Here is a 71,772-nt window from a genome sequence, read left to right as displayed (position 1 = left end):
ATCTAGCTCCGTACACGGCCGGGAGCTCCGCCGTATCGTTACTTCCGGGCACTTCCTGGTTGCAAAAACTTGACATGGGGACGGCCTATTGGCCAAACTTGAGGCTTCAAAACGGCAGTCCACAAACCAACAGGTGACATCACGATGACTATGTCCATTTCTTACAGTCTATGGTGGAAACCTGAGGTTTTTGCTCACAGTGATTTCTTATAAATACTTTAACCTGCAGGTTTCACTGTACTACATTCACCACCTTAGTTTAGCCTATTAGCATGCTAACATTTGCTAATTAGCACTGAACAAAACTGAAGCTGAGTTTGATGGTTATTTCATGATTTTTGCAGTAATTTGATCATAACCCAAAGTCATAAACACAATAAAATAGACCTTACAGCATTGAGGAAAGGTTAAAGGTCCAGAGTGTAATATATTTGACAAAAATACACATAACTATGTTTTCAGTGGTGTATAAAGACCTTACATAATGAACTGTTTTTATTTCCTAAGAATGAACCATTTCTATCTACACCCCAGGTCCTCTTACATGGACGTCATCCAGTTGCGCTGCCATGTTTCTACAGTAGCCCAAAGAGACAAACTCTACAGAGCGCGTTTCATCACAACTTCGAATTCTCATGAAGTAGATGGGGGAAGAATAAGAAGATGAAATTGTTGTAGTTGCTGTATTTGTGTGCTTTATTAGAAGTAAGAAGAGAGGGGAGATTTGGACATGGAGGACCACACGTATTATTTAGTTCAAGCCCACAGAGAGTGTCGGCCACTGTAGCTTCTCCTACGCGCTTAGAAAGAGAGAGGTGAGTGTTGACTAAGCTGTTGGTTGCAATTCGCATACCCTCTCCTCTAGATGCCACAAAAACGTACACACGAAACCTTTAAGAGATCACAAACGTTGTGGATGAAATTCCATGACAATCCGTCCCATTGCCGAGACATTTCATTCAAAATCACAAATGAGAAACCTCATAGTGATGCAAGATGAAAAGTCATAAGGATACATTATTTTGGAACCATAAGTATCTGTATTATTCATTCAATTTCATGGCAATCCATCCAACTAAGTGGTGGACTGACTGACTAATCAAAATAAAGTAGATCATTATCATTTAATAAATGCTTTCATTCCTATTTTGAGACTATCTTTGTATGTCTCTTGCTTCAGTTTCAGCAAGTGATCGTAGCCATCTGTGCCATTTATGGCGCAGAAAGCAGCAGACACAGCCAGAGCCTTTCTCCGCCTCTCCTCAATCTGTCAGTCCACAACGCGCAGTCCCATTACTGAACAGAAATCACGGCTCTCATTTGCCAAACCAGCTGTGGGGCTGGCGCACTGCTTCACCAAGATTTGAGTCAGACACAGATGTCCCTGGAAAGAGACCCAGAGCTGAGTGGAAAACTGCAGTTTTCAACATGCTACAATTTTTGGAATTGATATAAAAGCAGTGATTTTTTATACTCTGATTGGTTTTATTATGGCGAACAGATTTTCTAAATAATTTCTCCTGTGACAAAAACGTTTTTTTGCAAGTCATTGTTTAGGTTCATCTGTCTGAATGTACTTTAATGGATGGATCCCAGTTTCCTTTCACAAACTCTCAAAGTCTGGCCTATTAAAGCTCCAGAGTGTTCCTTTAGAGTTCCAGTGTGGAACTCTTTCTCTCTCATCTCAACAGACCATCAGCTCCTGCTTGCATTCCTCCAGAGAAGGATGCCTGGGCGATAGGGATGAAAGGCTAGGAAATGACTGAATGGGAACGATCCACTCACTGGTGCCACTCCATGAAGTCAACCCTCAACAATCTTGGCATTTCAGCTTGAACTGCTGCAGCGTGCAAGAAGCAGGACCCTGAAAATATAGCTGAACTGGATCCGCTACAAATCACATAACATGGTGCTTTATAAACCTCAAATAATTGACTGCTACTTGAATGGACCTTTGACTAAAATAGCCCCTGTCTCAAAAGTGCTTCATAATTGGCTGTAAGGGCTCACGTTGACTAGCTCTCTATAGAGAGCTTACATGTCGTTTTGTGTGAAATCCGTTCAATGCAATAAAATCTCTCGTCTCACACAATATACGTCACCAACATGTTAACACAGTTATACTAGCTAATATTCATTGCTTGGTTGCTGCTAGCTAGATAAATTCACTATTTTCTACGGAGAAATATATCTCACCTTGATGTGTTTAATCCAACGAATCTCGCTCCCTTTATCACATAATCCTGTCATGTAAGTTCTTTGACATTAGCTTCAGTAACGTTAGCCTCAGTCACTGAGAGAAGAAGTGACAACGTCACACTTATACTTCAAAAGTTTTACATCAAACTGCATCTTTCTTAAATTAACCATGTGTAATTCAGAGCACAATTCAAATGAGATCAAAAAAATAGTTGTCTCTTGCCATTGTCTACTGTACATATTTTTTCTGAAGTAAGGTCCCATGGTGGTACACTGGAAGGGGAGGGACTAAAGCTGCATTCATACCAAACACAACGGTTTCCTTGCGGGGGAAACTGCCAAGTGTTCACACACAAATAAACACCACTCGCCATTACTACAGCTCTATGAATCCCAAGTAGCTCACCTTCCTCGCTTTCTTTTCTCCAAGTAATGCCCAGTTTTGTCCATATTTTATATAAATATGAAGTACTGTAGTAGTCCAACAGAGCTCTGGGTGCCAAGCATAATCCAGTCCGACTACAGGTGTTTATTTTTCTGAAAGCTGCAGCACTGTCCTCAGTTTAGCTCTCTGCTGGCCAGCGGCATTTCAATCCCCCGCGCTGCCTGGCCCTCTTCACACAACACTCTGAAGTCGTCAATGACGTCTGGATAATCTCAATGCTGATAACCTATCGCGACTCAGCGTCATGCGACTTGCTCTCCGCGTCTTTGTATTGACTAACTTCGCTTTTGGTCTGAAAGCGCCATTAGGCTCTCTATAGTGAGTAGTTTAAATAATATACCTAAATTACACTAATATCAGAGTAATAGACTGTATAATACTATTTTCATGAATTCAAATGTTATTTGAAAGATAATTTCTTGCTGAAAATTGATACTATGTCTAAGTTATATTTCTTTCACACAGTCATTTGTGTAATTGTGTGAGAAGGTTGTACGGTCTGTGTCGAAGAGCCTTTGTGATCGGAACTGTCAGTGTACTGGTAACACTGCTGTTGTCTCTGCGAATGTCAACATTAGTATAACACAGACTGTCTGCCCCTCCGCTCCACAATGGGACTGTTGTATCAGTGTCAAGAACACCACAAAGTGTTTAAAGTTGGGACACTTGGGAAAGCTTAGCTTGGCCCTGTTTTTTTTCTGTAGAAAATTCGAAGCTCACTTCCAAAGTTTGCAGCATCTAAGATTTTTTCTACCAATAGCCACTCCCCATATGTATTTACCATAGCAGAATTAAACCCAGTGTCTCTGCTCTGATGGCTGAAATGTGCTTTATGTTGCAATGACAGACATCAGACCAACATGAAAGATTATTTTGAAGCCTTCAGCCTGGAAATGTGCACCAACTGATAATGATTATTCAGTTATACACACCCTTCCCTTCATCTGCCTCTTCTCTTCTTATTCTCTCTCACACACATCTTGCATGAGGATCTGATACTGCACTTCTTTGTGAATGGTTCCATGTAGCAGCTGCATCTTGTGTTGCCTCTAAGACTTTACAGATTTGAAAGAAAAGATCAATGGCCAACCTTAAAATGTTAGACCACATGTTTCAGATAGGAATCACATTTTCCTGTGTCACTTACATCGCTAAGTAAGGTAGAATTCATCTTGTGCCTATATTACTACTTTGGCTGTAAACATTTCGACTGAGCAAGTAGACATCTTCCAAAGTTACAGTGTTTTTAGTACCACATTCCTGTTTTGTGGTGCAAACTGTCCAGGTAAAACAAAACAAGGGGATTTGTCCAAAAAAGTAAAACACCCTGGACAGGTCGCCAGTCCATCACAGGGCCACACATAGAAAAACAACCACTCACAACTGAGGACAATATAGGGTCACCAGTCAACCTAGTGAGGAGAGAACCCACTCAGACATGGGGGGAACATGCAAACTCCACACAGAAAGGCCTGCAACGACCTAGGTTCGAACACATGTCCTTCTTGCTGTGAGGCGACAGCGCTAACCATTGCACCACCGCACCACCCTATTTAATCAAAGTGTTTCATTTAACATTTTCTCATCATTGCTGCTTGGGGAAGAAAGACATTCAAACATCCAACTACTGGGCGCATTGCTGCCACTGTCTTAGTTGTGGTCCTTGGCTGAACATCGAGTTTTGACTGCTGAACTCTTTATGTCCATGTGTGCTCAAAGGTGTGTGTGTTTGCACAAGTGCATCTGCAAGTCTTGTGTATGTGTGTGGCGTTGAGCAGTAGCCAGTGCCTGTGAGTCTGATCTTTTGTAAGACCTTCAGTGTGGTATTAGGGTTCTATTCAGTCTACTCCAGACATCAGAGATGTTTTGGTGCCCAGTGTTCATCAGAGCTTTCAGTTGCAGGGGGACTTGGCACTGGGGAGACGCCAGCTGGGGCGAGTGGAGACGCTGAAGGACTCCAGCCATGCTTAGTGAGAGAGCAAACATTCTCATCCTTAATCCTCCCCAAAGTAAACTTGACTAACAGATTTGCCCAGGCCTCAGGACACTACGCACCAGACAGGATGTTAATACCTTCTTCTACTTCCTCAGATAAGTTAATGTGCTTTAATCTCTAACTGGAGACGTTTTTCAGCTCTAAACAAACCAGGAATAGATTTAGACTGCGTTGCAGTTGAGAAGGTCATTCTTGACCTACTTAGGCACCCTTGTGTGGAAGTTCTAATGCAAGTATAAAAAAGTACAAGACTCTGAGTTTATGCAATATATACATCTGTATTGTAAAGTGTGTGTGCATTTTGGTGTTAATGCAGGGGGAAAAGTGACACATGTAAGATAGCCACAGCTGTGTGTTGTTTCACCTCAAACACCTGAGCACTGACCTTGGTGGAGCATGCTGTGAGTGGAAGCTGCACTGCAGAGAGCCAGCCATGAAGGAGCCAAATACACTGCAGATGGAAACAGGAAAGCTTTGATTTTGCATCTCTGTCCCTGCCACTGGTCACTTGTACATCAGTCTGTTGTCAAGCTGTCTGACACTGTACAATATGGGCAAATCACGACACAATATTTCATTGTACAAAAAAGTGCCACTAAACATGTTGGAGCTAAAAATTAATCAACAAAATCAGATCAACCATTCTTCACAAATGGTAAACATCAAATACTCACGTTGAACTACATTAATTAGTAATACAAACTGTCTCAAACGCTCCCTGAAAGGGATACAAAAAAAACATGTTCTTGTCTCAGGTCATAAATATAAAATCAATCTCCAGCAATTACTCCAGAATGTTGTGTGAGGAATGTCAATCTAACTTGGATCAGACATTTGGTTTTCTTATGGAAGAGACTGATTTTAATATGGTTTAATGTTACCATTTACATATCATGTTATTTAGATAAGGATCTGCATGTAGAAAAGCTGTTTTTGTTTTTGCTTTTTTTTTTTACATTAAGGACACTTTCTGCATTTGGAAACCCGATATATTTCCAAATCTGATCCTCCTCAGGAATAAATATAAATAAAGTTTTAATTTTAAACATCAAAACACAACTGTGTGTGCAGAAATAAGGAATCATCTTATGAAACATATAATGTCATTCAAACTTGGATAAAAACATGAGTATAACTAACTGTAAACCCTATATCATGTATCATAGTGTGTGTGTAAGAATTTACCTTGTGGTAAGGTGTGCACATTCTGACCTATACGCTGCAGAATGGACACAAATGAATGCTTCAGTGAATAACTCATGCATATACTGAATGTGACTGCACAGGTACAATATGTGCATGAGATTCTATAGGTCTGGATCATTAGCCGATGGGGCACTTGGAGTTATTTGTACCAGTAGCTGTGCATGAAGGGAATGTTATTCTAAAGCCTGACTGTGGAATGCACTATTCAAACACTATAGACCTGCCCACACACTGCACTACGTTCCCTTCACATGCTGATTGAAAACATCAGGGTGGCACCTCAGTCGTATAAAATGATGTCCTTTATTCATGTTTGGTTAAATAGCAGGCATGTCTGGGTGTGTTTATCTACTAACTACCGATATGTCAAAAAGTAGTCATGGGCATACATATACATGCACCATAATATGACTGTCAAAAACAGATCTGCACAGTCTGGTGCTACCTCCCGGCAGTCACTCTCTGAATGCTGCTACATAAGGGAGGTTTGTGGGCTGAGATAGCCTACTTTCAAGTGCTGAGGATTTTAGGAGTTTTTTAAATTCTTTACTGAAAATGTATCCATGTACTCCCATGAAGGCCAGCGCTAGTCAGCTCATGGACTCCAGTAGTGCCACAAGTGATCACCCAAGTTGTAGACAAACCTTACAACATCATCTTAACCACTTAATTCGAAGGGAAAACATATAGCTAATAGAGTCACTAACTAACTTTTATTATACTTTTGTCATTTTGACCGGCTATACAATTTTCATTGCAACAGATTCTTAAAAAGTGTCATTTTGTTTGTGTCAATTTAAGTTTTCACTTCCAAAGAAGTGGCTTACATAACAAAGGAAAACCTGAAGATCTTTTTTTATTATTATTATTTCTGATCATCTGACTGTTATTTGCCTTGTTTAACTGCATTCTAGTGATGTTTCCATATAAGTTATCATCACTTTTTGGAATGATGAAAGAAAGTACAAAACCATACTTCGGTTTGAAAAATATGTGGTATTTCCCTTTAATGTTGCTGACATACTGAAAGCAGCTTGCTTCTCAATAACTGTCATCAAACGAGTGTGAAAACTACAGATTACTTGCAGTATACACTATATAAAGCTATATAAAAAATTTTATTTATATTTGCGTTTATATGACGTACATACAAGATAAGTCGCTTTCTGAAGTTGGTTTCAACACAGGGAATGTTCATTGGTATTCATTTCATTAAAATGCATTAAAGCAAGTCTCTGAGTCTCTGACAGGGTGATTGACTGACAGGTTGGCAACTTTTGATCTTGATAACTTGAAATTCACAAAAAATTAGTTATTCTGACCTCTTGCCTTCTGTGTGTGGGAGGTAGTGAACATTACAGTATATAGACAGATAGGAGAAAGCACATTTCATCATGTTGGATCTTCCAACTTCTTGAATATGCTGGTTTTAATGTCATTACTTACTGCCACAACCCTAAGCAATCCCAAAAATTGTGTGTTTGTGTGTGTTTAATATTCTGCTTTAACTGTGAGTTCGGTATTTCTCTCACACTTACTTTATTTTAGAGAGACCTTGTCCTCTGACCCTCCGTCTTCTCAGCTCAGTTCAGGGAGGTTTTCTCTCTGTATGAGTGACTGTGACCTTCACAATAATTTTTATCCCCTCTCCTTAAACAACAGAATTTGTTTTAAAAATCCCTTCTTCAGGCAGATTCATTTTCACAGGGGAAATGGTTTTGTGTGTGTTTGCCCAATCAGTTAAAAAGTAGCACTAGTGGGTGGAAAATCAGGCAACACAGTTTGAATCAAAGTTACATGTAAGATATATCTTTACATGCAATCTGTGAATTTGATGATTTATACATGCAAGGATGATCGTGTGATCATTTTTCGCTGTTACACAACACCAATGTGAATATTACATCAGCATTGTATTGAAAGTACAAGATTATGCTCAATTACACTGGACAAAACTTGATAGATAGAAAAGATTTGTACTTTTGTGTTAACAAATAAATCAAGAACAAATGTGCAAATATCACAGACAAGATAGAAAAGTAATGGGCGGCTGTCTCTTGGGAGGTCGAAGGTCACTGCTCCTCCTGTCCGCATGTCAAAGTGTCATTGGGCATGATACTGAACCTCAAACTGCTCCTGAAGGTTGTTCCATCAGTGTATGAATGTGTGTGAATTGGATAAATGTGATCTGTGAAGTGCTTTCAGAAGACTAGAAAGGCGCTGTTCAGTCCATTAGTGTCCCATAAATCTAGACAAAACCAGAGCTGTTTTTTCCCCTTAACCATGTTTTCCCCTACCTTTAACATTTTTTGTTGCTTATTTAGTCATATGCATTTAATGTTTTAGATAAATGCTATTTTTTAAACCACATTTTCAGAGGATTCAAATGCCAACAGTCTTTAATTAAAAGTGATGCATGTAAGTACAGACTGATTCCGTTATATTTACTATTTAATGCAGGTGTTGTCACATTAACGGCCTTATCGCACCACACTTATCCAGGCATTTCTGTAAATCAGGAATTTTGGGAACAATGCTGAAAAATTTATTTAGGAAATCAAAATTGCTTGTAATGAAACAAAAACAAACATGATTAGATGAGGAAATGTCTAAAGATATTTTTATATATTAAACAAGCTGATCCAGTAATTTATCCAAACAATGAGGATTTATTAAATCAAATTTAGGAAGAGGTAGTTATAATAATCCAAAGACTCAACAAACTTAGAGGCCTAACACATTTACAGGCTTATTAAAGATGCCTATCAAGCATCATCGACCTTAAAATCCAAGAAAAACATCCGCTGCCCAGCCTGGATCTGATTGTCGTTTCTGGATCTCTTTACACTGCAACCCAGCCAGATTTCATTATCATCCTCATCTGTGCTCTATTATATATCTGCTATTTCCTTCCGCAAAGCATGGGATTTCTATTTTGATATGCTTTTGGATATAGAAATATTGAGCTGCATCTATGTGTGTGTGCGTGTGTGTGTGTCTATGTGGCTTGTATTGAAGGTTAGTAGTCCCCGTGCTCTCCCAACATGGAAGTCTGCAAGTCATTATCCAGTCTGTGCTGCAGAATAACTAACAGCAAGACTCTTGAGTACAGCTGATTTGCCACATTTTTCCAAGCTTATTTGAAAATACTATATTTCATATGTATTGCAAATTTTCTCATACATGTCCTGCATTCCTTAATCTTCATCTTAGTATACGCTTATAGCTATGAATGGTTATTTGAAGTAAATTTCCTCTGTTGATTCATGTTTATACCCTATTCTGTTTGCCGTCTTCTGGAAGTATTAACTGCTGGGATGATTCAATTTCCACACAGGAATCAAAGTTTCAATATATCTTTCCATAAGCATTTTATCTAGGTTGCCTATTATTCTAATAAAACCTTTCAGTTTGAAAAACAAGAGGGATTTTCAGTTTGTAATGTAACTGATGTATCAAATAAAAAAATGAAAACAATGCTACTGTCATTGTTTTCTTTTAAGATTTTTATTGCTCCACGGCTTCCTTCACACATTCCCACGGTTTCACTGCACTAAAACTATTAGCATACCAGTAAGAAAACTGCACATGGAATTGATTTGGGATACAGTGTGGTCTCAGTGCATTGCTCATATACCCAAGATAAATCAGGCAACATTCTTTCCCCCTTCTTCATTCAAAACTAATGCAATGCAGGAATGTGCTTTGTCCCATTGAGTTTAGGGATGTGGCTCATTGCAATAAGCTCTGCTGTAGTGGTCATGACTCCACGCACAACAGACACCACTTCACTGAATTGCAGTATATTCTGTTTAGTGTTCCCTCTAGCTGTCAGATGTTGTTTGGAGGTAAAAGTTTAATAATTGTTGTGTAATCAGAACCTTGTGGGGACTTTGTTGTTATCAGCGTTCTTCAATCCCTGCTGCGCTGAGATTGGTGCTTCCTTGTGGGGAGCAATAATGTAGAGCCTTGACACAATAATCAACAAAAATAATCCTCTACTTTGACACAATAAGAGAGCAACAGAATCTAGCAAGTGTTGGCTGACTGAACTACATTTCTTTAAAAATCCTTACCACAGTAGTTATTTTGCAGTTTAATAGCACAATAAGCTTGTAAATTGTGACGCTATCAAAAGCTAAAATAATTTCCACGAGTAATCTAAAAATACAATAATAAATGGGTCAGGTCAAAGCCAAGTCTGGCAAGTCTTAACTCCTTGAAAACAAGTACAAGTAAAGTGACAAGACTCCAGGAGAAAACTGCAAGTCAAATCTTTTTGATCTGTGATTGCTTACCGTTAAGATGGCATGACATTTCAGAATTTTCTTTCCAAAGCTGTTTTAATAGTGCTTACCATATGAGGTGTGTCAAGATCTATCAAAGTATAGGCTTAAAGTACTTTAACATTAGATCAGTGTTAAAAATCCGTGTTTCACCTTCCTGTGTGGACAAGTCTGTTTCACCTCTAACTTCACGCAGAATAACTGATGTGTGTGGTCAAAAGTCTGCTTTGTTGCACCTGTAACCAGGGCCGCCCATAAGGGGGGAAAAAGGGGAAAAGCATTCTGGTGCCCAGCTGCTAGGGGGGCCCATGCTGTCCAGCACTAATGATGTTCATTCTAACTATAAGCAAAGATAACCAAATTTAATTTTCAAGCGAAAAACTCACCATTACCTACAATTTTTTTAATGTTGCTTTCGTAAAATATAGCCCGTTTCATAATGAAAACCCCCTCTCCTGAAAATGGTATGAGTAATGTTTGTTGGACGCAACGTCAGAACATCAAAAGTGCAGGCCATGTATGTGTTTATGTAGGAGATAGAGCAGGGGTCAAAAATAGGCGGCCCGCGGGCCAGAACCAGCCCACCAGCAATAATATCTGGCCCGCATGCCAAATTGCTTTGATAGCAGAAAAATAATAAATAAATTGATAGTGGCTGGTGCTGAAATAGATCTCAGTCATGACAGCAACAGTTACTCACACAATCACTTCCTCTTAAGTGATTGTGCCTCCAAAATAAAAAGCACTAGAACTTTTTTTGCAGCAATGCGTTATGACAAGTTTATTGAGAGCTTTTACTTTGAAGAGTTCTGAATGACAAAAGAGTCTCTGGCTTGTGTGACATGCCTCTGAAAAAGCAGTCAATAAACGTGTCATTAGATTCCACTGAAATGAAAATAAGCGTTTGTTGGTTTATGAATGTGGATCAAAAGCCGGGACGCACACGCACACTGTATCACATGCTTTATTGTGAGCATGTGCAAAAGTGTCCTTATAATCAATTTTTTTAACAAGGGACAAAAAAATATCCATAGTCTTTTGGAATCTTTCTTACAACCTGCCAAATGAGAGTCCCGCACAGCACCGACTAAGCTAAACATGCACAGAAGTATCCCAGGATTTGAAATAATTTGACCATGTTCTGGCCCGCCATGTAACAGCTCTAAAAAAATTTGGCCCGATGCCAGACTTAGTTGCCGACCCCTGAGATTGAGAGAGAGCACAGTATGCGTTGACATGAGTTAAGCAGATTTGCGGAGGGCCCATTTACTGGACCTTTTCAGGGGTCCAGTCATTTCTGTGGGCAGGCCTGCCTGTAACCACACCCAACAGTGATGTCACATGGTCATGGAGTACACTTGTTCATCACGTGAGAAGTTAATCCACTAGAGGTGGTTTTGCTTTCATGTTTCCTTGTTGTATCTTAATGAAGTCTACAGCTATGATAATATACTGTATGTATAACACTTTCTTATATACTTTACACACAACACTGTTGTTGATAATACTAATAATAAAGAATTATAATAATACTGATAGCAGTAAGACTACTAATAAAGGGTGTGACGAGATCTCGCGCCACAAGATCTCGCAAGATTAGATTGTGACGAGAATTCTTGTCAGGTCAAAAGCTGTCTCGCGAGACTCACGCAAATGACATTTTCCACACGCAGTCAAGCCACACGTTAATTTTCTCATACAGTGAAATACAAATGTATAACTGATAAGATAGATTAACAGAGCGGCTGATTTACACCGGCGTACACTGCTATAGTAATCAACCACACCACTCGCGCTGGGAGTCCAGACAGCTGTGACGAGTGGTGACGTAGCTGGTAGAGTTTAGCAAAATAAACATCTAAAAACTGAAGCGCAGCTTTGCTCTGTTTGGGACTGTGAGCACCTTATCTGAGCTGCTGAAGTTAACGTGTGTGGATCTGTGGTGAGATTTCTGCCTGATCACAAGTGTTTTAGTTACTTTCGGTTTCACATGCAACATGCAGTCCCAAACTGCATTTGTGAAACAATCTGAAGAGGATAACGTTACTACCAGCGGATCAAAAACGTAATGCACCGCAGAGTATAGGGTAGGTAGGCTTCTCATTAAATGATGGCGTTAGTCTGGTAATATTCTATAGTTTGTCTGGACATGTCAGAGAACACAGTGTGGGGAGAGATTCTCAATGTGCAGAAAGTTTTGAGGTTGAGCAGAAAATCTGCTGAAACACTGGAGCTATTAAATAAATAAAATGAAAAATCACCATATACTGGTGCTGAAAAATTCATTAGAATGCTAAAAAGTGTGTGAAAGTGTTTAATGCTAAAAAATTTCATATAATTCAGCATTAAAGATTTCATAAAAATAGAAACACAGACCTACAGACTTAAGTTGGAAATACCAGAGTTAGTAAAGTTAGGCACAGTTAAAGGCTGGTGAGTAAAAGTGTGATTTTAGATGACTCTTGAAAATCTTAATAGTGGGGAAGAATCATGTAGCGGGAGAAAAACAATAGCAACATTTTGAACAAAACCTCGATTTCTACTTGACTAGAATTTTTTTTAAATTACAAATTGTATTAAAAAATGACATGGTTTTATTGGTACTTGTAAGGATCTGAATACTTACAACATTTAGAGTAGGGATACATCAAGTAAAATGACCAAAACCATTTTATTTATGTCACCCAAATCTCAAATAACACTTTTGCCTCACAGGTCTATACAATCTGTACCACACACAAAACCTTTTAGGTGTAGACCCTCCATTCAGATAAGGAAAAATTGGAAAAAAAGAATGAACAAAAAACCCCATAAACATACATATGTGTGAGAAATCCATCATTTTCAGCCCATAACCATCTCATCCATGCAGATAAATGTCTCCCACTGGCGTTTAAGTCTCAGGTTTACCCTTAAACAAGTTATTTCTATAATATATCTGCTGCTTCATAGAGCAAATAGAACATGTAGGATTTGAAAGCCCCACATGTTAGGGTCATTAGCTGGGAAGCCTCGGCCTGGGCAGCCTCATGTGGGGATTGACTCATAGTTTGTTCTCCTACACCACAGGCCCTCTATGATGTTTCACCCCTATGAAAGGCTCCCTATAGACATGATGAATAGCCTCAGACTCACTGTGCAGATCTCTGGGTAATAGAGTCATGGCCAGGAGGTCATCGGTCCAAGCCTGGTTTACACATGAACATAATCATCCTAATACACACCCATAGACATCAGTGGGTTAACACACTTAGAGGCTACTTAGCTGAGCAAACTTCACTGAAAAATCTATTCACATTTCTCAATGGGTAGGTTGTCTGCCATGTTGTTTGATTTAATTAAAAGCTTTTCAGAATGGTGAACATCCTGTACCTGAGAACTGGTACTGAGAAATACTTCAATGCGTGTTCCCTAAAGGTTTTTAAACTCCACGTTTCAAATATTCAGTGTACTTTCATATCCCAATTTCATTATTGTCCTTTGAACCACTTTAAATATGAAGCTTTATGTATTTGTTTTATGTCCTCAGAAAGAGACCATGCAAGGGTGATCATCATTAACATAATAAAAAAATAATGTGTATGAACAAAACGGTGTGCTGTTTTACAAAACCAAAACATACACAATACTGTCATGGAGATTATCAGCATGCAGTATGGTCATAGATAAACCTAGCCTGGTTCCAGACTTACAATACAATCATACACATCTCTAATTTCAAGAGATTCAAGGAGTAAATAGAGAGGGAAACCAACTGATAATTCAGTCTGATGATCAAGATGACTTTGCATTTGCTAATCACTGAAGTAAAATGCTAGTATCCACAATAACAGAGGCATAAAGAATGATCACAGATATTTTTGTTGCTATTACGACTTAAAATGCAGCATTAGCTGTCGGGCATGCAAACTCTCTCCCTCTGTAATACAACATAAAGTCGTAAATTGTAAAAGAAATACAATGAATAATTTGTTAACTATCTCGCGGGTTTTCATTTTGTACTGTTTGCACAAGGTGTGCGCAGTGGGAGTGGATGGGGGTCTCTGGTCTCAGCAAAACACTTGTGGTTGGGATTAAGCTCCACACCCAGGAGCCAGCAACACGCACACACACACATGCACGCTCACATACTTTCACAGCTGCTCTGTGTTTTCACATGTGAAGTCATGCTCTGCTGAAGTTGGAAAAAAAAACAGCATCAAAACAGAGGACGAAATGCTGAACAGAACAATGGAGAGAGGGTGAGAAAAAAAAGGCGCTGGAAAGTGACAGCAAGAGCCAAAAGATCAGGGATGTGAGTTAAAAAGAAAACGCAACTGTGTCTGACTTGTATCAACCTGTGCATGTTGCTCAGTCAAATAGTTCCTGCAGAGCTCCACTAAATTATGCCATTTGAGAATCATTAGGTTATTTCAGTCAAATGTAAGCGCTACCCTTTTAGTTCCAAACCAGGTCCTCTCTTTCATGTGCTTCCAAGCTAAAAACTTTGTGGGTGCATATGGTCAGTCTGCTTGTGAGGCTCGTTGGGAGACCTCCAGGGGAATACAGCAGATACCAATTAAAGGACACTTCTCGATCTCTGTAATCAGCATTTCATTATTTTCTTTATATTATTTTTTCTCTACACAGCTTTGGTCACATGTTCATCCTATACACCTGATAGGGGAGTTTCCATGCATGCAGTCTTTTTTACATGTCTGCCTGTGGCCAGTAAGTAATATTGTACCATTAAAATATTCCACCTAGTTGTCTCAGTTGCTCTTGTTGTTGTCTCAGTTGTTTGGGTTGTGGCATGGGAGTCAAGAAAGGCAGTAATATATGACGAGTTTCCCTCTCACTGACCTGTCAGCGGGCTGATAAAACAGAAAGAGAGTTCAAAGGCCAAGGAGGAAAGCAAAGGTCATCGTGTTTATGATTGCAGCCCTAGACTGGATGTGCTGCGTCAACAAATATTCATTAGGGTCAGGATGTTACTGTGGAATGAGACACTGTGTCTCAAAAAGCGTATCTTGTTTGCACAAGGTTGGTCTGTAGCAGAGTTGATGTATAAGAGTCCAAATTCCTCAATATCAGACTCTGAAAAACTCATGAGCAGGTTTTCTTCTGAATAGACATTTTGAGTCAAAATGGGGTGTGAGAAAACTCCAATGTGTGGCCCCATCCATCTAACCATGTCCATGTAAAAAAATAAGGATGTTACAGGCTGTCACTCACCAACACACCACTGCCTGTTTTATGTGACAGATGAGAATTATCAGGACCTTTTGAGCTCTAAATCTCAGACAGAACTCAAGCTGTCAGTGAAGTTTGAGACCTATTACACTCACCAAGAAAGCCTTTGAACAGAACATATGAGAGCCAGATGAGTATGAACTTTGTGTGGGATTTAACAGAAGACAGGTGGTGCAGAAAAGCCAGAATGTTCTTTCTAAAACAAAGTTTCCTTAAGTTTTCCTAAGGGCTCAGTTCTGAGCTGTGCCCAGGTCCATACGAATACCATACTGTTTGTACTGTATACACATTTCCATAGCATACTATTTTTTAATTCAGAATATATGTAAATACATACTAGTTAAAAAGTAAAACAGAAAAAATGACACAAGACATGTATTGATGGGTGCCAATCACACAGCAGTTTTAAAAGCTACTACCAATTAAACTTAACTAAAAGACAACATGATGATAATGTTTGTTTTCCGAGATTAGTCACTAGTGTTGTAGTCAAGACCGAGACCAAGTCAAGACCAAGACCAGGCTTTATCAAGATCGAGACAAGACCAAAACCTTTAGGGGCTAAGACCAAGTCGAAACCATACCGAGGGAGGGCAAGACCGAGCCAAGTCCAAGACCGGTTCCCCACAGTACATGACACAAAACAAATGTGGAACGACATCATAGGTAGTTCTCAAATTGATCTCAAAGATCCACATTCCCATTAAAACACCCACATACAAACACTAAAAGCTGAAATCAACGTAAGCATCTTTATTCAACACTCCTTTTCCATGTTTACCTTTGCGGGGAAAGGGGACAGTTGTTTCCAATAACAACACATTTTTAATTAGGGTTATTGGTTGGATTTAAAGCAATATGTTTTAAAAGCAATTTATTGATATTCCCAAAGTTATGGTCTTGACTGGTCTTGAAATAAAATCCAGAGTCCTCAATGTCCCTGACAGAGACAAGACCGAGTACAAAAGCAGTCGAGTCTGAGACGAGACCAAGACCATCAAAAAGTCATCTTAAGAGTCGAGTACTACAACACTATTTGTCACTATCGCTTTCGTCAAAACCACTAGAATCTGTCGTGGAAATTATATTCCTGGTGAGAGGTTGAGCAAATAATTGAGTTACAACAAACCGTTGTCTTTGAAGAATTTATTTAACAAAAGAGAATAAACAGAGAAGTACTGCAACAAAATCAGCTGGACCAGAGGTTCTGTCTCCTAAGACAGTCACTAACGTCTGGCCCTCAGCAAAGGGCTGCATGATCATTTACACAGTCTGAGCATCTTTGTTCTGGGGAACAAAAGATCCTTGACTGGGACCAGTCAAGGAAGGAGAAGAACAGCTAGTGAGGAAAACAATCAACCTGACCTAAACACCACACATGTGGACAGACTGGAATAACAAGAACAATAATAAAAAGGGAAAAGATTTAAAACAATATATAAAAGAATTTTCTGCCCTTACAGAATCCACTGATAAAAACATTTTATCACAAAAATTTTACCTTGCGGAACATGGGAGTTGCTGGTCTACCGCTGCCTAGGTCACTAAGTTTGTTTGTGTTGTTGGGTAACTTTTAAAGGGTTAAAAACACCAAAGTGACACTATAACACAAACTAACTAAACGAGGCAGAGGTAGACAGAAGAGGTAAAATGACAGTTTTTGTCAAGGGAGTCCGGTGGAGAGCGCTAAAGTGATTGTTTCTGGTTAGACAAAGGGATCTTACTCTATTTTTAAGGGTCCATCTCTGTAGGGATCCTTTCCATAATGCTGTCAGACCCCTTATAATAACAAACTGAGCCTGTCAGTGGCAAAAACAAGCACTTCAGTGGACATAATTTGACAAGGCACGATGGCTCCCAAGGATTACGTTGCAGCCCTGTCACACCGCTTCCAAATCCAGCGTGCTTGCTCAACACTGGACTAATTTCAAAAAATGTTGTCCCAATTAGTAACATAGACACAAAAACATGGGAAAGTATTAAAGTTACCCTTTACTGAAAAACACATGAAAAATGAAGGTTGCCATAGAGACACAGATCTGATGTACAGATATGAGTAAAAGAAATGCTGTAAACTTCAGAAAATGAAGTAACACTAATGATTTATCAGATCTTGGGGCCAATGGGTCAGAATTAGTTGCACATGTGAAAACCACATGCAGTATATCATTTTTGTATCTTAAACCTGTGCTATGGCTTATGCATCTGCTTCCCTCATGTGAGATGCATGTGTACTTGCATATGAAGGTGGGCCGCCACTTATTTGACTTTACTGGTTTGTCTGAATGTAATATAGGTCTTTAATAAAGAACCATCCGGATGGAAGTAAAATATATGGTTCATCTGGCAGTCCTGGGAATGATTTGCACTCTGGCTCATTCAGAGTGAAGTGAACAGTCTGTGTAGTGGGCAGAGGACCACAGTGATTTTGCACACAGCAAATGTAATTACAGAGTTAATCTTAGAGACCTCTGTGGACTTCAGAATAGGACGCATGTAGCAAACAGTGCTCTGTGTAATGCTGACAGCACAATAAGTTACCTCACAGAGACAGATTGAACATATCCAAGCCCTATTTTGACAAGTTCAACCCGCCATAGCAGGAGCACGATCGCTATCTTCTTTTTGACTTTAATGCAAATATGCTGAAAACACATGAACACTCACTCTCTGTCCTGCGGCTGTTATCATCTGATGACAACCGAGTAACATCCAATGTTATCTAAATACAACCCAGTAGCTGAGTGTGTGTTGATGGTGTAAATAACGAGCTAAGCATCCTCTTCTTCCTGGTTGTGGTTTTGAGGCAAAATAGAGTATGAGGTCAATTGGAGGTTGTTTTTTTTTTTTTACATGAAGTGGATTTAGGTTGAGGACTGGAATTAGATGGGGCTGGTTCACAGTTGAGAGCATTCTGGAAGACTTTTAATTGTTTTAGGACTATTTAAAGCATCACTTTACCAAAGGCTGGGCAGGAATGTCTATTCTTTCCAGATATTTTAAATCCAGTGTTACTGACAAATGTCACATGCAGCAAAACCAAGAGAATATTAAAGATATGATTTCTAGTAATGAATGTGTTATAGAAATATAAGATTGGTTATTGCATACTTTGTGCAGGTAGATATAAATGTAATCCATTTTGTATAAACCACCAGCTATACAGCAGCTATACATGCTGTGTCAGTGGCACATGCTGTATAGTGTCTTGCTTTTGCAGTGAGAGTGGATTTGGCTCAGACCTAGTGGTTTTCTTTACTTAGGCCTTAATTACAAGCCAAACTGGGAAACATTCTCAGAGGAAATGGAAATAGTCTGATTTGGGCTAAATGAGCCATCATAACAGAGTAAAGACAGTCATTGCAATTATAGTATTTTGGCAATAAACATGTAAAGACAACATTCTCTTATGCTTTTTCTCACTATAAACAGTAAATGCATGGTCAGCCTCTAAGTTCAGGTATACACCAGCACTGTATTTCCATCTAAATCATGTGTTTATGTGAAATTTCTACACCAGAATAAGGAGCAGCCTTCTGGAGGTAGATGGGAAACAACGGTCCACTTGGGGAAAACCGTGGTGGATGGGGATGAGGTCTGGGGGCGTTTCTCTATTGGCTTTGCAGGATGAACTTGACACTGAGTCTGATTATGGTCATTTCTTTCCCGGTAATCCGGCCAGCAGGGGGGCAAAATGTTTTACTTTTCTTACATATTTTCAAATGTAGGCTGCTTTTAGTTTGCTAATATGTTGTGCTTTAGTGAAACCTAAAACTATCCTTGCGCGGGGACAGAAACTTTATAGGTCTAAACAGGCATCTTTGTTGAAATGGGTGCTGCAGACTGAACTGGCAAACGACAGCCCCGGGGCAGGTCCTGCCATTGCGTCGCCAAGAGTCCGGAGGCTGAGGTTTGTGTGGACATTTCTGGGAAAGCCTCCAGCACTCAGTTTTGCCAAGGAGAACCTGGGCAGAAGCACAGGCGCGTTTTCCTGTACAGACTCAGCGCAGGTTTCCAGCGAGGTTCAGACTGTGCGAATTTCTTGCATTTTGTCGGAGGTTCCCCCTTCCTGCGCCCAGAAGATCAACCCAGCGTTTAGTGGAGATAAACAATGCCCGAGGATTATTTGGATAAATTAAGTTATTAGGATGTAAACGTAAGCGTGAGTGTATTTTGGAGTCCAAAACTTTTCGCCGAAAGACTTTATTCGTTTTCTTTGGGGGCTGAGGAATTGTTTCAAAGTTGTGGATGTTTGTGTAACAGAGATTATCTAGGCTATACTTCTAAACTCCTTGGATTATACTTGTAAACGGAAGTGATGCTGAGATGAAGTTCTGGATATAACTATTTACGCACAACAAACTCTTCTCTTATTCGCCTTGTCTGTCACTGAGGTGGATTTCCTTAGCAGAAGGCACTTTCTGGAACCGACCGCTGTTTATTATTATGTGCCGATCCTGCTGTATGTACACTGTATATCTTCATCTGGAATTAATTGATTAAACGTCAAATGCGCTAAAGACGCGTCAGGATCACGGCTCCACCACTGGATCGTTAGCTTTCCCTCAGTGAGTGTTTAGCCTACTTTATCTGACATCGCGCCAGAATGCAGAGGGCTTTTGTTCTCAGTTTAGCTTTGATATATCTGCTAACCTGGACAGGCGAAGCAGACAAACAGACTCACCTCAAGCGGGTGCAGTTTCAAAGACGCGCAAGACAGGGACGTGCCCAGCTGGGCGCAACGGACAAGGAGAGTCTAGTCGGACGTTTTCGCCCCGGGTTTGGCTCGGCAATCTCGGTGCACAGCTCCAGGAACGGGGAAGGTGTGCAGGCTGACGAGGTTGTTCCAGTTTCCGCCAGGACAGGGACTGTGCAGGAAAAGAGAGCAGGAGGTGGCGTTCCTGTGCCAAGTAGAGGGGTGGCCGGACAGATTGGCTTACCTCCTCAACCCAACACGCTGCAAGATGAGGGCACTCCAGGAGCGAGAGCCAGGGTCGCCCGGATGCCCAGCAGCGCCGGGTCACCAAATCTGCTGGCCAGTTTCGCGGGGAAGAACCGCGTCCTGGTGATCTCGGCGCCCCATGATTCAGACGGATATTTCCGACTGATGATGTCTCTTCTGAAACCAGATGTGTACTGCGAGCTCGCCGAGCGACATGTCCACCAGGTTGTCATGTTTCATCAGGAGGGAGAGATGGGGGGCAAGGTGAGGAGGATCACCACAGAGGGGAAGGTTATGGAGGAGCCTCTGGACACAGCACTCATCCCCAGACTCATGAGCTTCCTTAAACTGGAGAAAGGTAAGTAATGTGTCTTGGCCCTGAAGTAGGTTCCCTTCTCAAGGGAACCTTAACAGGATGTTTTCTGGTGTATCCAAATCTGATCAGCAATGTGTTGACCTGCAGGTAAGTTTGGGATGGTGTTGCTGAAGAAGACCCTGCAGGTGGAAGAGCGGTACCCCTACCCGGTGAGGCTGGAGGCCATGTATGAGGTGATTGACCAGTCACCCATGAGGAAGCTGGAGAAGCTCAGACAGAAAGGCTTCGTCCAGAAGTGTAGAGAAGCAGGTGTGGAGGGCCAGGTGGAGGAAGGCACACTCACAGGTGAGCGAGGAATGATTGAAAATGATCACAGGAGGGGATGCCTACTTAAAGGCTCAGTTCACACAAATGACAATAAAAACAAACATATTTTATCTCTAGTGGAATCTAGCCATGCCATTTTGGTTTACTTTGACCACATTCTGAGAAGTATATTTGTGAGACTTCTTCTTAGTGGCTATGAATGTGTTTTTATTTGTGGTTCTCACAGCAATAAAAAAAAAGACATCTCTTTGCAAAAATAGTAATGTTACCTCGTTACTCAACACGGAACACTCTGACAACTATTTTTCATAGGGGCTATTTCATAAGAAGAAAATGGTTTCAATGGAAACTATGATTTAAAACTATGGTTGATCCAGAGTTAAGGGGACAATGTTCCTGGAAGGAAACACTGCTGTTGAAATCTCTTGCACAATCTCGAAGAAATCTGCATGGCTACATATCACTAGAGAAGTGAAAAAGTATGTTTTTGTGGAACTTGGGTGAAGTGCTCCTTTTAAACCATGATCCCAGTCTTTACAAAGACTGAAAACAGCATTTTAGCTGTAGACACTAGCCTACACTGATTAAGCATGTCATCTTTCGATAGTTGAAAATGCATTTTGACACAACAATACAAGTTAAACTTTATTGGACTGATGTTATATTGTTGAAGCAATTCACTGTCCCCTGTCCATAAAACCTTTTATCTATTATCTTCCTGTTCATGTGGAGCAGTAGATACACCAGTAGAAAGAAAACCAGGGAAGAAGATCTTCAGAAAGCCCACAACAACAACCACGGCTGCCACCACCACAACGACAACTATGCGACCAACCACGACTACAACTACTACCACCACCATGGCAACTACAACCCGGCCCCCTACTACCACCACCACAACCAGAGCAACAACAACAACAACAACAACCACCAAACCCGCCATAAGAAGAACCACTACAACCACCACGAAACGACCCACCACCACCACAACTACCACTACCCAGAGATCAACCAGATCCCCTACCACAGCCCAATGGCTCCCAGCCCCCAGAACCACTGCTGATCCTTATTACTATAACCGCAGAGAGAGGGAGAGGTACCCGGCTAAAACCACCCCGGCTGGAGATAACCGCACTGACAAGGACAACAGAGATCCGCACAGCCGCAAGCTGGTACCTGCCACACATAAACCCTCCAAGATCAAACCCACTAAGAGGAAGAACGGCGGAGAGAAGGTGATTCAATGAAAGTTAGCTGAATTGTTGCATATAGGTATACCAGTTTCTTTTTGATTGCCTGCATAATATATTTGGTTTGGTAAAAGTTTGGGTTTATTCTGTATGTCTATGAAGATTCTCAGTCATCCAGGTCATAGTTATCCAACGAAGGTTAAAATCAAGGGCAACTGGACTTGGTTGAAGATACTGGATTATTCTGTATATAGACTGCTAAACCTATGGAAAACATCATTACTAAAACAGTTTACTTAAAATAGTTTTGAAAATGTAGATGTAGATTATATGGGTGAACTAAAATAGGCTAAATTATGCTGTTTTTGCATTATGCAGTGCACCCTCCCAGAGGTGTCTTTTTCTTCTTGTGTGTTGAAGAAGTCTTCTGTTCAGCCATGACACTGTATATAGAAAATTTTGTTAAAAAAAGTATTATTTTCTCAGTAATAGAGTTTATATCGCTCTGGGCCCTTTTAAATTAAAGTGCCAAATATGATGGATGTGTGGCTTTGTGCTGGTTATGCTAGCAGCCAGGTTAACTACTGTTGCCTAACTTTTTGTGTGTACAAAGAGAATTGCCAGGAAAGATTTATGAGACACAAAAAACAAAAAAAAACAAACAGCAAAATTGAACATTCTTGTGAACTGGGTTATTTTAATTAGTAAGAAATATGGAAATGTATTTATGTGCAAATGTTATGTGTGTTATTCATCTGTGCAGGTGTTGACTAATGAGTACGAGGACAAGTTTGTAGCCGGCAAACCAACAGTCAGTGATCCAGGGGAGACAGAAACCTTCACTGACATCAGTCCAACCAAGAAGGTGAAGGGCAAGCACGACAAGAAGAAGAAAAAGAATGACAAGGCTGCCAAGAAAGCGGACAGGAGAGGAGTAAAAATCGGGGGAAAGAAAAATGGAAAGAAGCTGTTAAAGTACCCTGAGAAAGAGAACTTCCCAAAGCCCACTAAGAAGCCAACACCCCCACCAAAAGGATCTCTGGCCTCCTTCTTGGACTACTTTGAGAACAGGAGGCGGCTGCTGGTGAGTTCATGACATAACTCACAGTTCATAAGAGGCTCAGTACCTCTCTCGTCTGACCCCAAGTCTGGACAATCTCCTGTTTCTGCAAGGCTTCTGCTTCCACTCTCAATGCATAGCTAAGTTAAATGGCTGCAGGCTGTAGCTTCATATTTCCCATACAGACGTGAGAGTGGTGTCTATCTTTTTCCGCAAGAAAGCAAATAAGCCAAATAATAATTTCCCAACATTTTGAAATATTCCTTTAAATTTGAATGTTCATTGGGTTTTCTACATTAGTAATGGCTGGAACTGTAATATAAGTTACTATGTTTACCTAGATAAGTCTCTTCTTTGCACATTAAGAGACAGAGAGCCAAACATGCCAGCTAGATAATAAGAGATCCAACAGAAATGTCTGGCAAAACCATTAAATATCAGAATCATAAATACCTGACAAAACTGCTTTGTACTGACTTCCACTTTTAACTGGCTTTAGAGTTTTCAGCCAAAATGAGCTGTGAAGCTGGACGTAGCACCATACTGTATCACTGAACAGCTGGAAATTTGGAGCAGGAGCAGGTGATCTATGGGATATTGCAACACCAATAAGAGTGTGTTTGTTTTCCAAAACAAAGTACAGGAAAGTTATAAGCCAGAAGATCTCAACATCTGGATAAGGAATACAAGTTCAGTGTAGTTGATCCGTCAAGAAAACTCTGAGCTTTGGGGCAGAAAATCATTCACTTGTTTCTCCTTTTATTTTCTATAATATCTCAGGTTTGTATTATGAATAGGGATACAGTATGTGGAGCAGCCATCTGACAGGCTGCACAGCTGTGAGCTGACAGACTGTGTGTCTCTGTTTTGCAGCCAGTATAGATTCTTATCACAGCAGTGCTGTGGGCAGGCTGGGAAAATATGCTTCATCCTCCGCCTACACGTTAATGTAAACACCACCTCTGCAGCACACTGTGTGTGTGTGTGTGTGTGTGTGTCTTATTGCGTATAGATGACACTCTAACCTTCCTCCCTCCCTTCCTTCCACCCTCCAGCTGATTACATCCCCCAGTGAGGAGAACAGTATGTATGTTCAGCAGAGGGACGAGTACCTTGAGTCTGTGTGTGAAATGGCCATCAGGAAAGTTTCCATCATCACCATCTTTGGCTCCCTGACCAACTCCACCATGAAAATTGACCATTACCAGCTGGGTATGTATCTCCCACACGCATTGCCACTGTAGCACACCATTTCACTTCTCTCATCACGGTATGGGAAGGTTCAAATAGCATTTGTTTGTAACTCAAATAGGTTGGGCAATAGACGATTGCCAGTTATCTCAGGCATCAGCGCTAACCTATACAGCTCTTCCATCTGGATGGACAAATGGATTCTTTGCTGTGGTCCTTGCAGTTGCTGAGTCATTTACCAACTCTGAATAACTGTTTATGAGAATCTGAAGTCTCAATGGGGGTTTTCCATGTTTTAAACTCACAGTGAAATTGAGCTGTTGTTTGATTTTGTGAGCACTCAGTCAACTGAAACTCTCAAGAAGTACCCTCATGAAATGGCAACAGGTTTTTGCGTTGATGAGGAACAACAATCTCTGCTCCAAGTATAACGTTCAGAATGTACACTGACTCTGCCAAAGCCACAGTCTTGTGTACGTCCGTGCAGGTGGTAGTAGAAAGACTTCTGATCGCTTTGATATTGTCTTATGTGTTCTGATGTGTGCATGTAATCCTGTGGTACTCATTTCCAGAATTTGAGATATGAGCTGCACATTTTGCATCTTTTTTTTTTTTATTGGATTTCCAGATAGTATTCAGGACTTCCTACATTTAGTAAAGACATGCAGTTTTCTATTATCTCCAACTAAAGTACCCATGTTGTACTAACTTGTAATCTTACCACATTCTTGTCTACTGTGCTCTCCTCAGCTCCCTTCTAAAAGCTAAAATAAACTTAGTTAGGTATCTGTACACTGTAAAATATCCAGTATAATTTAAGTAATTCAATGGAAGTGATCTGCTGTATTTCAAAATATTATAGTGTATTTCTTAAAATTAACCAAAATATGTTTAACTCTATTCTTGCCACCCTTGTATTTGTTATTTAAAAAAATATAATTTTACTCAGTAGTAGTCAGTGAGTTGTGAACACTGACATGTTTTCAGTCACATTTTCCCCGTATGACATGCTATAATTGCTAGTGAAGCTACATGGGAAATTTTAATCAGTGATTGTTCTCCACACTAAGAGGGAGGCCAAGAGAGGAGTTACGTCTACTGTCCTGTCCTTGTTCTACCTTCCTTGCATAATGTCAAACCAGACACTTTCAACAACAATCTCCGCTCTGAGTATAACATTCAGGATGTACACTGACTCCGCCAAAGCCACAGTATTGTGTACATCTCTGTGCAGGTGATACTAGACAGACTTCTGATTCCTGTGATCTTGGCTTCTGTGCTCTGATGTTAATGTGCATGTAATCTCATGGTGTTAACTCTCTCAATAAGAGTACTTTTGTGTTACACTTTAATTGTATTTATAGTGATAAGATGTGCGTGTGTTGGTCTTCCTGTGAGAAGTGAGATGAGTTCATCGGTTATTAAAGTACAGGGGTTTGTATCAGGGCTGGAGGGGAAACCACATCCAGAATACATACCATTCTTGTGTATCAACCTGAACAAGGGGGTAAGTCTGCCTCCCCTGGAGCTGATGTGTAAGCTGGAGTGAGTTAATTCATCACACCCATGCGAACAATGCAATTATGACAGCTTTAGAAAATCTCCCTTTTATTAAACTGCTCACTACTTGTTCAAAGAGAACAAAACCACTGCTGTTTTTATGAGATGTGTTGTGTCATTTGAGCTCAGCAACGCCTCATATGTTGAGACATTTTATAGCTGTCTTTAACCTGGGACTTTGGTTACTGCGTGTTTACGTCAGGACATACAAACCCACTCTGTAAAACGTTATGAGTCTGTCACTCCACATGACAACGGGGTTTTATAAAGATGGAATGCTGGAAAAAGTGCAGAGGTGACGTCACCCACCCCCACTTGTGGTAGGACACGGTTATACTTTTGTTCCACTGACTAGCCAGAGTTTCAGTGTGTGTGTGTGTGTGTGTGTGTGTGTGTGTCAGTGTGTGTGAGGCATGTACTGTATACAAACAAGTGGTTCTTTCAGTGATACCCCTCCCTCAGTTTAGGGTGACATCATGGTGTTTGATTTTTAAGTTATGAAACATAAAACGTGTGCTGCTGTTTGTTGTATATTTCTGTAAAGTCAGTGTGTGTTTCTGCTGTCTCCAGCATGTGATGGGGTTTTCCTGATTTGATTGCTCACACACATTACACAGCACAGAGTGGGTGAAACAACCACCAAACCGAATTTAGGTCCCGGCTGGTTGTGATGGTAAAGGTTAGGGTAAGGGGCTAGGGAATGCATTATTTGTCATGGACTGGCTGGGTGTCGAGGCAGGAAATTCAGAGTTTAGGACCCAGATGCAGACTCTAGAGAGCAGTTCAAAATATTTATTAAAGCACTTACTAATATCCCAAGCTTAACGGCAATCGTGGCAGACAGTACACGAAAACACAGGTGGAAACATAAATCGAGAGTTCAAAAATCGAACAGATAAGAATTAGGGGTGGGAATCACCAGATGCCCCACAATACGATATTATCGCGATACCTATTTCACATTACAATATTATTGCGATTTTAAACATATTGCAATTTATTGCAATTTTTTAATCTTTTTCCCAACTTCAAATTGTGTCCCCAAAGGAAAACTCTTTTCCAAGTGGATTGAAAAAACAATTGATTTTATTATTATAGTACCAAAAAGTAAACTTCTCGTGTACAATTTATATATAAAATATGCTTGACGTCCGTGTTACGATACGATATTGCCACGGAAAATATCGTGATACTATGCTGTATCGATTTTTTACCACAACCCTAATAAGAATCCACAGACGTTGATGCTCGACAAACAATGAAGATGCAACAAAGACTGACTAGAACAGACAATATATACAGATACACACATGAGCAGGGAGGGTGCATGGACAGGTGAGACACATCAGGTAATCAGGTAACGGGAAGACACAGACAGGAAACAAAGCTGGACACGGACACCAGACACAGACAACTTCAAAATAGACCAAGTAAATAAAGCACACAAAAACACATAAGGAGTAATTTAACAAAATTATTTAATGACCAAACAAAACACAACCACAGACAGGGGATGAGAATACAGAGACAGGGAGTGATAACCACAAGAGGAAGGGCATAAACAAGAATAGAGCAGGAAAATGTAACAAACCAAAACCACAGCATTATGTCAACGAGTACACCCATGATGAAGTGTAATCTGCTTGAATATGCTGCACTGTTCAGAAAATTAGATTCCTGATGAAATGTGGCTGTATTGCAGAATAATGTATAAAACGTGTGTTGTGCATACATGCATCGAGGGAGCGGTGATTGAAGGCCTTTGCTTTGGCCAGCTACAGTAAACATCTAAGGCATCAGACCATGCCAGATTTCAGTGAGTAAAGCTTCTCTTTGTCCCTGATTCACTCTGGATGTTTTTATTCTGCTTTTCACAGCAGAGCGTACTTCAGTGTTCTGTCAGACACATTTTTCAAAGCAACTATGTTTTGAGCGTAGCAATTGAAAACACGTTTTACTCCTCAGGTTTCAGAGCTGCACACTCACATTATGTTTGTGTTATTGTGGCTTATTTGATGGGAACTGTTCATGGGAAATCACAATCGTGCATCATTTTACATGAAGAAGTCTAACAGTTATGTATTTCTTTGTCAGATGGGATAGTTTCGTGAACAAAAAGTTTGTATATTTACATTTTTCACTTGCATTTCTTTGGGGCATAACATCAGAGAAAAAGCTGAGATGTCAGAAATTATTATCTTACGTTTAGATTTCACTGGTTTTACTGAATATTTGTAACCGATGGTGTCTAGCGTTGCGTGCGTTGTGTTATGAAATAGAGAATATCTTTGGAGGTGATCTCTTTTTATTCTGAAAACAGTGGTAAAAATCAAACTCCTATGTTTATGATGTAACTGCAACTGCAGCTCCTACACAGTGGGAGACCGCGTTTATAGGGAGGGGTCCCATGAAAAGGAAAGTACGGGTACAGCAGATAAGTCTCAGACGTTCCTCATATTGACACTGGAGGCCTAACATGTCAGGTTATGACTAATTACACAGACTATTGTGTAACTATAATACTACATATTTGAATCTGTTACTCACCTTGCAAATGTATATTTGACTTGCTGCTGCACAAGCCTTTTCTCTACAAGAAACATTTAATTACCTTCACAGTCAAATAGTGTGATTTAACAAATATAAACTGTCCCGCTGTCTCATTTTGTCTCCAGAAAATGACAAGCCTATGAAGGGTCTTCGTCAGGAGGACTTAGTGAACCAGGATCTGATCACAGAGCTGAGGAAAGAGTTTAGCATGACACATGATGACTTCTACATGGTCCTCACTGACGGCGACATGAAAGTCAAGGTAAGAACTCGCTCTCTATAGCTGTGTCCCTAAGTTATGGGCTGGGTCCTCTAAAGTCCTTCTAGACAGAATATGTTGAGATCTGTCAGATGTCCTTTGCCTGAATTTGGAGGACAAAACTGGTTTCGTCCCTCAATCCATAGCACAGCAGACAATTGTTCATGGAAGCATTCAGGCTACCTAGGGCAATTCAAGAAATATTATGTGACCATCTAATTTTTAGCCACGCATGGCTCTATTGATGTCATTATTGGGTTTTGGTCATCCCTTAACTTTTTAAATATACTTTATTAAACATTAATTAAAATAAAAGTTAAAACAAAGAAAAATAAATATGTGTTCTGAATAAAGTGAAGCCCACATTGATTTACATGAATGCATCACTAAAGACAGAAAAAGACACAATATATGTGTACTTATACATACATAGTCATATACAAATCTGTGTGAGCGTGCATATATACAATTGCATCCATTAACTTGTCATCTCATTCCATTATCAGGTAACTAATGACATTCCCATCAGCCTCAGCTGCACATTATGCTTAGAGCTAATTTGGACATTTTAGCATGCTAACAACAAAAACAAAGATGGTGAACATGGTCAACGTTATCTGCTGAACATCAATATGTTACTATTGTCATTTTGAGCATCTTAGCACACTGACATTAAGTAATTTTCTATTTTCTTTCTATTTTCGCTCTAAGGTTAAAATACTTGCTCTTATTCTGTTTAATTCATGGCGCTGCTGTTGGTTATAGGTCTCAGAACTCTGTTTACAGGTTCACCATCCATCTGCCCAACACTTTCATCTTCTCGGTACCTTTGAAGGTGGACTGATCCGTCTCCACTAAAACACTGTTTTAATTCACACAACATGACATTTGCCTCCTGCGTGTGCGTGTGTGTGCGCGTGTGTGTGTGTGTGTGTGTGTGTGTGTGTGTGTGTGTGTGTGTGCGCATGCCAAGCTGTTTTTGGACAGATTCATCAAAGAGGCCAGTGTTCGCCTCTCTGATGACAGAGTCAGAGACAGGGAAGTCTGTGAATGTACAAGGATGTGGGTGTGGGTATGAGGCCAAAAGTGGCAAAGAGAGCAGAGTAGAGGGAGGTGTGAAAGAGTTAGAACGAGCTGTGCAGCACATTCAGCACATCCTAAGGCGTGAGAGTGTGCATGTGGCTGTTACATGTTCTTGCGTGTGTTACATATTCATGCTGAGATAGTCTAGCATTTCGCAAATTACATGGGATACTGTTGTTTAACCGAAATGCATTGTGCTCCTTCCCAGAAGTTATTGTGAAGAATGCCTGTGATGTGGCAAAGGCCACACCACATCTACTAACATGTTCAAAAACTTCACTTCATCACTTCATTGGAAACACTTTCTCCATCGTTTCAAGCAATGGAATTCTGTCCTCTGTGTCGCTTCCAGATTTTTTTCACAGGCATATTGATTTGTTAATCTTGTGGCTTTTCGAATCTACCTTGCCTATGTTATTTTGTCAGCAAGCCTATGAGGTTCCCATCGCCATGAAGGCCGTATTTGACTACATCGACACCTTCTCCTCCCGCATCCGAGAGATGGAGCAGCAGAAGAGAGACGGGGTTGTCTGTAAGAAAGAGGACAAGCCCAGATCATTGGAGAATTTCCTTTCCAGGTAAAGTTTTTTTCGAAAACTATGTGGAGACCACAAACATTACACCCACGGGTGTGAATATATCCAAACCATTTTTGAACCTGGTTGCAGGGATTTGCTCCCATCCAGCCACAAGAGCATTAGTGAGGATGAACACTGTTGTTGGGTGAGAAGATCTGGCTTGCAGCTCTTAATTCTTCCTTAAGATGTTGGATGGGGTTGAGCTCAGGGTCCTCCCACAACAAACTCAGAAAACCATGTCTGTATGCAGTTGGCTTTGTCCATGGGAGTATTGTTATGTTTGATGATTAACTGTTAACTGTTACCACAAAGTTGGTAGCACACTATTCTCAAAAACAATGTTTACGTAGAAAGCATTTTTCACTTAATTGAAACTTGCCCAAACCCTAATAAAATGCCCCTAAAGTACCCAAAAGTATTTCCATGTAGTATTTCTTTTAATGTGCATAAAAATAACCACCAACCACATGAAAGGGATTTCCAAATGTGAATATATCTGCTTCATTGGAATTTGCTTTAATAAAGCTGTTGGACTAAAAAAACAGAATCACCTTGAATTGTGAGGAGCTGGTAATCAGAGTTATTGGATGGTACCACCAGGCTGTTTCTGCTTCCTTGAAGTAAGCTCAATAATCTGGACCACATTTTGTAGGATTTACAAGCAGCATTTGGCAGCCTGTTTGTGTTCCACGGATATTTAAAGTAGCATAAATCCCTCCCGTTCCTCCAGAATGAATCATTACAATCACATATTTTCCTGAGATGTCTAAACCAGACAGGTCTGTCTTTTGTTACCATGGGAACCTGAATTCCAGCTCCAGATCACAGTGCTGAGATCTGGCAGGTTTTTGACCATAATTCAGGGTTGTCAACCTCTGACAGTAATAGTATGGGAATATGTTAGTGTACAAGCACAAACTCCTTGTCTTAGCACGGAGCTTTCACTGCTGCACCAAAGTGCCACTTAAGTCCAGGCTAAAATGTTCTGTGATTGTAGGTTCCGTTGGAGACGTCGCCTGTTCATCATCTCTGCCCCCAACGACGAGGAGTGGGCCTATCAGCAGCAGCTCTACGCCCTGACCAGCCAGGCCTGCAACCTTGGTGAGTCACTCTAAAACTAACTCTAACTAACTAATTCACTTTTCTGAAGTCAGGAAGGGAACTTTAAAGGGTCAGTTCACGAAAATAAAAAACAACTCAGACTTTTTTGCCCTTACTTTTCGTGGAATTTAGCCATGCAGAGAATATTATTTGCAGAGATTTTAAGATCACTAGTAATACTGCTGCTACCCTGATGCAATAGTGGTGCCTTAAATCTGCAATAATTGATTTCTTGGCCACTTGGTGGCAGTGGAAACAAGCTGTGAACCATGAACTCTAACACCTGTTGTTTGCATTCGGCTGTGCAGTTTTATTCCATGTCATTCCCTCATTCCCTGTCATCTCTCTACTTTCAATACAATACTTTCTAATTTCATTAAATATAGGCACAAAAATGCTCAAAATATATTTTTTAAATCACCTGAATTAAATATGTTGAATTTGTTAGAAAACAGTTTCTGATTTACACAACAACATGAATACTGTGTGTGTTTGTGCACAGAGGATGTGCAGAGGGATTCCAGATGACAGAACTGTTCTGTCTGGGACTAACAAGCTCTTTTCCTTCCCTGACGACAGCCTTTTCAGTCTGCCAGTTAGTCAACTTTTCCACAGTTGCTTAAATGTTATTACTGTTATCTCAAAAAGAGACATTTATCTAAACTTTGCAAATTTCAACAGCCTGACGTGTCTGACAGATTTATCTAAGATAAACATTAAATAGCCCATGTTGAACACTTCTCAGTAAAATACTGCAAATAAATACTGTCATGTGGAGTTTCTCCCTTACTTGAACCTCATGTTCCAGCCTTGTTTATGAAATTAAAGAGTTCTGACATTTCTCGCTGGCTCTTCCTTCTTTCCCTAGCACTCTCTCACAGAGCAGGAACATAGACATATTCATCACATTTATGACTTTGACTCTTGATTTTTCTGAAGACAGTTCATGAAGTAAGAAAGAAATGACCACACATTCAGCTACATTTTAATGTTTGAGCCCAAGGCCATGTTTTCTTTATATTTTGAGCGTTTGTGGAATTTCAATTTACGCTGCACTCTCAAGTCACTCTGTCATAAGAATAAGTCAGCTAAATGTGTGTATTAGTGCCACAGGCATACTTTGCAATAAGTTTATAAGTTGTAACTAACAGGTTTATTAATGCCTAATAAATCATTCATCACCAGTGCTTTAATGGTAATAATCCTGGTAATTAGTAATAATCCTCTAATTAGTACAAGTTATGGGTTTGACTGGTGTTTGCACGTCTCCTGCGTTACCTTTTAGCTCAGGCTTTATGTTATTTGATCTTTAAAAGGATATGCAGAGCAACAACGTATTTCTCAAGACCATTATTAATGATGCATCTACATTTAGCTGACGCTTTTATCCAAAGCATTTTACTTATTTGCTATACACGCCTCTGGAGCAACTAGGGGTTTAGTGTCTTGCTCTGAGACACAATGGTTGTGGAACAGTGGGAATCGAACCTGTGTTTCTCACACCAAAGGCATGTGCGTTATCCACTGCTCCTTTGCCACCCACTTCTTGTGTCTTTATAACAAATCTGCAGTTACTACACTACACTACACTACAAGTGTCTTTAAAGAGTACCCATACCAGGCAGATAAGCTCATCGCTGATGATTATGACTGGGTGTCGTCAAAGGTTTACTTTGTTGCACCTATAACCATACCCAAAAGTGGTGGTTCCTGAATTACACCTGTATGTAGTTACCACTGGATGTCAGCAGGATGTGACAGGAAGTTATTCTTTTAATAATTTCTAAAGGTGTCTTTCCCTTAAAATAATTCATGACATTTGGATAAATTTTGCTGATTATGCTCAGTAGCTAAACGTGTTTTTATAACCTGAAAACCAAGAGAGTGTTCTTATTGATGGTTTCTTATTGATCTATAAAGCTTTTACAAATTATGTATTAACCATAAAAGGTCAATAGTTATTGATTATGCGGTATGTATATGCCACACCAAACTTGCCACAACCCATTTGTGACACCAGTACTGTATGTATGTCTGAACACTGTCCATATGAGTGGATCAGGTGACTGAAGCAAACAGCTTGTCTTGCTTATCAGCAGGCCCAGATCGGGGTCTGCAAGGACTTTTTCCCGTCATGTGTTACTCTTGGTTGTGGGTTGACACCCAGGGCTGTTCAGGGCTGTCCTCCCTCCCTGCCCTAGACAAAGGGCTGTCCTGCTGACTGGGCTGAGGGCCTCAGAGGTTTGATCCTGGTATTCAGCACTTGGCTCTCAGCAAGTAAAGCCCACGCTTTAATGTGGGCTTTCTCGCTTCAGAGGAAACAGCTTTTTGGCAGGACTCTCCGGACCATCGCGTTCTCCTCCCTTTACCTAGAAACCAGTGCTTAGGACTGTTCCAATAATAAACAACCACAGTAAAATCGGCTTGGATAAGAAGGCCCAATAGATTAAAAAACAGTTGGTCAGCTTATTACAGACACAGTGTTCTTGTTTGAAGTCTGACTCTTTCTGTAAGATATTTGCCTCTCTCTGATGTGTGTTGTCAATGTGGTTGTCTTTGCCATGGTGACATAGGTCTGAGGCACATCGCCATTCTGAAGTTGGTCGGTACGGAGCTGGTGGATATGGGCGGAGTGTTGGAACTCTATCCCATCAATGGTAAGAACTTTCTCTCTCTAAAATAATAAATGGTGCCAGGCATGTCTTTAGCAAACGCGCACACAGTACACATAGTATTCCATTCCACAATCTGACATTTGATTCACTTGTTTCACGTCAAAACAGTTGTCTTTCCTCAGTCAAAAACTTGCCCCTGACCTACACTCCTTATCCACAAATCCCCTGCACATGCCAGTGTTTCTGTATCCCACTTTTAATCATATGGTAAAGAATATGGTAGACTTAAAGGACCACTTACTACTCCTCCATGTCCCCAGAGGAACCTCAATGATGTGTTATTGATATTAAACTCTCTCTCCATTCAACTTTGCATACAGAGTTGCCACTGCTGCAAAGGAGGAGACTAAAATCAAAATGTGAATTATTTTTTTTCATTTCGTATGACCTTGCAGATGTTGCTCAAGAGAACTCCAAAATAAACAAGGCGTTAACTTAAGGGGGGGGGGGGGGGGGGGGGGGGGGGGGGGGGGGGGGGGGGGGGCAGAGTTCAGGCCTATACAAGACTGCAGAAACTAGAGCTGAAACATTTTTGAGGTTTCTGATTTTGGCATTTGAGCTCAGCATGTGGAGATACGGTAAATGTCAAACAAGTCTGCAAAGGAAAACAGGGCTGTAAGAATAAAATACATCTATTAAATATGTCATTCCTACCCTGAATCTCTGCTTTGTCCAGGGAGTGCTACTGTGGAGCGTGAAGGGCTGTCAGCCACCCTGGTGAAGGACATGAGGAACTACTTTCAGATCAGCCCAGAATACTTCTCCATGCTGCTAGTAGGGAAGGACGGCAATGTAAAGTCCTGGTATCCTTCACCCATGTGGTCCATGGCTATTATCTATGACCTGGTAGACTCTATGCAGCTTCGCAGACAAGAAATGGCCATCCAGCAGTCACTGGGCATGCGCTGTCCTGAGGACGAGTATGGTGGTTATGGCTACCATCAGCATGGATACGAACATGGCTACCAGGACGGCTATCACCAGGGCTATTCTTACTAACTCCGCCCTCTGCCTTGCAGCTGGTGCTTGGCAGTATCAGCCCTCTTCCATTCACCCATAACCTTTTTTAATCTCTCCTACAATCCTCCACCAGGCAGTTAGCTCAAACGGAGTGAGGTCCTTGAATGTTTTGTAGCACTTAGTGAAAGCCTCAAAACGGTTGCTTTCACCTATCCAGTTCTTTGATATATATATAGCATAGTATGCTGCAAGTAATGGTAATTTGCAAGGGGCTTTAATCAGAGCTGGTTAGTCAATAAATGTGTAGATTAGCCTGGATGTTCAGGGATCTCTTATGTACTTAGTTTTTGTTTAATGGATTTGTCTTTTCTGACTTCAAACAAAGAGTGTTTTGCACGTTATTAGGTGTCTCCTTCACTTGCATTCCAGATCAAATTTACATATCTGTGTTATGAGAACAAACCTTTATTTTGTAGATAATGGGCTAAAAGAAGACATTTGTATTTATTGGACATCTGTTGCATTTGAGGTGCATTTATTGATTATTTTATGAAAATAAACTGTCTGATTATTTCTCTTTTGTAAAGTTTCTGTTGCTATACAATGTTCTTATTTATACTCTATTGTACAATATGATAAATAAACAGTTGTTTATTACCAGTAATGGTCTTTGAATTGCTGACTGCACAGCTTATTGATGCTCACCTGCTATGTTTCAGTCTAAACTTATGCATTGCAAGCCTTTTATGCTACATCTCCTCCTAGTGGCCTAATAAGACGATGAAGGGAAATACTTTGGGGATTATTGGCCATGTAATAATGAAGGCAACCCTATCTTATATTAAGAAACATGTTCTGTACTACAGTAGTAATGAAAAGTTAAAAAGATAGCTTTTAACCACCTCCTCATGGTCCCTTTAGTATGTCCATTATTAAAAACATGTTGTGCAGCCAAGAATTGCGGAAATCCTAGAATTTCCTCCAGGGTTTCCAAAAAATAAAAAGCTTTAGCTTAAATGTGTATAAAATTATACACAAGAATGTTTTATTTGGTGTAATGATGTAGCTGATTTGAGGTGATAAGATTTTATTTTGTTTGTTAATATTTCATTAAACATTACCATATTGATTTAATGGAGATACGGAACATTGAGATATAGAGGAGAAATTTCATGGAAACAAAAATCAAAGTTGTAATACAAGTCGATTTATCATTTCTTCCCCAAATACATTCTATTGAACTTATCACAAACATCTTACCTCTTTATCTTATATTCTTCTACATGTCTTGTTCTTCAGGGTCCATCCACTCCTGACGTGCATTTTCATTCACAATTGTTAATTTTTCACCTTTTAAATTACATGACTGTAACTTATATTTAGACAAAAGTAAAGCACTTTAATCGTAGTTTATTTCAGAACAGACATTCATACATGTTAAAATGTTATGGCACAGACAACAATCTTAAAAGAAGCAAGTATTTCACAGCTGGAATACATCAATACTGTCATATGACTAAAAGTTTAAACCAGTTTGTTGTGCTTTCAGAAATTGAGCCATACTAACTGCTCTAATATGTCAATGCTCTGGTTCTGAGTAGAAAAACAGAACGCCCTGTAACTGTAATGGAAACAACAGTCGTGTTGTGTATGTACATTTCAGCTAATATATAATTTACAATTACATGAACATTTCTGAAGCTATAGGTTGCGAGTGTGTACTGGACTGTTTAGGTTTTCCACAGTGTTTAAATATTGACTAAATAAACACTTCTTTTACACAGTGCCAACAACAATTCAAAACAGTATAAAGTCAAATACAATCTGAAAAACTGAAATTTGACTGCTGGTCATTAAAGCAATCAATCACCTGCAACAGGAATCATTATTTATTATCCATAACAGAAAACCGTAATGATCCCAAATGGCGAATACAGTGACAATGTTTTCCCAAGCACATACACTGATGTACCTTCTACTACATAAATGACAGCACTCATAGATTGACAGGCACATTTCAAAATATACACAACAGTCTTAGTTATCAGAAGTTTCCAACAGAGTTCATCAGTCCATCAACACTGTCATTCACTGTTTAACTGCTGACAGTCGGTAAATAAATGCTTTGACAGAATCTGAGAGCATGCTGCTTCAGAGAGTTCAAGTCTATCGTCCAGCTTAATATTAGCTGCAGCGAAGAAGAAAATCTTCTGTTTTGTAGGAGAGCCATAACTCAGTTCTACAAAGACTCCTCCTCAGATTCACTGTCTGTGTTGGGCTTTGTCAGGAGCTCCAGCTCCTCGCCGTCCTACGACAGAAAACAAGAGCAAATCAGAATGCATGCAGAAGAGGTGGAATACAGTGGACAAACCTGCAGACAAAAAAGGTCTTCAACATTAACATTAGTATCATCACTAAACTCCAACTTTCCAAGCTTGGTGCTGGTCATGGAAACTACCTCAAAGTCCTGCTAACTCCAGGAAAGTGTCCTCATAACCCACATAGACATCTGTTCTGTTTAATAGCTTCCTCTTTCTAAATCCAATAGACGTCATTGACCTAATGAAATTACGCAAGGTAAGGCACCAGCATGAGTCTGAATGCTGTTTACATAGCAGGGAATCAGGTTTCCTTCTGCATTGAAGAAATCACATTATAGAGAAATGAGAACCAAGTTTGCTACAAAGAACTTGTTATGTGTGTGGGAGGAGAGGAAGGGTGATCAACGCTGTGTTAGAAAATCAGTGTGTGGGCTTGACTAGTGACTACTTTGTGGTCTTTGTGGTTCGCTCCCTACCCCTCTGGACCTCTCGAACACCTCTCCGTTGATGACGCGCAGCTTTTCCTGCTGCAGGCTGTATTCCAGGTCCCTGGGCCGGCTTGCATTGTAGATAAAGATGGCCAGCAGGACCATGGGAGCCTGGAGGAAGAAGTCCAGCGACGGGTGGAAGTCGAAGAGGAAGAGGGAGAGTGCGGTAACTAGAACAGTGGTGATCTGGCCTGTCAGCACATGGAACATGTTGTCTCTGAATTTCAAGATGAAGGCCACAGATAAACCCAGAGCAGCTGGGGAGAAGACAGAGAAGAGCGTGAGACTTCCAACTGCATTTTTCATACCTCTTGTAAGAACTTGCTTTACTTGCAAGATTCCTAGGCCACAAATTATGACTGTATTGACTACTAGAAATGCTACACTCATTACCTCTCTTGCCGAGAGTTAGATGTCATGATGGATACCACTTCCCCAATCTGTCTGTTAATTATGCAGCTACAGCCAGAAGATGTTAGCTAGCCATAAAGAATTAGGGGGAAACAGCTAGCCTGGCTCTGTCCAAAGGTTAAAAAAAATACACCAATCAGCACCTAAAGCTGTTGTGTGTTAAATTTAGTTCATTTCATCATACTCATGTCGTAATTTGTTTCTAGTCCTTACTGCTCCCAGCCAAGCAACAGTCTGGCACACAACCACCCGTAAAACCAAAGCTTGTTGTGTTTATACTTTAGCATTTGTATAGATTTTACAAACATAATAAACAGCATTTCTGTCATTTAGGTATGAGGAGCTGTTAACTCACCTGTGATAAGCACTAAACCCAGGGAGTAGATGTTATGTCCATGGAGGAGGCCACAGTGCATGGTGAGGCCTCGTGCCTCACTGCCAAGCCCAAGGGTCAGACCATTAAACAACACACCGAAGGCATACCTAAAAAACCAAGCCACAAAGTACGCCGATTACAATGGAAGAATTAAATGTAACCATGTGTCTTCTGCCTTATTAATTTCTTCTTTAGTTGCTGCTCACAATTTACTGTTCTGGATGAAGATGCTCTCAGTGAGCTGGTCTCCTTCTTTGAGAATCTTCTCATTGTAGATATTGGCCATGGCGGAGATGAAGCACTGGAGGAGCAGCAGGATGTGACCCACACCCAGAGCTCGAAGCTTCCCTACTATCCTGTCCCTCCAGGCCTGCCCGGGCAGGGACGACACCCAAGATTCACTAGCACTGTGGTGGGAGAACATGAAAAAATTATTGATTGGCATTTGTTCCAAAACGAGGTAGAAAACAGGCTGCAGTCTGGAGAATCATTGAATTATAAATTATTGATTTATTGAATCCTGATAGATAGACAGCAGATATTTTGTGAGGCAAAAAAATCTCCCCTATATTTCCTTTAAATTGGCAAAGAGGAACTCCACCAATTTTACACATTCAAATCAATTTACAAGTCTTGGGGTGTAGTAGAGCTTATGAAGCTTTTATGTGGTTCCAGAGGGGGCTGCGCAAAATCAGATAAATCGCCTCAAATGATGTCACTTGAGCCAGAGTCGGTTGGGCTGCCGAAGACTACAAATGAAAACAATCTGGCAGTGTGGAGCGAACCAGACCTCTGCAGCTGCTGCTCATCTCTGCTACAGGCTGCAGTAGCTACTACTAGCAAAACACACCGTTGCATTGCGGGTAATGTAGGTGCCGGGTTTCGACAAGAATGCATGGAATAAAAAAAGTTGATATCTGTGGTTCTGCTGAATCGATTTTGATCCTTTTTGTTTTTAACTGCCCATCATGAGTCTGACAGTGTTATAGGAGTGCGGTGCAAATATGGTGGAACGTACTTCATTCATCACCTATTAATGTATTTCTGCATTTGTCATGTTACCTGCTGTTCCTCATCTGCTCCAGCAGCTGTGTGTAGAGCAGGCAGGAGTTGGAGGGGGTGGAGAGGGGGTTTGAGTGGAGTCCTTGCACAGCAATGGCGTTTTGGCTGCCCCCTGACCCTGTCGTCAAGGAAACAATGGACAGGAAGAGGACAAGCAATGCTGCCCACTGAACCCAGGACAGGCGCCTCCTGAAGGAAAAAGTGAGAAACAAACAAAAAAAAGTTTAATCTCTAGTTGACATGAGCTGTATTACATATGCAGAGTTACACAGTAATGTGTGTGAAACTGTGTGCTACTAAACAATGGCAACTTTCAATATTTCACCCAACCGAAGTGTGATTTTGTCCTACAGTGTAGTAAAGAAAAATCTCACTTTGAAGCTACTGAAAGGGAGTTTTCAAGGAAAAGATTTTAAAATATTTGGTTGAAATGGAAGACGTCTCTTCCACACAAATCACACAAAAAGATCAAGCAACAGATCTATAGTCAAACTCGCAAAAACATACACATTATCCTATTGAAGAAGAAACGTTTTCAATTGAGCCACTTACTTTAAAACAATCCTGAAAAGTACAGCTGTGGTCAGGATGACAAAGTTGGAGAACAACACTGCCATGGCCTGCGGGGAAGAGGAGGAACAGCTGGTTTAGAGATAAACAGCAGAGTGATAGCATTAACATAGTCACAATAACACAAAGTCTTTGGGCAGGACATTTTGTAAAAGCTGATATGATAGGAGAAGTTACAATCTACATTTAGATAACATCGAAACTCGCTGAATTTATTTGGTTAAATGCTTTTAAATCCAAAATTAAAGAACTAGAGGCAGAGTCCTTCATATGTAAATGTATGTAAATTGTGAAGCTTACTCTTGAATTATGAGCTCACAACATTTTTCACTGGATTTTAAAGAGGGCTTAAAAGAAAAAGTGTGGCTTGCATGTTAATGGGGGTTGAATAATTGAAATGTATGCATTAAAATTCCCCCCAGAAACCCTACTGTAAAGCTAGCACACAAAATATTTCCTTCAGGTAGGTGCAATATAACTAAATAGTTAAATCTTAACTAACAGGCTGCAGGTAAGTCATCACATAGAAGATGATGAGGTTGTCCAGAAAGTAGAGGAAAGCGGGTACAGCCCACTTCAGGGAAGTGAGGAAGGAAGAGCTGGAGGAATAGCCGAGCTCTCTGCATGAGCGTCCCTCTGAAGAAACAGAGAAAAAGAGCAGATAAACATACCATACCATCACACACACACTAACACACACTCAGACACACTGTGACTTCTATGGTTACCTCGGACTATGACCCTGATTGACATGGCCAGACAGAAGAGCAGTTTGAGCGCCTCAGCAAGTATATTGACAGATGCAGGGAGGAAGTCATACTTGTTCTCTGCAAATTGACCACAAAGAGACACAGTCAACAACACCAGTCGTATACATACAAAAAAAAACTCTCAGTGGGAAACAAAAAGTCATATCTGTCTCATGTCAGTCACTCACCAGCGTTGGCAGAGAACTTGAGCAGCAAGATGCGACTGGTCCCCAAGGTTACAAAGCCCAGGCCGAGGGCCAGGGTGTAGCCTGACGAGCGGGAGCAAAGCCTGGGGCAGGAACGGCAGCACGCCATGGCTAGGACTGGAAATACATGCAGTCAGGCCTGCTGTGACACCTTAAAAACACAGACACACAGTGCCCCGAGTTTCAGGGTCCGAATCAAGATTGCAATGAAATGGTGAGATCTTTATCCAACAATATTGAGACCAACAGAGTCACTTGCAACAGCTCTAACACAAAGACAAAGCTGCAAATAATCATTCAGTTCGGTCAGAGCTTGGCAGGCTATCCAGGTCAATTAGCAACTGTCATTGAGGAAACTATATTGAAAACAAGTCAAATAAGGGGCATTGAAAACAATATAGCATGTTCCTGTGGCAAAAATATCACTTGGATTATGCTGGATTTTTGTGTTGGGATGAACTATTCATCTGTGAAAGGACTAATAAGGAGCAGTCAGTATCTCAAGACACATCAGTCAGGGGGTTTGAAATTCAAAACTTTTATTTTAAGGAGCTGATCATGGACTATTAACATCCCATTTATGTAGCCTTGCTTATTTACTGCAAATAATTCATTCATTTCATCATCATTTACTCTGTCAGTCATTTTCATAATTAATCAATTAGTTGTTTGTATGGCTGGGCGATATGGCCCTAAAAATGATGTTGTTCCCGAGTCAATGAACCAGATGGTTAATTGTGGTTTTAAACTTTTCTTTATGTGCAGTACAAACACTTCACAAATCTGAGACAGAACATTAAAAATAATTACGATAAAATCTTTTTTCAACAAATTATTAACAACATTTATTAATTAAATCAAACAATTGTTGAACATTTTTTATATTGTTATTGAGGAAAATTGTATTGCAATAAATATTGTTATTGTGTTATTGCCCAGCCCTAGTTGTTTGTTCCATAAAGTGTCAGAAAACAGTGAAAAATGTCGATCAGTGTTTCCCAAGCAAAGACCAAGATGACGTCCTCAAATGTCTTGTTTTGTCCACAACCCAAAGAAATTCAGTTTAGGAAAGAAACCAAATAATATTCACATTTGAGAAGCTGAAATCAGACTAATCGACTATGAAAATAGTTGACAACTAATCGATTTATAAACTAATAGTTGCAGCTGTAGTCTAATACAATAGTCCTGCTTTAAATCCTACTTTCATGGAGGTTAAAATGTAGAAATGTTTTTTGTAGAAAATGTTTTAGAAAGGTGTTGATTGCACTTAATGATCATTGGGAGGCTGTTTTTTTCACCCCATTTTTATCAGTGAGGTTAAGGCTAAATAAAAGATAAACCTCTCTGTATGATGCAACTGACTGTATTTAGCTCTTATCCTCTGCCCCGCAGCTTCACACGACCTACTCACAGTGCTGCTCTGTCCTGGTCTGACTTCTTCGGGGTTTTTAGGAACTATCTTCTGATGGATGATCAGTGAGGAACAACCTGACACACAAACACACACACCGTCGCCTTTGGGTAAGGTCCCCATTCACTTTTACTGACGTGATACAAAGCTCCTGTGCTTTTCTGAAATAATACCAAGCTGAGTAGGATGATGCTTTTCTGATGTAAAATGATTCTTTAGGGTTTAGACAGCTGGTCAGACAAAACAAACATGTGGAGACGTCGACGTTGGTCTGTTGTAGGACATTTAACAGACCAAAAGGACTAACCACAAAATAACAACAAACTAGAGATTAATCGATAATCGTTGCTACCAATCTTTGAGACAGTCTCTTACAATGTTCTAATATGCTTACAGCGCTCACCAAAAGGTTAATTATTTTTGTCAGGGACGTAAACTGATCTGCCCACAAAAAGAATTCAGGATCCAAACGAGTAACGTTAAAGTCTATAAACTCCAGCATCATTTGCACACAAAACCGTCATGTTTCTGCCAATAACGACGCAAATAAAAGCAAAACGCGGGCTCTTTTACATAATCTTACATGTAGTCACCAAAACGATGTGAAAATTAAACAGTCTTAATGACACTTACATGTTATTTTGATTCCTTCCAAACCATAACTTATGCATTTCGACTTCAGCCTACCATTACTTCCCCTTCCTGGTTCTTCTGCGACGTGTTGACGTCAACCTCGCACGCACGCAGCACGTCCGTGTGATTATGGACAGACACAATCGATTGTCCCCATCTGAGAAGATGTGCACCAGGAACTGTATGTGAATGAACACTTTACTTTCTGTATTTAGAAGCCGAAGGAAGAAAATAGTATTACTTTACAGAGTATTTCCATTTTATGTTACTTTACAGCCTGCTTATATTTCACTACATTTTGAAGGCAAATATATAAGGCAAATGTACTTTTTACCTTGGAACCTTTGACAGCTAGATTACTAGCTAGATTAGATACTTGATTATCAAAGGAATAAAAAATATACATCAATATGTACATTATGATATATTATTATTGGTTCAGCTACCCAGCAGTAGGCCATTTAAACTAATCAAAATTAGCACCACCTTTAATAGCTCCAACATTAAAGTGATGAACACATTAATGCATCAATCCATGCATTTTAATCCAGTAAGGGCCTTTCTGCATAATGATTACTTTTACTTTTGGTACTTTAAGTAGGCTATATTTTGATGTTAATGTTGAAAGAGTATTTCTACACTGTAGTATTGCTAAAATATCTGAAAACTGCCTTGCAGGGAAAGCCACCCATAAAGGACATTGCAACATATTGATCTTTCATTAAAACTTCGTGAGATATCTTCAGTGGATTAAAAAAAATGCCAGGAATCTGCTGAGAAAAACACAACAGAGAGAAACAGACTTTTGGGAGTTTTTATGTGAACTCATGGAAGCCACTGCTGAATGCTAAGACTGTGGTCATGTCAGCGGCTTCAACGTAGACTTTGGATCCAGAGAAGTGACGTATTCTCAATAGTATGCAGGTTACATGTTAACCACACTAAAAACCAGTGACAATTGACAGTGTAAAAAATATTGGAATACAAAAAATATCAAAATAAAATTAAATACTTTAGTGTTATTTTTCAGTGGAACTTTTTTTCAGTGCCAGTACTTGTTTGAATGACATAATGTACCTTGTGTTAAGAGTAAAACTCACCTGGAATAGGTGAGTCCATGCAGTGCTTTAAAAACAAATAATAATACTAACCAGTGACGGGAGGCCAGTACAGGGAGGATACTGTCTCTTCTCTGTACCAGTTAGGAGTTTCTGCTGCATTTTTGGATTAACTGCAGGTGAGAAAAGGCTCATAACCAACTCCTACATAACAAGAATTGCAATAACTGAGACAAGGAGTGATAAAACCTAAAATGTACTACAGGCTCCAGATGTTTGAACGGGAGGCATGCTTAAATGCTGCAATATTTCTGTATCTATTCCACAAACATAAATAAATCAAGTTTGTGGTGGGTTGCCTCCACCTATTGCACATACTGTAATGTTATGTCCTTGAATTATGACATATTTTGATGGGATGATTTTCGGGAACATTCCTGAGAAATTTACCATGTAATTTTCCAATACCCACTCCCACCGTGCTTTACCAGCGAGGATGGGAATACGCACACTCCTTGGGGATGACTCAGTAAAACACACAAGGTTTCAATTAGAAGAGAGAGAGGAAAAAAAATATGCCAAGACACAGTTCAATGCCCGGGGACATAATGTTTAAACTCAGTGTGTGTGTGTGTGTGTGTGTGTGTGTGTGTGTGTGTGTGTGTGTGTGTGTGTGTGTGTGTGTGTGTCAGTGACAGATAAAGCACAGAGCGGGACCTCTCTGTCAGATCACAGCTTCTTCACTTGCAGAGCAGACCGGTATCACCTGGAGGACTGATCCCAGATATGAGACTCTGTGCCTGGGCTGGAGCTCGGTCTCTCCTGCCCGTCCTGGTTCTTTTGACTCTCCTCCATGTCAAAGCAGACGTGCATAGATCCAGGGAAAGACATTATTACATCGCTGCTGTTGAGATAGACTGGAACTACTCTGGCAATGACACACACAGGTAGGGTACTTGTTTGAATGGATTAGTGGTATTAAAGTATAAGAGTTAATGATTTTTTAAATTCCTACAATGGTTGGGGTTATTTATTCATTTATATGAATTTTGTCTTCACTAACGTGCTGTTATTGAAGTTGTTTGTACTGTGTAAAAACAGTCCTTGTTTAATTTCCTGTTTATTCATCCTGTCATTACATCAAGGTTACTACTGTATGCTTACTATAAACACATAATGGGTCCCACGCATTAGTAGTTACATCATATACGGAAACTTGTGACTTCAAATATTAAAGTCCATGTCTTCTTGATATGAGGCACAGTGTGTACGACATGTATTTTGCTGATTCATGTTTTGTGTTTTCCACCAATTCCGTAGGCTTGGTCCCACCTATAAGAAAGTGGTCTTTCGGGAGTATGAGAAAGACTTCAGACATGCTAAAACTCATCCCTCCTGGTTAGGTAAACTTTCTGTGCAATTTACACAGAGACACACTTTGTCTGGCTGTAATTACTAAGAAACACTCATCCTGTCTCCATTCAGATAGAAACATTTATTTCCTGATAATTTAATGCACATTTGATATATTTGGTGGCACAAATTAGAGGTCAAATTAAGAATTTTTCAACTGGCACAGTTAATTAGTTAATTATTAATGAGTACCCGCTGATTTATTTAAATTTGTAAATAAAAAATAACAGAATAATAGAGTGATTTGACTCTACAGACTGGTGAGATGTTAACGGAAAAACCTGAACAACAGCTAAAATGCTTCCCTACAGGTTGTGAGGGCTCACTGAACAGTGTGTTGTTGATGATGATCATGTGAATCATATTATGGTCTTTATAGTCACCGGATCTCAACCCAATCAAACACCTATGGAAGGATTTGGAGAAACTCGTCAGGCAGCACACTCATCACCACAAATAAAACACCGAATGAGGGAATATGTTTTGGATGAATGCTGTTCATTCTTCCAGTGGAGAAACTCTACGCAGTTGTGGAGGCTCGTGGTGGCCCACAACCTTACTAAGACAGAAAAGAAGGGGATATTAAAAACCTGTATTTAGTTGGTCATATTGGTTTGAAATAGCGACTGGTTTTGATCATGTTTTGATCTTCCTAAGACAGTTTAGGTTGTCACTAATACGTAGAACAGCACAGTTGGTAAAGCATAAATGCATCTGCCAATTTTTGATGAATAGTTAATTTGTTAGATATAGAATAGTTAATTTTTTAATGAAGAGTGAAATTGTTGAAACTGGAGAACAATCTGACTCTATGTCACTACTGTTTCACACAACTACATCAGCAGGTACTGTCCCGACTGAATACTTTCTCCAGTTTCCTCCAGTACCAAAGTACATTTTGTTTTCCAGGACAGTTCTTAAGAAATAACAGTTTCATATGACAGCAAGAGAACATCAAGAAAGCAGTACAAGAAAGGGTAAACATATATCACTCTTGGCTTACAGGGGCCGATGGTATTAGATTTGCTGGTCAATAACAGTCAGTGAATCAGCAGCAACAACACAGAAAGACAGTGATGAGTAAAGAGGACTTTATGTTACTTGTGTCATGATGGGGTACCAAAATACAAGTGCTGTGGATTCCAAAAAAACAAATAAATCTTTCTCCGCAGGTTTACTCGGACCCACGCTGAGGGCGGAGGAAGGAGAGACAATTGTCGTCACTTTCAGAAACATGGCGACTGGACCACATAGCCTCCACCCGCATGGGGTTGCTTACGGGAAACAGTCAGAGGGTGGGTGTCTGTTTATCCCAGCTGCAGATGAGCCTGACAGCTGTGGGTAACTTGAAGACGCCAGTAACGCAGTTTGCCTGTTAGGGTCGTTGTGGGTGCTCGTGATGTTACTCATTCTAATAATTACACAAGATTGGCTAACACAACAAACAACCTTGTTTGTCTTTTTCTAAAATATTAACCAGGACAGGCAGATTATCAAAGTAGACATACTGAAGTCCAACAGGAAGCATTGCTAAGCCTTAGGAAAGCAATGTCTGTGTCCATTCATATGGAGAAAATGTAGGAAATTAACAGTGCTCCTAAATTAGCTCTTAATGTTCTTAAACTTGCCGGTCAGAGTGCAGAGGAATTCAAAATTAAAGAACAACTTGCAGGAAACTCTTCATTAAGGATTCATTATTTTTGGCACTGGTATTTAATTAATTAGACCATTCCGACATCATACATTATTAATCCATAAGGAAGAGAGTTTTTGCCCTTATTCAAACTGCCTTTTCCCCCCTGCAGGAGCCAGCTACTTTGACAACACATCACAGAAAGAGAAGGAGGATGACGTAGTGGAGCCCAACAGTGAACACGTTTACTACTGGGAGGTGACATCAGATGTTTCTCCACAGCCAAATGACCCTACCTGTCTCACATACACCTATATTTCCCACCATAACGTTGTGGAGGACTACAACTCAGGGCTCATTGGTACTTTACTCATCTGCAAGCCTGGTAAGCTGTAAAATGCGACCGTTTTTTTTCACTGTTGCCCATGAATCACAAAATATCAGTTGCTGCTGCGCCCAAATGAATTGGTCATTATTTTTGATCGCTCTCACACTGTCTTCCCTACTCCCTCTCTCTCTGCAGACAGTCTGGATGAGACGGGGAAGCAGATTGCCGCCAACCAGGAGTACGTTTTCCTTTTTGGGGTCTTTGATGAGAAAGAGAGCAAGTACAAACCAAACGGCCATGCCTCAGACAACCATGTCAAATACACCATCAACGGATACACAGAGGGATGGCTACCTGGTTAGTCTGTCCAACATTAGCAAATCAGAACACCTCATTGTGTAGTTAATTTTAGAGATTTGCTAGTTTACTATTAGTTTACTTTTGTGGCTACTTTTATGCAGACAAATGATCTGAATACTTCTTCAACTACACACACAAATGTATGAGTGAGTGTTAGACGCCACGGTGATGTACAGTCAGGGAAAAGACATTCAGCAGATGTCCTGCATAAACAAAACAATTCAAAGAAAAAATACACAATATGACAGACAGTTTGCGCTTTTTTCAGATGTCAGCGTGTGTGCACATGCCTCTGTGAGCCTGCATCTGTTGGGTATGAGCTCAGAGCCAGAGGTATTCTCAGTGCATATGAACGGGCAGGTGCTGCAGCAGGCCGGACATAAAGTATCATCTGTCGGCCTGATCAGTGGCTCCTCCACCACTGCCAGCATGGTGTCTCTCCACACAGGCCGCTGGCTGCTCTCCTCACACATCGTCACGCACATGGAAGGTAAGTCTTCCACCCACCACCGATCGATCGTTTTTACCAGTGTAACTACATTTATAAGAAATAAACGTGTTTCTGCCACTGCAGCTGGCATGCATGGCTTTGTGGATGTGAAAAAGTGTGCCGGCTTCGACGCACCCCAGCGAAGGATGACCATTGAGCAGAAACGACACAGCAGAGAGTGGAAATACTACATAGCTGCTGAAGAAGTTGTCTGGGACTATGCACCTGAAATGCATGACTACATAGATGAGTAAGCACCATTTACAGATACATTTTAGAGGATTTTATAAGTTTCACAGCATTTTTAAAGGTGTACATGTAAACTAAATCAGACATACCTCTGTAGCAACATAAATCCTTTGTGTTTGTAATTAATTTGAGGTGCTACTGTTTATTTTTATTCATGGCTTTAGCAATTTAAAAGTCCTGATGTACACTGCCGTGTTTACTGTCAAAAGCGAGACTATGATAGTTGTGTTGATTGGTGTGTAAACCTGGTTTTCTGTTCACTTCTGCTTTACTGAAGAAGCTAAACATATTAGGAGTTATTTTCCATCTTTTCTCTCAACTCTGAGTGAGTGGGGGCCAACAGTGCTGTGGCTGTGTGGAACAAGTGTTTAAAATGGCCATGTTTGTTTACGGAAGGTATATCAATTTCTCAAAATATATTTAAATCTTGTATCTTTCTGTGTAGGAACTTCAAATTTCAGTTCCTGAAACAGTCGTCAACGCGCATAGGCAAGAAGTACAAGAAGGCAGTGTATACACTGTACAACAATGAGTCATTCACTGAAAGGATAGAGAACAAGCAAAGGAAAGATGAACTTGGGATTTTGGGCCCAGTGATCAGAGCACAAATCAGAGATGTCATCAAGGTGAGACCTTACTCAATTAAAATCAAATCAAATCAAATATTATAGAAAAGAGTGTTGTAAATGCTAAGCATGCCAAACAAATATTTAGGCATTAATACAGTATATTGAATAATTTACAAACATAAAAAAAATGTAAAGTACATTCTAAAACTAACAGGCACCTGATGAAGAGACTTACGACAATTTGTGTTCTCCGTTAGAAGGCACTACCTTTGAAATATAGTATTTGAATATACAAGTCAACCAAAGGGCTCTTTGTACCAAATAGTGGAATATTTTTGACGTGAGTCATCTGACCTCAGTCCAACTCAACAGGGCTGTTGCTGCTTACTTAGACTTACTTACTTAGAAATGACTAATTATTAGTATTTGGATTATAGACTGAATGTAAAACGTCCCTGAAACAAGTTAGAGAATAAGCGTGTCTGCTGAGATTTGACCTGAGTTCAGCTATTGATTGAAAAGGATTTGAAAATCAATATTTAAGATTTAAGTTTTTGTTTTTATCAATTAAGTTTTTGTTTATTTTAACTTCAAGAGCTGTCTACTGAATTTGGGGCACTATGTATAAAAATGGCTACAGTTCCTGCTCTGTTCATCTGATTCCAAATGAAACTGAAAGTCAGCACTTAAACCTCATAGTCATAGTTTTCAAATCAAAGACTGTGAAATCATATGTCGACAAATATCCTCCTGTCCTTTTACAGGTTGTTTTTAAGAACATGGCATCCAGGCCCTACAGCATCTATCCACATGGACTGACAATAGAGAAGTCAGAAGAGGGAGTCAACTACCCCGCAGGAGGTACTAAATCAATTCAACAAACTGATTGAACCCTTTGGTACAGTGGGTTTGATTATATATAATTATTACAATAAAATTAATGTCTCAATGTGTCTGCCAGGCAACCAGACCCATGGTGTTCAGCCAGGTGAGACACACACTTATGTTTGGAAAGTGGTGGAAGAAGATGAGCCTTTGGACAAAGACTCTCGATGTCTGACACGAATGTACCACAGTGCAGTGGACACACCACGTGACATCGCCTCAGGACTGATAGGACCAATCCTCATCTGCAAGAGTCTGTCCCTCAATGTCAGAAATGTGCAGGTAAAAAGATTTTACGTTTATTTTTCAAAGAAACTTTCAAACTTTGGTGATCCCTTAACTTTTCTCTAGTGCCACCAAGAGGTTGAGATTTAAGGTTTTTAGTGAAATGTCTCAACAGCTACTGAATGGGTTGCCAAGAAATGTGGTTCAGAAATTCATGTTGCCCTCAAGATGATTTGTAACCACTTTGGTAATCCCTTAAATTTTTGATCTAGTGCCATCATCAGGTTATTTTTTTAATTCATCAAATACGTTGGTTTGTAACCAAATGCCTGCAATGACATTCTCACGCACCTTATCTGTATTTTGTGTTCAGTGCTAATTAGCGAATGTTAGCAGGTTAATTCGTGAACATGGTAAACTTACTGCTAAACATCACTAGCAACTGTTTTTTTCTTGTTTTTATTTCATTTCATGTGTACATTTATAGGGTCAGCACACATTAATCAACATTTTGATGAATTTTCCATTGTTAGCAAGTTGGCAAATTTTTGTCTACTGTCCTTTGGTGATATGTTTTGAAACCAATTTAGGTTAATGCAGTGGACACTGAAAAACATTTTGTTGTATTTGTAGATTAACATAAAAAGGTACATTTGATGTTTTCTTCAGTTTTGTTGTGATGAAAGATTGGTAGATTTTAGTCCACCAAATATATACATTTCAACTTTCAACAGAAAACGGTTTATTTAACAATCAAAAGTATACTATAAATGTAAGACATTTTAAAATAAATAGAGGTTTTGGTTTGTTTCTACAGCTGAAAGCAGACAGGGAGCAGCATTCCATGTTGGCTGTGTTCGATGAGAACAAGAGCTGGTACCTAGATCACAACATTCGCCAATATTGTGATCAATCCAAAGTCAACAAGGCAGACCCGGACTTTTATAAGTCCAATGTCATGCATAGTAAGTTTCCCCATAATCTGATTGAAGCTAATAAAAGCTACTTCTAAAAGACATAATATATTCCCTCCTTTATTTCCTCATACATCTTACTGCATTGCCTCCAGCTCTCTGTCAGATGACTAATATTCATTTAAATTTCCTTACAGCAATTAACGGTTATGTGTTTGAGAGCGGCCCACTCTTGGGCTTCTGCAATGGTGAGATTGCAACATGGCACGTGTCCAGCATTGGAGCGCAGGACTACATCCAGACAGCTACTTTCTACGGCCATACATTTGAGCTGAATGAGCGGACAGAGGACTTTCTCAGCCTCTACCCCATGACTGGAGAGACCATCACTATGAAGTTGGAAAACATTGGTCAGTGAGGCCTTACAATGCCTTTTTTATGTCAAACTGTGTATCCAAATATTTGATGTTTAGGGATATGTTTAACTTGAGAAAAGCCAATGTACTGTATTTAATCTAATACTGTAATGCAAGAGTAGGTGATATGACATGTGAGGTTATGGAGACTATTGATATTTAATGCCACCATCTGAAATTTTTTGCACAAGTGAAAGCTGCTCGGTTTTGGATGATTTTTGTATTTCCCTCTTGACCCAGGTGTCTGGCTCCTGGCTTCCCTGAATTCTCACGAGACAACCAAAGGAATGCGGGTAAAGTTTCGGGATGCTGAGTGCTATCATGACAATCAGTATGAGTACAATGACTATGAAGATACAGCAGCAAACAAGGAATTTACCGTGTGGAAACCTCCGAGTTTAGATGAAATCAAGAAGGAAGAGGAGAAGCCAAAACCTGCAAAAGAAAGGACAGAGAAGACGGATATAGACACAGAAATGTATGCAGATGAATTAGGTCTCAGGTCTTTGAAGAACCGATCTAGTAGCACAGATGTGGAAGAGCTGGACCTGTCTTTCCTCGACTATGATGCTATTGATGTGCCTGATGGAGATACAAATTCCACCCTTCATTCCAAGAAGAAAAAGAGTAAAAATGAAACCTCTATTCCAAAGCCAAATGCTCTAAATAAGATATCATTATCAAATTGGAAAGAAGTGGATGGACAAGACCTTACAGCTGTTAATTTGCTGAACCAAAGCATCAGTGAGAATACAACACATATGCAGAACAGTAGTAATCCATCAACTTTAGACAATTATTTTTCCACCTTTTTTTATTTCCTAAACATGTTACTAAAGAATGGCCGCATAACCACAAATGGCAGTGATTCTGTAGTTGTCTCAGCTCATGATAATGTTACAGAATCTGACACAAAGAACACAACAGTTCACAATGCCACTGCATTATCAAAGGTTAGGAATTTATCTACAGAGATGACCAATCTTACCATAACTTTAAAAGAAACGACCAATCTTACTGTGACCTCAAGAGAAACCTCAGGTTCCATCTTGGTCACCCAGACCGGAACTTCTGTGGGCACGATCTGGGCCGAGGACTCAGAGGAGAGGCTCACCAGAGGGGATGTGTTTTCTTCCTCTGTGCCTCTGTCCAACTCCAGCACAAACACTCTCAACAATAATCCAGAGGGCAATGTCACCTCTGAGAATAACACAGCAACCAACCATGTTAACATGTCAGCAGATGGAACACACCGTTCATTGTCTATTCCAGCATCTGATGTAGGAGAGGCTGACATAAGCAGCACAGACAGACATATCTTGATCATCTCTGAGTTGGAAGTGGAGAGCACAGGAAATAATACCAGTGATAATGACTCTCTGATAACTACACCTGAGCCGGATTATGGACTTCAAATGAATTCCTCTGAAATTGTGACATATCCTGCCAATTCCAACCATGACAATGAAACACACGTTTTGCTTGAAACCGAGCCCTCACAGGATGTCACAGGGAATATATCCAGATCAAATATATCAAGTGAGATTAGTTTGCAGAATGTCACAGCTCTTCCTGGCGAGTTAAACCACACGTCTAACGGGGAAGGTTTCTCCAATAATACTGTGTTTTCAGGGAACCTGGAGGAGGTACCTGCCACAGACAGCAGTGAAGAAGTGCTTATCTACCTTAAAGAAACAAATACAGAGGGGATTAAAACCACCTCTGTCAAAACACATGGGCACAACTGGACTTATGAGGTAACTCACCAAGTGGTACCCATGGATATTCCTGACTACATGAAGAAATACTTTGGGAATGAGACGCCTCAAACGACACCAACTCCAAAAAAGAAGACCAAGAAGGTGAATGTCCGACAGAGGCCCCAGAAGGGCCAACGCATGAAAACAAAGAAAAGGAAGGAGTATAATCCTCTTGTCTTACCACTCTCTCCTCGTGGATTCAATCCAGGAATGAGCCCGCGTGGGTCACGACCCCATGCACCACAACCCGTCTCTGATGAGGAGGAGCTCATTAACATGCCTGTGGTCATTGGTGTACCCCGATACCCCGATTTCAGTGACTACGAGCTGTATGTCCCTGGGGACGATCCAAATCATCTAGAGCTTGGTGAGCAAAATGTGAAAGCAAACGAATATGAGTATGTGTTCTTCAAAGACCCCTACAGCGGTCATGAGGACATCAAGAATCTCAACCTGGACGAGACCACCAAATACTACTTAAAATTCTCAGGCCCAAATGTCAAGACTTATTTCATCGCTGCAGAGGAGGTTGAGTGGGACTATGCTGGTTACGGAGTGAGGTAAGCTCAGAGATAGCAACAAAAAAAGTTCATGACTATTCAGATTGATTTGAAAATTGGACAGCAGGTACACATCCATTCATGCAAAGCTGAGATAAGGTTCTTTTATCGCCACAGGAGGCAAGACAAGTCGCAACAAAGCAGCAGAGAAACTAAGTTTACCAAGGTGGTTTTCCGAAGTTACATGGACAGTAGCTTCAGCACACCTGAAATCCGTGGTGAGTTAGATGAGCATCTAGGCATCCTGGGACCTATTATCAAGGCAGAAGTTGGACAAAGCATCATGGTAAGACTGTCAGCATCAGCTGCAAAGCTGTCATTTGTATAGCTCTTCTGAAGTTGCACATTTTAAGACTGTATTTTCTGTGTGAAGGCTTACCGTCCTTGTTTTCTATAAATTGTAGCATATCCATGTCTGATTGCTTTATGTAAACCATGCCTTAGTGGAATTTCTTGCTGAGGGTAAAATAAGACTGACAACAGTCTTGTGTGTACACTAAATATGATGACAAAGGGAGCAGCCAGTTAGTTTAGCTAAGCACAAAGTCTGAAAACAGGGGGCATTGGCTACTCATGCTCTGTCCAAAGGTAACACAACCATCTCTAAAGCTCACCAATCAAATTGTTCAGTCTTATTTGTTTGATCCATACAAAAAAGTGTAAAAACGACATGTGGTGGTTTTATGGGGGATTATGTGCTGGACCACTTCCTGCAGGGGTCTGTTTCCCTAGCTGTTTAACTGGCTTCTGGCTTTAGATAATATACACTGCTCAAAAAAATAAAGGGAACACTAAAATAACACATCCTAGATCTGAATGAATTAATTAATCTCATTAAATACTCCTTTCTTTACATAGTTGAATGTGCTGACAACAAAATCACACATAAATTATCAATGGAAATCAAATTAATCAACCCATGGAGGTCTGGATTTGGAGTCACACTCAAAATCAAAGTGGAAAACCACACTACAGGCCGATCCAACTTTGATGTAATGTCCTTAAAACAAGTCAAAATGAGGCTCAGTAGTGTGTGTGGCCTCCACGTGCCTGTATGACCTCCCTACAACGCCTGGGCACGCTCCTGATGAGGTGGCGGATGGTCTCCTGAGGGATCTCCTCCCAGACCTGAACTAAAGCATCCGCCAACTCCTGGACAGCCTGTGGTGCAACGCGGCGTTGGTGGATGGAGCGAGACACGATGTCCCAGATGTGTTCAATTGGATTCAGGTCTGGGGAACGGGCGGGCCGGTCCATAGCATCAATGCCTTCCTCTTGCAGGAACAGCTGACACACTCAAGCCACATGAGGTCTAGCATTGTCTTGCATTAGGAGGAACCCATTGCCGACCGCACCAGCATATGGTCTCACAAGGGGTCTGAGGATCTCATCTCGGTACCTAATGGCAGTCAGGCTACCTCTGGCGAGCACATGGAGGGCTGTGCGGCCCCCCAAAGAAATGCCACCCCACACCATTACTGACCCACCGCCAAACCGGTCATGCTGGAGGATGTTGCAGGCAGCAGAACGTTCTCTTGTTCCTCAGTGTTGCTTCCTAAGTGGACAGTTTGATTTCACAGGAGTGTTGTTTAAGTGTTCCCTTTATTTTTTTGAGCAGTGTATATTTATCACAGTGACATTAGAGCTGTATTGATCTTTTCATCTAACACCTGACAAGAAAATCAATCTGCGTATGTCCCTGAATGTCTAACTATTCCTTCAAAGCCATAACTACCTAATCACAGAATGTGTCTTTTTTCTTGCAGGTGGTGTTCAGGAACAAAGCCAACCGTGCGTACTCCTTACACCCAAATGGGGTTTCCTACACCAAGCAAACAGAGGGTCTGTCTTACGAAGACGACTCGAAGTACTGGTATAAATATGACAATGAGGTTCAACCCAATACTACCTTCACATATATATGGAAGGTCGATGCTGTGGTTGGGCCAACACCAGATGAGTCTCACTGTCGGACCTGGGCCTACTATTCAGGTGTTAATCCTGTGAGTAATTTGCACTTTCTAAAAAAAATATTAACTAAATATCAGTTTAGTATTGCAGGTATTGAATAATGCTATTTGTAGAATTTGAGTTTCTGACTGTGGCTCCCCCTAGTGGCAGCATAAAAAACACTGTGGGAAAGTGAGACGCACTGCACCGATTTTCACCAGGATTCTACAAATAAACCATCAAAATCAAAATAATTGAAAAGATATAATAGATAATCACATTCAGATTATACACATAGGGGCTTTAAAGTAAGATTAAACTGAATGTAACACATTCAAGTATGTATTACGATTCAGCACAGTGGTATATATTTTCAAAAAATACTAATATTAAACCTAGTGCATGCTCTGTCTTTTAGGAAAGGGATATCCACTCTGGCTTGATTGGGCCTTTGCTGGTGTGTCGAGAGGGCACCCTGGGCAGGACGTTAACAGACATGAGGGAGTTCACATTGCTTTTCATGATCTTTGATGAGTCTAAGAGTTGGTACTACGAGCAGAACCACGAGATGATGCAGAGGAAAACCCGAAGGAGAGTTATGGACCTCAACTTCAAGGACAACCTCAAGTTCCATTGTAAGGCATTATGTACCTTCAACTAGCCCGGTTCAAATGATAATCCTCCTACAAATCTTTAAAATTTTGTCAGCAAGAATTTTAACATGCTTATTTACACATGGAGTATTTACATCACCGTTAATATTATATCACTGTGTCAGAACATGGTACTTTAGGTAGCAAAGAGTTGCAGTACCATTTCTTCCATGCATTCAGGATCAGTTACAGAACAAAACACAGTGACCAAAAATAATTAAACAATATGTCTTTTTGTCTCTTGTGTCCAAAGCCATCAATGGCATTATACACAACTTGAAGGGCCTGAGGATGTACACCAACCAGCTTGCGTGCTGGCACCTAATAAACATGGGTTCCCCTAAAGACTTTCAGAGTGTCCACTTCCACGGACAGACGTTCCTCCACAAGAAGATAACCAACTACAGACAGGCCGTCTACCCACTGCTGCCTGGTGAGCAACATGTTTGTTTGTTATATCACTTCAGAATAACATCTTTTGCTGCATTTTTTCTTTCAAGTTGTGAATAGAAGACATGCGCTACAGTATTTGGATTGACGGTACCTCAAAACAGTTTTAATACAGAGAATAGCTACTGGATATATTTGATGTCAAAAATGTATCAGAGATAGCGTGTGTTTCGACTTAATGACTGAACTGTCTTTTGTCAGGGAGCTTTGCTACTCTGGAGATGTATCCATCCAAACCTGGTCTGTGGCAGCTGGAGACAGAAATTGGATTCAACCAACAGAAGGGCATGCAGACCCTCTTTCTGGTTCTAGATAATGGTACAAACATTTACAATATGATTTTCTAACTACATTGACATACTGTTATGTTATTATACTGAGAAACTGCTTGTATGTCTCCTCCAAGACTGCTACCGTCCGCTGGGTCTACAGTCCGGCACCGTGAAAGACAACCAGATCACAGCTATTAACACTAGAGGTAGCCATAGCCATACCTCCTCCAATTTACACCCATCTGTTTTGGCAACAAATGCACTGTGGTCCCACTGCAATCACCATGACAAGTGAAATGACTGCGGAAGTATTGCAGTTTAGCTCTAGATGAATGACAGTATTTCTATCTTTGAAGGATACTGGGAGCCTCATCTTGCCAGATTGAACAATCAGGGTAAATATAATGCATGGAGCACTGAGCAGAACCACAGCTGGATTCAGGTATGTGATGAAGGTGCAATAAATGTGTGTGTGTGTGTGTGTATTTTTGACTATATTTGCATTTGCTTTCTATGTGAATACAATCTGCTACCTGTGGAATTCCCCCTGTACAGGTGGACTTCCAGCGGCCAGTTGTGATCAGCCAGGTGGCCACCCAGGGAGCCAAGCAGATTTTCTATTCCCAGTTTGTGGAGAAGTATGCTATCTCCTACAGCAGCGACCGCCGGAATTGGATTTTCTATAAGGGTGACAGCAGGGAATTCAGGAAGGTGGGGGACATTGATCAAAGCAAACAACTACAAACTAAGAGAAAAGTATGTGATCAACTCTTTACTTCTCTCTGTCTGCTCTTCTCTTCCACCAGGTATTCCCTGGGAACCGGGGAGTCAATGGACCAGAGACAAACACCTTCTTTCCTCCTGTGATTGCACGGTTCATTAGGCTCCACCCCATCACCTGGTACAACAAGGCCACACTCCGCATGGAGTTCTACGGCTGTGAGCTTGACGGTAAGATGTTAATGTACCGTAAGGATATAAAGTATTTGAAATGTTTCATTGACTTGGTGTGGGCAAGCCAGAACTCAAGTCAATCCCTTATATCCAGCTGTATCTTCTGAGCCATTTCCACATCTTATATTGTTTTATTTTTTTAAATCGCATAATAAGCTAAATCCATACAGTACATACTAGTCTGCAGTTCTTTGACATAAAGTGGCAAAACTTGTGTTAAAGATTCTCTGAAACCTCATAGTCAATATTTATTTCATATATTCTTGATTTTGTTCATTGTTCACTAGCAACATAACTTTACTCTTTATTTGTACAGTCATTTTTTTGGAAAAACAATGTATCACACCAATAGATTCTCCAAAGTGCAGACATTATGTTGATCCATTCGGTATGAGCTCCAGATTTATACTACAGATATTTACTACTTTTATGTATTTGCTATACACATCAGCTATGTGCTCCACATTAACTACATTAAATGTACAAATATGACCAATCTTTTTGTATAATTTATGATAAATGCTTTTCCTGGTTAACAAAAACTTTGTCTGCTTTGCAATATGACACTTGTTTGATTCCTGTAAATGACATTTCTAATGTTCTCCCTCAGGCTGCTCAGTGCCGCTGGGGATGGAGAGCAGACAGATAGAAGACCATCGTATTACAGCCAGCTCCACAGCATCCAGCTGGTACTCGGGACCCTGGAACCCATCCCTTGCACGCCTCAACAAGCAGGGCACCATCAATGCATGGCAAGCTAAGGTACAAAATCCCAATAGTCACATGACACCAAAAGAAATGCATTCAAATATATAGAGTATGAGGCAGAACACACAGAAAGTGACCTGGTTCTTGTCACACAGTGTCTAAGTGACCTGCTGGTAGAATACCAAATATGCAATCTCCTAAAACCTTTAAAAATGTGTGTGTTGTGTATTAAGTAGAACTTAAGTAGTTCATAAATGCACATAGCAACCTACAAGTCAACCCCCCCGCCCTCTCTTCCACAGTATAATGACATGAACCAGTGGCTTCAGGTGGAGCTGCCCAAAGTTAAGAAGATCACAGGTATAATAACGCAAGGAGCCAAGTCTCTGGGGAAAGAGATGTATGTCATGTCCTATGCTCTGCAGTACAGCAACAATGGGATACACTGGAACCAGTACACAGATGATGAGGACCTCCCTTACAAGGTGAGCTGCTGCAAAATCACGGGGAACTGTAATTACATGAACCAGCTCACCGGAGTTTTCTTTGACAGTAGTAGATAGTGATACTTAACAATTCTCTCTCTCTCTCTCGTCAAATCCAGACCTTTCCCGGAAATACAGATAGCAACGACCATGTGAAAAACTACATCTACCCTCCTATTTTCTCCCGCTTCATCCGAATCATCCCCAAAAGCTGGATGGTCTCCCTCACCATGAGAATAGAACTACTGGGCTGTGACTTTGAGTGAAACACACACACTATATACGTCTATACCAAATGAGGACAGGTCAGGTCAAACAATGCACATGTACAGGCAAACTGAAACACACAAGTAGTGTACGCACATCCACTTTCACATCACTGTCATGTGGGGCAGATACTACATACATATGTACATTTATATGTCGGGCCATGTGTTAAACTCGTCATACAGTTTGTGAAACTCAACTGTTCAAATTGCCACTGGGAAATTTCAGTTTCCTTCTTGCCAGATGTGGACGTTGCCACAAGGAGAATGCAAAAATAGTAATATACAACCTAATACAATGCAGGGTGTTTTATTGTACAAATATATGCCCAGTTTTTATATATAATATAATTTGTTATAAAACGTATTAGTGAATGCAATAATATGCAGCACTTTTTCAAAGCTGATATTTGGACATCAGAAATGAATATAAATTAATGTAAATATGTAAGTAAAGATCATGTAATTTATTTTTAAATAAATATGATGTGATTTATGCGTACATAAATGAACGGATTCTCTTTGCAAATAGCACATCTCGGTATACAAAGTAAGAGCATGTGAACACTGATATCTTGCCATGGTGTCTTGAAGGTGTCACTTTTAGCACCTCTGCTGAGGCCTGGGCCCATCGTTAAACAGCACCTGAGGGCCTCCAGAGTCAACAGACACGTGCAGCTGCAAACACATGCCATGTTTATCCATTTGCTGATCATGTTAAACTGGCCACGGGAGGTGTGAAAGTCTCAGCATGGCTGTAGTGAATGCTACTGATCTGTGAAGACAACTTAAGTCACAGATAGCTTTATTGGACAACTGGCTGCCTTAGGTTTTGGTAATACTGATGGGAACCAGCTGTTAGTGTCTCTGTGTAATTTGACTGTGGAAATACTCTACATAATAACTTTTCTATTGTTGTCAATTTCATCCACCGCTGGTAAAAGCTTAGTGTCTTAATTTTAACGGGTGATTATCTGGTTGAAGGTCTTATAAATATGACGTCGGCCGCCCAGCTGCTCATCCAGACATCAGACACAATCTTGGAAAATACAATGTTGTTTCACGTCTGAGAAAGAAGTGACAGCAAGCCGATATATAATTAATGTGCTAATCATCTGCAAACATCTTAGCAAGTATTGTAATAAAATAACCAATTTTGTTATTTTTTAAATTACTGCTAACATCCACCAGCTGCTGCTGGTGGTGCTGCTGTAACATTAATAGGTTTTCAAGCCTATTTAGCCAAACAATTTGCTAAATGTTAGCAGGAACCTAATAGAAGATGCTGTAAATGTGTGCTTCAGGGATAAACTAATCTCAACTCAAGGTCCATGTATTTGCTTGTTTCAGACTGTTCCACCGTTTCACACATGCTGATGAAGACTGTGTAATACAATTGAAAGCTCAGAAGGAAGCAAATACATTGATAGTGTTTCCAGCTGTCAAGCTTAACGATTTGTTTTTCTGAACATTCTGGCAAACTCATCCCTCCACACAGCAAAACAAGGGTTTGATTAATTCAAAAGTTTAAAACAGCAGATGTGAGTGTGATAGCTCACCACCAGATGTCGCTGCAGCTTCACCTTTGCTGAAGTTCAGGCCCAGACAAAATATTTTCATGTCAGTGTGATAAGGTTTTGTCTGATAGACCTCTGATAAGATCTCTGGGGATCATGTTGTACAGAGCCAGATGACTTGTCTGAGTACAGTGCAGTTCTTCAAAGTTTGACTCATAACTTAAAATATAACAACATATACTGTGGTTTTTAAATACATGAACTCACAAGCATAATTCATAACATTCAAAGGGACATGAATATTAAGAGAAATTGAGTTTGACAAGATAAACAGAAAAATCATAATCTAAAACTCTCAACCTGGTGCTAGTCGCCCTATTTTCATTTGCTACTGTACAAATATGCTAATGAAATAACGTTGAATAATTCTTTGTTTTAGTGGGACTGTTGGGACCCGGAGGTTCTTGATATACATGCGATGTTTTATACTGTATGAACTAATGCTGGGACCCATGTTCACCATACTGACATACTGAAATATTTAAATCATTGACGTAATGTAAAAATACACAACCACAGGAAAAATCCTGCAGTCAAAATGTTACTTAGGTTGAAGAACAGAAGCAAAAAGTGAAGTACATTAAATTATTTGAATATTGAGCCCCCTATCAAGGCAAGAGTCCAGAAACAGCTTGTTCCTAAATGATCTGTTATGACAGAACACTTTGGCCTTGTTCTGTCATGATCTGCCTGGTGATTAAAATATCAAATGCACTGGGTCATGATTATAAATAGGCTATCTGTGTTACACTCCTGCCTGGCAAGTGACACATAAGTTGTTTACAAACACACTGTTATTAGGGCGACGTCGGGAGAGTGTAACTTCAACCGGGAACCGTTTTATTGGTCACTGCACGCACACACACACACACACGCACACGCACACACACACACACACACCCTCCCCTCCCCTCCTCCCTGCTCTTGTCGTCACCGCCCCACTGAGCAGGGCACGTTAAAAAGCGGCAGTCTTCTGGCTGGAGGTCAGTTCAAGACCTTGAGGAGTGTCACAGACAGGAGGACAGAGTGGGACTTTACATTTAGTGGCAAATATACATCAGACGTTACTGGATAATCTCAAATTACTGGAATTATGAAGTCTCCAAAGATGAAACCTCAAGGTAAATATAAGTTTGTTTTTCCTTGATGTATTTGTTTTATTTGTATTGTAACAACACGACCTGTTTGGTGTGTTGTTTGCAGTCATTGTCACCACGGGTTCACACTCTAATAACCTTTAAATATAATATTATATATTATATAACATTATAATAATATTATACAATATTACATTATATATTATATAATATTATATATATAATATTCAAAAAGGAAATATTACAGGAAATAAAATATAGTATTAACTGATTGACTGCAATACACTTCACATATTAATCCAGATTAGCCTAGTTGTTTGCTGGTTTAATGTCAGTCCCTGACTCGGCTGAATATTTATGAGTATAAATGAGTTATTTTCAAGCCTTTTCTGACATTTTCTTGCAGGGAAATTCGTCAACGAGGAGGATCTGAACGACGTGCTGTGTGAGTTCGACGCGGTGATCGAAGACTTCACGTCCCCGGTGGAGAAGCGACACTTCAGGTACGACGAACACCTGAAGACCGTGAAGAGGAGGAGCAGCGCCAGCGTCAGCGACAGCGGCATCAGCGACTCAGAGAGTAAGGAGAAACACGTTGATTAATTATTTACTGTACATTTACTAAATTTAGGGAGACTGCAATTCATCTGAGTTTCTTAAACCAGGGAAGGTTCCAGACTGCATCTTAAAGTTATGCAATAAAAGTCCCGTTAGTGACACTTGAGAATGGAGATCAGGAACTGTAGAAGTGATAGTTGTGGTTTGTTCTTTGCATCTGTCACTTATGGCTGATGGTCTGAAGGAGTTCTGCCGGCTTTGCCCAAACAGACAGTGCCAAGAAGTCTGTATTTTTTTTTTTTTGTAAGACAGTCATAAACTTTCCCCCACTAATGCTGCTCCTCTGCTGCAGTCAGCGGTAATTCTCCACTGCACTACAATACCTTTGTGTGCAGTATCTTATCATGTGCCATCAGGAGGGCAGCAGGGGAGACTGGCAAACTGTTGCACATGCATGCTCTCAAACACAATTACACTCAGCACAGAGAGGGAGGGGGCGAGAGAGAGAGAGAGAGAGATCCTTGATCATAGTCCAGAGATTTGGGCTCAGATTAAGCTACTGCTGCATATTTTGGCACTCCTGCCACCATATTGTGGCTGCTCCTCTGAAGTTGTCTTACATTGCTACATTACTCTAACATACTGGGTTCTAAAAGTCTGCTCCCTCAGCTGCAGAGCCGGCCTCAGTGACATACAGAGAAAAATATGCTCCATGTCCCCATGAGCAGAGATAGTTTCCAGAACATGTGTGAGAGCGTTTAAATTTCCAAGGCAAGAAGTGAAAATATTTTTATGGTCTTAAGTTTTCTGGAAAGACCATCTGTGGAGCCATTTAAGAGTGGATGTCCAGTTAACTGCGGACTAGACCGCCTTCCAGTCACATCAGTGCATGATACACTCCAAAAAGATCCGGGCACTATCACTTTCCTCTGTGTAAAACCTACATGAATAAATATAATTGAATGCAGGTTTCCTTCCTTTGGGACAGCAATTTGGTAACTGCATGCTAGCTGTTCCAGTGGTTTTGTGAGGATATCATCAAGCCCACAATGTTTACTAATCCGGCTACAATTTATGTAATTACCACATAATCACTAAAGATCTTGCTGTAAGCAACATCAGTGATAAAAGAAGGGAGGAGGTGTTCAAACCTGCGTCTGTGGTGCTAATGAGGTTGTTGATTTGCTCAAGGGATCAGATTCCTGCATGAGCGCTGTCTTCTCCATGGCAGTCTAATGAAGTGGGACCTGTCCCACGCAGGGATGACCTATTGTGTTGTAGCCTGATGGATGGATGAACTGCTGAACATGGAGATAAATGACACAAACTGTGCATGGTCTTAGAGATCCACCCTAAAGTGTGCATGTTCGAGCGAGGGGCAGAGATAGAAAGAGGGTAGAGGAGGGAGAGTGTGAGCAGCAGAAGTGAATTTGAGAAAACTGAGAAGTGAGAGGGTTTCATGTCCAGGTCAAACACTGACGTTAAGGCCACAGCTCTGTGTGTGTGCGTCTGGGTGCTCCCCGTTGTGTGTGGCGTCTCCTGTCTCACGCTGTGTGTTCACTGCTGAGTGATGGGAGTGGTACAGGTCAGAGAGGGGGGGGTAAGTAAGGGGTTGACATCTGAGACACTGTTAAGGTCTGCTGGAGTTCTCCATAGAGGAGTTAGATAGTCAAGATAGAGTGATAGTCACACACACTTACTTCATACTCATATAGATATCGTGGTCGGGATTGTTTACACTTTCACCAAGACTCTACACTTCCACATCCAGATGCAAATGAAAAAATAAAGTTTTATTTTTAATGAATGGCAAGTCAAATTCTATCCTACAGAACACGAATACAGCTGTAGAAAGCACCTACTTTCTTCTCTCGTCCTTCATTTCTCACTTGACCAAGAAACATTGAAAATATAATATGTTCTGCGGCTGCTTGAAATACATCTGGCAGAATCAAGGTGGCCATTATATCATTTATGTAACCATCCATTTAGAGTTTGGGTAACAGCAGCCCGAACTAGAACGTATTCTCTTCTCGTATCAAACTCTAAACGTGTCAGAGATAAATCTTACTTAAGAGCAGGGGGAAAGCTGTGTGACTTCAGAGCGCTCTCTGTCCAAGACAACCTGTTATATTGTAGTCACTAACGGCCACAATGGAGACTTAGTCAATGAGTTAAAGTTATAAATGGTATTTTTTGCTTTGGAGGTGTCCAGTTCAGCAGAGCAGACGCCATTGCTTATGGAAAAGATGTCATTACTGCGGCCATATCTTGTACAGTTTGTCTGTGTATGTGTTTGTGTGTATACACGTCTTTGTGTGTGCAAATACAAGCACATGCATGTGTGTGACAGACCACAGAGGAAAGTTGTCATTAGAGGAGAATGCAATGATTATACCTTGAAACTGCTCTACTGACACAGATCAGAATTGTGTGTGTTGCATAAGGAACACCTCGCCTAATCACATTTGTCTACATTTGGTCTTGTCTCTCTTTCTGACAGGTGCAGAGTCTCTCAACAGAAACAGCTTCAGCTTCAGTGATGAGAGGCTGAACTCCCCCACTGTGCTCTCCCCTACCACCACCACACCTCCGCTCATGTCACCAAAACGTGAGCTCCACTCCTCATACTTAAACACACACTGTGACTTTGCATACAAACCTCTTACTTTACTTACAGTTGGAAAGAGCTTACTGGGCTTAGACAGATTCAAATCCTTGTAATTGGACATGGGTCAAAATGAGATGTAAGTCTGTATAATAAACTATTGTTAGATTGAAGTCTGAATCACTTTCTTTCCCTTCCAGCCAAACTCGGCGACACTAAAGATCTGGAGGACTTCATCGCCGACCTTGACAGGACATTAGAGAGTAAGTGCTAATGCAACCTAGCTGTCAGAACCCTTGATGAATTAGCCCATTTGCTGGCGCCGCCTGCCACTCGGGATTAACAGGAGCGTTTGTTCCCTATGTCAGCTATGCTAACTACCACTCATAAAGTGACACGAGTCACTCCCCTTAGGTTTCTAAGAAACAGTGATGTGTCAGGACTATGAAGGAGCTTGGGCATGTTACGTGGACCATGAGGCCTCTTGGGTTACATTGGAGAGAAAGGCAGCATATCACTTTTCACCCATCACTCAAATTTGAAGAAAGTGCTGCTACCAACACCATGCAATTTGTACACACTACATAGCACTGTGTGGATGCTAGCTTTGCTATTTTGTCCCATCCCTGTCTCCACTTTTTCCCTAGTTCATGTTTAACATAGACACAAGTACTGAACTGAAGGCAATACAACATAATTTAGTAGTTTATAGAACATCATGGGTGATAGATATACATAGCTAATTTGTGTTGCACCTCTTGTGAGGCTTGTGAGTGTTGGAACTTGCATCACAGCATAAGGAATGTGTGCTGGGGCAAACCTGGGCTGAAATTCCTACTGTAAATGTCAGGAATGGAATGAGACAGACGTAGGAGCTGAAACGCTTTCCTTATTTCCATGTTTTTTCCTTCCACCGCCCTGCTCTGTTCTGTGTTTCGGCCACTGAATGTCCGTCTTTCACAGCTCGCAGGCGTCCAGTGCCTCTGTAAAGTTGGACATTCAGTCAGCCAGTCGGGCAGTCAGCCAGCCCCCTGTTAGCACTGGAGAATGGCGTGTTTATTAGGGCCAACAGTGTTTACGATGACCAGCCTGTAAAACCCAACGTCCGTCGCTCTTAGAATAGAGCTGGCAACGGGCAAGGGAGTTCTGCTTTAATCAGGTGTGTCTGTCTGTCTCTGTCTGTTCTTAGGCATGTGACACGGAGGCTCACATTCATCTTGGAGTCGAGCTTTGGAGGGAGTGGATGTCTGGGCCCCCCTTGAGCTGCTAACATGCTCCCGGCCCCCACACTGAAAACCACCCAACAGGATACAACTGGATGGCACAGCAACTTCTAAGCGGCTCCACCACGACATCAGGTCTAGCCAGCACTCCTAAAGTTAACCCAGCAGTGTCTTCTAACTCCAGGCCAACTGGCTACTGGGCTGTAAGGACTGCAAGAAGGGTCAAAATTAGCATCGTAGGGAACCTGAGGACAAGAATCTTAGCTGCCATACGGTAACAGACTCCATGAAACGTCGTGAGGAATGGAGACGTGGAATATATGTTGCAAAAAGTCACTGGAACATTTATCGTTAGAATCCCAAATCATCCCACCACACAGACCAGGTTACACTCCCTCACCCAAAATTTAAGCTGGAAGAGTATTTAAAAAAAGCTTTTTATAATAGAAATATATTTGTAATTTTATAGAGGTCCTTATTGTCTTTTTTGTGAAATATATTTTTGTATCTTATGTAAATAATCTTTGTTTCAAATTCTATTTGCCTTGGTATTAATTACAGGACGTTCAGATTAAGATTTGACGCTCGACTGGAATAAAGTTGGATACATGCTTAAATGTGAACTGCAAGCTTAATCCACTCTGGAAAAAAACTGGAAAGAAAAGTTTGTATTTAATACAGTTAATGTCTGCCAGAGATATTAAAGTATGAAATGTTCTTGTAGTAACACATGCCTCCTGTCTTTATTTGGGAATGAACCATCTGTTTTCTTTCTCAAACTGAATTTAACAGCCTTTCTGCTTAGTTTTATATACTCTGTAGTTGTTTTGCTTTGTCTCTCTTTACAGTATCGAATATCCTAAAGTTAAATCCAATAGCTTATTTCACCTATTTTCATCTCCTCCCTCCATTGTCCTTATCTAAACCAAATCAAATCACACATGAAGGTACTGATTTCTCGCGGAGGCTGTGGACCACAGTAGGTGTAGAGCTGCTGACTGGCTGAACTGGAGCAGTAACGCGGTGAGAATCTTTGAATGACAGCTGGCCCCTCAGCACTTTATTAACCCACCAGCACCACTTCCTTGGTGTGGTGGAGGCCAACATAGTGCTGTGAACACAGGCAGGCAAACCAAATGAGATCTACAGTAAACTGTGCCATTTATTTTTTAGGCATTACATAATTATCTTTCCTGGAATGTGGATGTAGTTATGTACTGCAGTACACCAAAGAGAAAGACTCACCCAAATAGACTCCATGCAATAGTGTAGGAAGAGGTGAGACATTCACCTCCTCCCTAAAATGTAAAGTCATGTGCGCACCCACAAACCGGCACACTGAAATAGATATGACACACCTCTTACCTTTTGTGCTCATTAATCAGCCACTCAACAAAGCAGGGACTTATGTAACTTCTGTAGCAACAGGGTCTATTTCCAGAGGTGGAGGAAGACAGGAGGGTGTGACCCCTTCCTGGCCCAGTAGCAGGTGTAGCTGAAGTAATCTAATGTCAGAGTACCCTTCCATCTGCTGACCACCAGGGTCAAAGGTCACCAACTATGGGCAGATACGCTTCCATATTGGCTCCATAGTGGCAGTGTAGCAGGTGCAGACAGACCAGGGACCATGATAAAATGAATTCTATTCTGTGTCATTTTCTTAAAGGAATACTGGTTTTAAGGTTTGGGTACTTGCAAAAGACAGATTGAAAAAAGAATGATCAAAATCTGTGCAAATGACTAGCAAGATATCCTGACTTAATGCAACTCAACTGGGGTCTTTCTCCCTACCTTGTTAAAGTAGCATTTCAAACTCCGTGCTACAAGTTTTTAACACAGGGTTGCTGTTTTAAATTCTTTGTCTCAAAGTCAAGAGAACCTTGCTTACATCATTATCACATGGTCAGGGTTATTTTTGTCAGAGTTTAAAAAGCTCCTGACAGAACCACAAAAGAATTCCCCTTTAAACTTTGTTGATGTTTAATGTGTCCACTAACTGTATGTCAAGAAAGACATTGTGCTCTTTTCCTTTAACCAGTTACAGACTGCATCTGTACAGATTTGTACTGCAACCTTTGATTTTATGTCCTATCAAGTCTCATGTTTTGAGGTGGTCAAAAGCCACAAGCTGAGAGTCCCACACAGCTGTGCATGGCCTCTGTTCACAGAGTCTGTGGATCCAGCCAGTCTACTATGAGTGCATGTCAGACTGTGTTAATCAGATGGCAGGAAGCTGGCATGGAGACCTGTCTCAGTGTTGTTTCTTCAGTACAGTTGGCAGAGGGAAGCTGTGGGCACTATCCAGTCCACCTATCTGCGCTGTTCTGCACCAGAGGCATGGTGTTTGTTGAGTTTCAGCCTGAGGCAGAGCAGCTGGCACTGATCAGAGAGACCATGTTGACACAACACATGATCCCCTGAGGGCAGGGAGGGGGGAAGGTTGCCCTTTTTTTCTAACCTTCTCACTTGGCAGAGGTGGGCAACTTGGCAGCATGGGTCAGTCCCATTGATGTTGGCCTTGCCAGTGGACAGCCTGTATACACACAGAGCGGGGAGGGTGGGAAAGTAGGAGACTCAGGCAAAGGCAAGAGAACATAGTGGAGTGGTATGAGTGGAGGAAGATGTGAAGACAGTAAGGAGAAGGCATTTGGAGCCTTTAGAGACAGAAAGCTAAGGTGAATGAAAGAATGGGTGGGTAGATGGAGAAATGGATGGAGAAAGACAAACACACTAAATGCTGCAACCATGTGTCAGTCTTCACGTCAAGGTGGATTCCTATGGGAGGCCCCTCGAGACTGCTGAAGTGGTGGTTCTATGAATAGGCTGGGCAGAGACACACAGATGTGTGTCCACATCACAAAGAGACAGAAATACACAGAGCCAAATATCAGGTTCAGCTTTCAACTGCGTCTTCACGTCACTGGTGTCCAGATGTCCCTGCTGGCAGGGCAACGTGAGGGGAACATTAATGAGTGTGTAGGTGCTCATGTTGGTCTCTCCAATGTGATAATGTTATTTTGTTTGTTTACAGTATACAGTATATTGTATTAATGCATACGTGCATATGTGTATAGAGGCATAGAGAGAGTGGCGTGTGTGTATGTTGATGTGTTTGTGTGAGCTAATCTGTGCCTGTTCATATACGCATTTGAAAAGTTTCATGTCTACGCGTGTAAGGTCCAAGGTTGGCAGGTTCCTCTTGTGTTTCATGAGGCTGTCCTTGGGTGTTCGGATTTCCTTCCACAGTCCAAAGGCAGGAAAATAAAGTGAACGGGGGTTTTTAATTTGCCCACATGTGTGAAGAAGAGTCCTAGCCTCTAAACGCAAGAAGTACATCTACTTTGATTAGAGCTTTTTCAGTACTGTAAAGTGGTTGAAACCATGACAGTGGCTGTAATCTGCTATATATTCAAGGATGTTGGCGATAACAAGAAGATGTCTTGAATTAAGTAGAGTTTATTAACAGTTTGAAAGGCAGAGCGCACTGCCTCAGAGGAGAGTAGAATATTAATATAGATGAGGACTGAGGTTTGGCTGTCAGAGTTATTTATTATTGCCTCTCCCTGACCCCATGCAGTCTCTTAAATTGCACATCTATTATGATCTCCATCACCACTATCAGACTGACTTATCTATGACCTGACTGACAGTATTTGTGACCTCTCCAAACGGATTCTGCAGTGACACAGCTGTATTACCTTGACCCTTGATAATATCTCAGTCTTAAAATGTAAAAACAACCCTGGAGGAAGAAGTATTATATGGTTAATGCTTGTCAATGCTGAAAAAGACATCTCCCCTGTATCCATGTTAATATCTATCTATCTAACCTTGAATGATATAAGCATAATGAAATCTAGCCTCATCTCCACCTTGGGAATTAGGTCACACTGTTCTAAGTGGCCAGATGCTTTACACACACACACACACAGGCCAGAGACTGTGGCTGCTGAGAAGTCTGAACAATGTGTGGGTGTGTTGGACTTGACAGAGCACAGAATTTACTGCTGTGGATCAGTAGCAGGTGCTAGATGCTTTTCTAAAGACTCAGTCCATAAGGGGAAATGGTGACATGTGACTTCTTAGCTTGTTTGGTAACTTAGAAACAATGTTGAATGTGTATGTTGGAAAAAAAACATTTCCTTCTCCTCTGTTCCACTTGTGTCATAACTTGTATCTGATGAAGCGTTCGTTCATCAATCTCTGTGAAAAGCTGAAACATAGACAGAGTTTTCTGTCCACAAGAAAAGTAGGAATCTACTGCTGTGCTGGGCAGGAAAATTTGGAAGGATGTAGCTTTAGAGTGGATCAGCCATTAATCGTAAGGTTGTTGGTTTGATCCCATTGTGTTCTAAGACAGAATACTGTATTTCAATGAATGCATCTGGCAAACGAATGTAATGTCAAATTCAAGAAAAACACAAAATATGTTTTCTTAGCTTTGACTCGTGCTTATGTTCTGTGGGAGTAACAGTAATTGTAAATACATATTGTAAATATCTTACTCAAGTCTCAATTACACTTGTTGTTATTGAAAACATTGATATAGCTGACTTGGTATTGAGTATGCTACGCTTTATATCCATTCTACAAGACATGAATGCAGCAGTCACATAATATGGGGTCTAGATAGCGATGGGAAGGTTCCCATTTTTCTAAGTTCCAGGCATTAATGTCATTACTCAAACAGTTTTGAATGCAGAGTTGCTGATGGGAGATATAAAC

At 40.6% G+C, this 71,772-nt stretch overlaps 4 protein-coding genes across 6 annotated transcripts; 3 read left to right on the top strand and 1 right to left on the bottom strand.

Moving 5' to 3' along the window:
- The first annotated feature begins 19,051 nt into the window (after positions 1-19,051).
- ccdc80 (coiled-coil domain containing 80) lies at positions 19,052-35,820 on the top strand. The gene is made up of 10 exons (XM_046053379.1): positions 19,052-20,664; positions 20,770-20,967; positions 21,685-22,184; positions 22,903-23,223; positions 24,255-24,411; positions 28,626-28,762; positions 30,269-30,420; positions 31,418-31,521; positions 34,095-34,178; positions 34,873-35,820. The coding sequence occupies exons 1-10, from the start codon at positions 19,971-19,973 to the stop codon at positions 35,193-35,195; spliced, it is 2,670 nt and encodes an 889-aa protein (XP_045909335.1). The 5' UTR covers positions 19,052-19,970; the 3' UTR covers positions 35,196-35,820.
- Positions 35,821-36,550: 730 nt separating this feature from the next.
- On the bottom strand, positions 36,551-43,510 carry slc35a5 (solute carrier family 35 member A5). Of its 3 annotated transcripts, XM_046053186.1 has the most exons (11): positions 43,387-43,454; positions 42,754-42,830; positions 41,322-41,490; positions 41,113-41,211; positions 40,887-41,020; positions 40,367-40,434; positions 39,815-40,003; positions 38,959-39,159; positions 38,732-38,859; positions 37,954-38,222; positions 36,551-37,464 (listed from the first exon to the last, which is right to left on the bottom strand). In XM_046053186.1, exons 3-11 carry the CDS (start codon positions 41,446-41,448, stop codon positions 37,396-37,398), a joined length of 1,284 nt encoding a protein of 427 aa, XP_045909142.1. In that variant the 5' UTR covers positions 41,449-41,490; positions 42,754-42,830; positions 43,387-43,454; the 3' UTR covers positions 36,551-37,395. The 3 variants fall into 3 exon arrangements, with proteins under 3 accessions (XP_045909142.1, XP_045909143.1, XP_045909144.1); XM_046053187.1 differs by lacking the exon at positions 42,754-42,830 and having other exon boundaries at positions 43,387-43,510; XM_046053188.1 differs by lacking the exon at positions 42,754-42,830 and having other exon boundaries at positions 43,441-43,458.
- Positions 42,743-61,310, top strand: f5 (coagulation factor V). The gene is made up of 26 exons (XM_046053184.1): positions 42,743-42,863; positions 45,137-45,391; positions 45,765-45,847; positions 47,030-47,152; positions 47,663-47,875; positions 48,014-48,175; positions 48,447-48,668; positions 48,753-48,918; positions 49,363-49,543; positions 50,251-50,347; positions 50,448-50,653; positions 51,414-51,561; positions 51,708-51,920; positions 52,167-54,246; positions 54,364-54,532; positions 56,013-56,249; positions 56,615-56,831; positions 57,103-57,282; positions 57,501-57,617; positions 57,706-57,777; positions 57,928-58,013; positions 58,127-58,282; positions 58,378-58,522; positions 59,136-59,287; positions 59,536-59,718; positions 59,838-61,310. The coding sequence occupies exons 2-26, from the start codon at positions 45,231-45,233 to the stop codon at positions 59,982-59,984; spliced, it is 5,916 nt and encodes a 1,971-aa protein (XP_045909140.1). The 5' UTR covers positions 42,743-42,863; positions 45,137-45,230; the 3' UTR covers positions 59,985-61,310.
- Positions 61,311-62,524: 1,214 nt separating this feature from the next.
- rgcc (regulator of cell cycle) lies at positions 62,525-67,774 on the top strand. The gene is made up of 5 exons (XM_046053189.1): positions 62,525-62,682; positions 63,065-63,238; positions 65,720-65,827; positions 66,025-66,087; positions 67,014-67,774. Exons 1-5 carry the CDS (start codon positions 62,655-62,657, stop codon positions 67,019-67,021), a joined length of 381 nt encoding a protein of 126 aa, XP_045909145.1. The 5' UTR covers positions 62,525-62,654; the 3' UTR covers positions 67,022-67,774.
- Positions 67,775-71,772: the final 3,998 nt, after the last annotated feature.

This window comes from Micropterus dolomieu, linkage group LG07, assembly GCF_021292245.1.
Source record: "Micropterus dolomieu isolate WLL.071019.BEF.003 ecotype Adirondacks linkage group LG07, ASM2129224v1, whole genome shotgun sequence".
NCBI lineage: Eukaryota > Metazoa > Chordata > Actinopteri > Centrarchiformes > Centrarchidae > Micropterus > Micropterus dolomieu.
Note: the sequence above shows the minus strand (reverse complement) of the source record. Positions and strands in the feature narration are given on the sequence as shown.

Coding starts and splice junctions, on each gene's coding strand:
- ccdc80 (XM_046053379.1), top strand. CDS start 19,971: ATGCAGAGGGCTTTTGTTCTCAGTTTAGCTTTGATATATCTGCTAACC. Junction 28,763..30,268: donor ACGGCGACATGAAAGTCAAG/GTAAGAACTCGC, acceptor TTATTTTGTCAG/CAAGCCTATGAGGTTCCCAT. Junction 30,421..31,417: donor TTGGAGAATTTCCTTTCCAG/GTAAAGTTTTTT, acceptor CTGTGATTGTAG/GTTCCGTTGGAGACGTCGCC.
- slc35a5 (XM_046053187.1), bottom strand. CDS start 41,448: ATGGCGTGCTGCCGTTCCTGCCCCAGGCTTTGCTCCCGCTCGTCAGGC. Junction 41,021..41,112: donor AATCAGGGTCATAGTCCGAG/GTAACCATAGAA, acceptor CTGTTTCTTCAG/AGGGACGCTCATGCAGAGAG. Junction 38,223..38,731: donor GGGTTTAGTGCTTATCACAG/GTGAGTTAACAG, acceptor TCTTCTCCCCAG/CTGCTCTGGGTTTATCTGTG.
- f5 (XM_046053184.1), top strand. CDS start 45,231: ATGAGACTCTGTGCCTGGGCTGGAGCTCGGTCTCTCCTGCCCGTCCTG. Junction 50,348..50,447: donor AGTCAACTACCCCGCAGGAG/GTACTAAATCAA, acceptor TGTGTCTGCCAG/GCAACCAGACCCATGGTGTT. Junction 58,014..58,126: donor AGAACCACAGCTGGATTCAG/GTATGTGATGAA, acceptor CCCCCTGTACAG/GTGGACTTCCAGCGGCCAGT.
- rgcc (XM_046053189.1), top strand. CDS start 62,655: ATGAAGTCTCCAAAGATGAAACCTCAAG. Junction 62,683..63,064: donor TCCAAAGATGAAACCTCAAG/GTAAATATAAGT, acceptor ATTTTCTTGCAG/GGAAATTCGTCAACGAGGAG. Junction 63,239..65,719: donor CGGCATCAGCGACTCAGAGA/GTAAGGAGAAAC, acceptor TCTTTCTGACAG/GTGCAGAGTCTCTCAACAGA.